We start from the raw sequence: 60,948 nt of genomic DNA, 5'->3' as shown, positions 1-60,948 counted from the left end.
CAGCCCGGTAAGCCCTGTGCCTGCTCCCAGAACCAGGCTGCCCATACGTCTCCTTCCTCCAGTGATGATCCATGGCACGAAGCCCCCAGCGACGGCCTCCAGTCCGGAGCCCCCAGCGACGGCCTCCAGTCCGGAGCCCCCAGCGACGGTCTCCAGTCCGGGGCAACAAGCGACGGTGCCCAGTCCGGGGCCACCAGCGATGGTGCCCAGTCCGGGGCCCGCAACGAGGGTCCCCAGTCCGGTGAGGTCACAGTGGAAGTGCAGAGATTTAAATTGCTCTGGTGAGTCTTTTAAAAGGTGAACACTTATCAATATTTACCATCAATCTAGGGATTCCGTGGATGAACAGCAGGACGTTACTGCTTAATGAGGAGGAGGAGTTCCTTAATGAGGAGGACGGCCTAATGCAGGCCTTTTCAATTCTGCACAGTGAGCACTCTGCCCGACCTCTTTCTAAAGGCATAGTGTGTGTAGCCCTAGTCCTCCACCTTCCAACCCAGGGACTCCCACCTGTGTGAAGCAACCTGGCAGCGAGGAGGGAAGGACAGAGCAAGGGAGAGAGGCAGACACCCCCCACCATTTTTCCTCTCACTCTCTTCTCCTCCATGCAAAGGGCCAGTGGGACAGAGCCAAGCAAAATGGCTATCAAAGTCAACAAACCCCGCATGCTGATTGACTGAGCTGACGCCAAGGAGCATGCCATTAGAGACCTGTGCTGGGGGCAGCAGCAGAGGGATGGGGGGGATTTAGAAATCCATCCTGGGAGACAGAACTGGACGAGTGGAGTGTTTGATCAGCCTTTGGCTGGATTTCTCTTTTTGTTGTTCCACTCAAGCCAGCAGAGAAAATCAAATGGAGGGTATGTTTATCAGGCCACCTCCCTGCTGACTATTCCCCACAAAATGAAAGAGGGAGGGGGGTGAAAGCAAAAATGAGGAGGGCAAGGTCAGTAAAGACTGATTGGGGAGAGGAGAAGAACAGCATACAGTAGATAGGAGTTCGAGAGAGAGTAAGAAATGAAGGGGAATGGGAGAAAAGGGAGACATACAGAGGAGAGATTTGAGATGAGAGAGAGGCAAAGGGGGAAGGGAGACAGCAAAGGAAGGAGAGCAGAAACCACAGAGTGAGAGGAGATCTGCTACACACACCATGGTGAATCAGGGAAAATAGGTTTTTATTCTCTCTTTCGTTTCCACTAAGCATCCCGTGGAGGCCCATTCATGTAATAGAAGACACATTTTCCCCCACTGTGAAATGCTAACATTGAAAGAAATGTGACCAGGCAAAAAAAGGAGTTTGTCTGAGGTTCTAATTCCCTCTCTCTGCTTTTCATTGTGCAGGGAATGGTTGAGTCAGCTGCTGAGTACGCATGTAAAGACATCCTTATTAAATTAATTTATTGTACAAAATGGGTCTCTTCATATGTCTGTAAATTAGGGCCCAGACTCTGAACAGGCTTAGGCCATAGTGCAGTCTGCCCCCTAAATGAAATGTAGAGCTCCCCTCTTCAAAGAGCATCTGACTCTTCAAAGTAAGATGTATTCATTTGGGCTTTTCCCCTGCACAATAAAGTGTTTTTCTGTCTCAAGTTGGTAATATATTACAGTAATGTAGCTGGATGAAAGCTATAGAAGCTAGAATTCAAAACAATGGCCCAATAACAGCATTATCTAGATGAAAGAAGCAATGTTTCAAATATTGTCTTTGATTTTGAAACAAATGCCCCTTTAAGCAGCATTTTTCTCACTGTTAAGCCATCTCATGAGAAACTGAACCTGTGTCATGCATCAGTGACTCAAGGGATCGAAATGACAGTGAAATGAAACATTTGCCGGGACTTGTGTGTGCGCAAATGTGCGTGCATGTGACGGAGAGTGTTTACTTGCTTGCACTTGACAGTGATTGTACGTACGTGCATGCGTGCACGTGTGAGTGTGTGTGTGAGATAACGTGCTTGCATGCGAACACACACTTTGATTTCTGTTAAGTCGGGACCCGTCAGTCTACCAGCCCACCGACTTGTGACCTTCTCTCGCTCTCTGCCTGTAGGGACTGCATTTAAAGGACAAGAGACAGGTTATGTTAGCCTCACTGTGATACGTGCCCCACAGCACTCCATCAAAGATGCTGCTCTTTTTCACTTGGTGCCATTACCAAACAAACACTGGACCACACTGTACGTCAATAGAATATGTATCATCCCTGAACCAAGTCAGTAATGTAAGAAGCACTTCCTTTAGTAAACACGCAGGCAGGCGGCCATCGGGTTGGTTGAGGGTATAGACTGGCAGGCTAATGCACCGCAACCTTGGGTCCTGCATTATGAAATCGATAGACCACCTACGAGGTTATGCCAAGTTAATGTGTCTTCTCTGAGGTTTGGCTATGCTCGCTGCTCACTCGATGGCTGTTAAAAGGACCGTACTGGATGAATGGGATCTCATCAGCTTCTTTCTAATGGACGAGCCAGAGTAATGAAAGCAGACCCATTCCGAGTTACAGTCAATGAGTCCGCTCAGACACAATGATAATCATCACATCTCGCTTTTTTGAGAATTGTATTTTTCACTGCTCATAATGGAAGGCTTTTGTGCGTATGAAATGTAATATCTGTCATTTATAGTACTAAAAATAGTTTAATGCTTGGCGGATCTATGTAGTAATGTACATAATCTGTCCTAGATCAATTAGATTTTTTTAAAATGATTTATATGGATATGATGCAGTAGGAGAGTGTGTGGGGTTCAGATTGTACAACCACACTATCTTCCATGCTTTTATTAAAGCGTAATCCACCTGTTCTTAAACTTTAATTATACCTTCTGCTTTTCAGAGGTTTTTCCCTCAGAGGGGACAATATATATATATGTCCTCTTATTCAACAGAACACACACACACACACACACACACACACACACACAGACCATGAAGGAAAACACACCGGGTCGTGAGGCCCCCTTACGCAGACAGACAAATGACAGCATTATCTATGGTGAATGAGGGAGGTCATTTTATCCCTTAACAGAGACATGGTAACCTTCACGATTGGTGCGTCACAAAGACCCACCACCACCGGAGACTACATCTCTCAGCCTGGCTTGTGTCTCATCCCTGTGCCCGAGCACACTCCAGATAAGGCAGCAGGAGTGTAAGGGCGGGGCTGGGTAAGCTAATCCGGGTGCTGCGATAGGAGCAGATTGCTCTGGGAGTTAATTGTGCGTCTGTGAGTTATGCAAACATCCCAAGTGAAGGCAGGCAGGGCAGCTTACTGATGCATCAAGGGCGAAGCACAAACAACACAGGCAGATGGATGCCCCAACACACTACTGCTGAGAGGAGGCTTCTAGAATCTGGTTGAAATCTATAGTAAGTCCAATGAGATGGGACCTTGTAAAGGGCACTCATAAAGATGGCTTCACTTGCCAGTCTTTCTCCATCTGCTATGACTAGTGCTCGAAGCCTTATGGCTGTTATACCAGGCTCGAGAGAAGCCGTTTGCTCGTTTCTATAATGAAATAAACACTTACAAGAAGGGATGGTTCCATTTTTGACAAGGCTGTATCTGTGTAATCCGATCACTCTCAACCCCTGCACTTGATCCCCATTACTTCTTTGGATCCCATCAGATCATCTCGGCCTGATTGGCAAACCTGCGCCCTGTGTGTTCATGTGTTGCTAAGTAGATTTCAACAATTTCCTAAAAGCTCTGATGTCACTTGATCGGCAAAATTGTGTGCACAAAGAGCTTTCTCACACATAAGCAAATGATGCTACACATCAATAATCACATGTGTATGGCGGCCATTGTCTTGTTTCGAAACAAGCAACTGCTCATGATTTGAAATCCTCCTGTACATTAACCACGTGCATTAGCTCCTTACCTGATAATGGAGATGAATAGGACAATAATGATCATAATAAGGAGGTGCATGTGTCAGACATTAGATCATCTGAAAGGGAAGTAACCTAATGAGCAGATGCACATTTTCACCTGAAAGCCTAATTTACTACACATGGACACACACACACACACACACACACACACACATACAACATGGACAAAGTAAAAGGGTACTGTGAAAAAAGTCCACCCAAAACCTACACACCGGTTGCCATGCCAACAAAGCTGTTCAGCGAGGAACAAGAGAGCTGGGATGGAACAGGAGTCCCTGTGGACCCTGGCTATCATTTTCTGCCAGGTTTATCCCTATGATTAGAGGTGGTTAATGCGCTAACACCGCTGTCGCCCGTCGCTACGCTAGATCCCGCGCCACCTCATTGTGAGCACCTAACTCTCCTGGACTTCGTCAGTGGGCTCATTACCTAGAGTAAAAGCAATCCGGAGCTTGAGGACTCCATTTCAGAGCCCCCGCCACCAACCGTCCCCAGGGGATCTGGGTGGAGGACCTGACGAGATAATTAGTTGTTGTTTTATGTCATCATGTAGCCCATTTTAGGACCGATATGCCTACCAAAGTAATGGGGGATGTAGATAATGTATGTAATAACTGTGTTAGTTACATACGTTAAAAGGGTTGTTGAGTACAAAGGTTTATGTGAAATAGTCTGATAGAACATAGTTCTGTATTTGATTATCTTGTAGTGACTTAAGCCTAGAATGTAGGCTTTGAAACCAATGATAAAGACCGTCACAAACCCAGTATAACCCAGTATGAGGAAAAGGCTAGTCATTGATGAACTTGATAATTTGGAACATGATCTGGAAAAGGGTTGATACCACCAAATGATGTATCACATATTCATGGGAAAAAATTTCAAGATTGTCACAGCTCTACTTCCCATTTTAACAAATTACAAAGAAAACAGTTGTCAAACCAAATCAAAATGTATTAGTCACATGCGCCGAATACAACGAGTGTAGACCTTACAGTGAAATGCTTACTTACAAGCCCTTAACCAACAATGCAGTTAAAAATATATACACTGCTCAAAAAAATAAAGGGAAGATTTAAACAACACAATGTAACTCCAAGTCAATCACACTTCTGTGAAATCAAACTGTCCACTTAGGAAGCAACACTTATTGACAATACATTTCACATGCTGTTGTGCAAATGGAATTGACACCAGGTGGAAATTATAGGCATTTAGCAAGACATCCCCAATAAAGCAGTGGTTCTGCAGGTGGGGACCACAGACCACTTCTCAGTTCCTATGCTTCTTGGCTGATGTTTTGGTCACTTTTGAATGCTGGCGGTGCTTTCACTCTAGTGGTAGCATGAGACGGAGTCTACAACCCACACAAGTGGCTAAGGTAGTGCAGCTCATCCAGGATGGCACATCAATGCGAGATGTGGCAAGAAGGTTTGCTGTGTCTGTCAGCGTAGTGTCCACCAGGAGACAGGCCAGTACATCAGGAGACGTGGAGGAGGCCGTAGGAGGGCAACAACCCAGCAGCAGGACCGCTACCTCCGCCTTTGTGCAAGGAGGAGCAGGAGGAGCACTGCCAGAGCCCTACAAATGTGCATGTGTCTGCTCAAAGGGTCAGAAACAGACTCCATGAGGGTGGTATGAGGGCCCGACATCCACAGGTGGGGGTTGTGCTTACAGCCCAACACCGTGCAGGACGTTTGGCATTTGCCAGAGAACACCAAGATTGGCAAATTTACCACTGGCGCCCTGTGCTCTTCACAGATGAAAGCAGGTTCACAATGAGCACATGTGACAGACGTGACAGTCTGGAGATGCCGTGGAGAACGTTCTGCTGCCTGCAACATCCTCCAGCATGACCGGTTTGGCAGTGGGTCAGTCATGGTGTGGGGTGGCATTTCTTTGGGGGGCCGCACAGCCCTCCATGTGCTCGCCAGAGGTAGCCTGACTGCCATTAGGTACCGAGATTAAATCCTCAGACCCCTTGTGAGACCATATGCTGGTGCGGTTGGCCCTGGGTTCCTCCTAATGCTAGACCTCATGTGGCTGGAGTGTGTCAGCAGTTCCTGCAAGAGGAAGGCATTGATGCTATTGACTGACCCGCCCGTTCCCCAGACCTGAATCCAATTGAGCACATCTGGGACATCATGTCTCGCTCCATCCAACAACGCCACATTGCACCACAGACTGTCCAGGAGTTGACGGATGCTTTAGTCCAGGTCTGGGAGGAGATCCCTCAGGAGACCATCCGCCACCTCATCAGGAGCATGCCCAGGCGTTGTAGGGAGGTCATACAGGCACTTGGAGGCCACACACACTACTGAGCCTCATTTTGACTTATTTTAAGGACATTACATCAAAGTTGGATCAGCCTGTAGTGTGGTTTTCCACTTTAATTTTGAGACTCCAAATCCAGACCTCCATGGGTTGATAAATTTGATTTCCATTGATAATTTTTTGTGTGATTTTGTTGTCAGCACATTCAACTATGTAAAGAAAAAATATTTAATAAGAATATTTCATTCATTCAGATCTAGGATGTGTTATTTTAGTGTTCCCTTTATTTTTTTGAGCCGTGTATATATGGATAAGAAATCAGTCCGACCACTGTTGTGTCACCGACCAAATGAATGATTGTGTTGGAGTCGTGCCTGGCCGTGCAATCATGAGTGAACAGGGAGTGCAGGAAGGGACAGAGCACTCACCCCTGGGGGGGACCCTGAGGTGAGGTTCAGCGTGGTGGATGTGTTGTTACCTACCCTTACCACCTGGGGGCGGCCCGTCAGGAAGTCCGGGATCCAGTTGCAGAGGGAGGTGTTGAGTCCCAGGGTCCTTAGCTTATTGAAGAGCTTTGAGGGCACTATGGTGTTGAACGCAGAGCTGTAGTCAATTGAATAGCATTCTCACATAGGTGTTCCTTTTGTCCAGGTGGGAAAGGGCAGTTTGGAGTGCAATAGAGATGGCATCATCTGTGGATCTGTTGGGGTGGTATGCAAATTAGAGTGGGTCTAGTGTTTCTGCGATAATGGTGTTGCTGTGAGCCATGACCAGCCTTTCAAAGCACTTCATGGCTACAGACGTGAGTGCTAGTCATTTAGGCAGGTTACCTTAGTGTTCTTGGGCACAGGCACTATGTTGGCCTGCTTAAAACATGTTGGTATTACAGACTCGGACAGGGAGAGGTTGAAAATGTCAGTGAAAACACTTGCCAGTTGATCAGCGCATGCTCTGAGTACACACCCTGGGAATCCGTCTGGCCCTGCGGCCTTGTGAATGTTGAACAGTTTACAGGTCATACTCACATCGGCTGCGGAAAGTGTGATCACACAGTCTTCCGGAACAGCTGATGCTCTCATGCATGTTTCAGTGCAATTTGCCTCGAAGCGAGCATAGAAGTAGTTTAGCTCGTCTGGTAGGCTCGTGTCACTGGGCAGCTCTCGGCTGTGTTTCCCTTTGTAGTCTGTAATGGTTTGCAAGCCATGCCTGTGTAGTACGATTCGATCTTAGTCCTGTATTGATGGTTCGTCAGAGGGCATAGCGGGATTTCTTACAAGCTTCCGGGTTAGAGTCCCGCTCCTTGAAAAAGGTAGCTCTATCCATGGCTTCTGGTTGGGGTATCTACGCATGGTCAATGTGGGGATGACGTCATCAATGCACTTATTGATGAAGCCAATGACTGATGTACTCCTCAATGCCATCGGAGGAATCTCGGAACATATTCCAGTCTGTGCTAGCAAAACAGTCCTGTAGCTTAGCATCTGCTTCATCTGACCACTTTTTTATTGATCTAGTCACTGGTGCTTCCTTCTTTAGTGTTTGCTTGTAAGCAAGAATCAGGAGGATAGAATTATGGTCAGATTTGCCAAATGGTGGGCGAGGGAGAGCTTTGCATGCGTCTCTGTGTGTGGATTAAAGGTGATTCAGAGTTTTTCGCTCTGGTTGCACATTTAACCCTCCTGTTGTGTTCCGGTCGATTTGGATCGATTTACAAGTTTTCTCTCTGAAAAATGTTGTTAATTTAATCTGATTGTCATAAGATTCCATGACTTTGTCCACACAGGGCATCTGAAAACACAAAATACATTTGGATGATTTTCATTACATTATGGGTGCTTTATTTAACTTTTGTACAGCTGTTGAGTTCCCGGTCAAAAACAACCGGTCGCTAGAAAAGAATGGGTGAGACTGCAATTAGTGTATATAATTGAATTAAGGCACATGCCCATTAATCAGATGGACACACTTCCTCTCCTAGACCCCCACATGTATGTGTGTTTGAACACACACACACACACACACACACACACACACACACACACACACACACACACACCTCACTCCCCTTCTTGGCTTCCATGGCAACCTTTCCCCAATAGAATCATTCCCCCACGGGAACCACACCTGTTGGCATTCTCATAAACAATTGCAACATTGTTTCAATAATATATAGAACTTTTCTCGCAGCTCTGGTATATAAAGCTTTTTTGAGGCCTTGCTCACAATTCATTCTGTGGCAGCACAGTGACCAGACAATATACTGTATGTGAGGCTATTGACCATATCTTTGATCATTACACTGGTGAGGAGAGAGGCCAAGAAACTGACAGTGAGGATGCTTTTCTCGCAGCTCTAGTACATCATTCCCCATTAACAAGTTGTATGTGTTCAGGTCAATGAGGCCTACAGGCTATGAATAGCAAATGTTCACAAGAACTTGAGTTGATAATATGTGTGTTATTATGGATTTATAATCATCTATAATGGCGCGGCCATTTTGGACCGGGAACACAGAAATAATTAACATGAAACGAACACAACAGGAGGGTTATCATTATGATTAAAATGGTAAGTAGGTAAGTTAAGTTTCCCTGCATTAAAGTCCCCGGCTACTAGGAGCGCCGCCTCTGGGTGAGTGTTTTCTTGTTTGCTTATGGCAGAATACAGCTCATTGAAAGCTGTCATAGTGCCAGCCTCTGACTGTGGTAGTACGTAAACAGCTTTGATAAATACAGATGAAAACTCTCTAGGTATATAGTGTGGTCTACAGCTTATCATGAGATACTCTACCTCAAGCGAGCAATAGCTTGAGACTTCCTTATATATCGTGCACCAGCTGATATTTATGAAAATGTTTAACCCGCATCCCCTTGTCTTACCAGATGTCGCTGTTCTATCCTGCCGGTACAGCGTATAACCAGCCAGCTCTATGTTGATAGTGTCGTCGTTCAGCCACGACTCCGTGAAGCATAAGATATTACTGTTTTGAATGTCCCTTTGGTAGTTTAATCTTGCGCCTATGTCAACTATTATATTCTCCAACGATTTGCACGTTTGCTAGCAGAATAGAAAGAAGTGGGGGTTTACTCGTTCGCCTACAAATTCTCAGAAGGCAGCCCGCCCTTTGGCCCCTTTTTCTCTGCCTCCTCTTTACGCAAATCACTGGGATCTGGGCCTGTTCCATAGAAAGCAGTATATCGTTCAGGTCGGGCTCGTCAGACTCGTTAAAGGAAAAAAGGATTCTGCCAGTCCGTGGTGAGTAATCGCAGTCCTGATGTCCGGAAGTTATTTTCGGTCATAAGAGACAGTAGCAGCAACATTATGTACAAAATCTCAAGAAAATCTATTGAATGAACAAAACAAAAAACACAATCGGTTGGGGACACGTAAAACGTCTGCCTACTTCTACAGGCTCCATTATTATCCATCACTATCTCCTATAGTGTCACACCCTGATCTGTTTCACCTATGTGCTTGTATCCACCCCCTTCCAGGTGTCGCCCGTTTGATCCATTATCCCTTGTGTGTTTATACCTGTGTTCTCTGTCTGTAGCCAGTTCGTCTTGTCTCGTCAAGCCTACCAGCGTTTTTCCCTTACTCCTGTTTAGTCCTTGTTTTTCTGGTTTTGACTATTCTGCCTGCCCTGAACCTGACTGCCGTTCTGTACCTTGTGACACTGCCCTGGATTACTGACCTCTGCCTTCCCTGAGCCTGCCTGCCATTCTGTACTTTCCGAACTCTGCTCTGGATTACTGACCTCTTCCTTCCCTTGACCTGTCATTTGCCTGCCCCCTGTTTTTGGAATAAATGTTTGTTTCTTCGAACTGTCTGCATCTGGGTCTTATCCTGAGGTCTGATAGTACTAGCTAGCCATGACTGACCCAGCAGACTTGGACGAGCTCCGCAACGCATCTCCTCCCAAGGAGCCACCATTGAGACTTACAAGATTTACTTCGAGGTCGTCTGGATGGATTGCAGAATGCCATGACTGTGCTTTGAATACATTTCTGGAGCAACTCTGCTGATTATCTGTGAGGCAGCCAGCCACGTCAGTAGCCTTCCAGCCTCCCAGTAACACCGCTGTCAGCAGTGCGTCTCTCCAGGCAACCCCGGCTTCCCGAGAACCCCACTTACCACCGCTGGAACGCTTCGCTGGAGGGTCAGGAACCTGTCGGGCATTTCTCTCCCAGTGTTCCCTCATCTTCGAGCTGCAGCCCTCGTTCGACCCCTTGGACCACTCGAAGATGGTGTATCTCATAACGCTAATGCCCGGGAGGGCTCTCACATGGGATACTGCGGTGTGGGAACAACAGTCTACCGTGTGTTTCAGACTGGAGGAGTTGTGGCTGAGGTGAAAGGTTTTCAATTCTCCATTGTCCAGGAGAGAGGCTGCCCGGAAGTTACTCCAGCTTCTCCAAGATTCCCACAGTGTGGCTGACTATGCAGTTGATTTCCGCACGTTGGCTGCCGAGAGTGCCTGGAACCCGGAATCCCTGTTTGACTCATTCCTTCATGGATTATCGGAGGAGGTTAAGGACGAGCTAGCAGCATGGGAGCTGCCTACAAATCTAGATTCACTCATCGCATTGACCATCCGGATTGATGGGCGGTTATGGGAACGTAGGAGGGAGAGGTCTGCGACTCGCATTTTTCGGAGCCGAGCTAGGCTGTCTCCAGCCAAACGCTTACGCAGATTTACGCAGAGTTACGCAGAGTTGTCCGTATACATCCACATTTTTATGTGTCAAGGATTAAACCTATGTCTCACAACCTTTTGTCTCCTGTTTGCCCCATTATCCTCTGCGTATTTATACCCATGTTCTCTGTTTGTCTGTTGACAGTTTGTCAGTTTGTCTTCATCAAGCCTACCAGCGTTTTTTCTATAGTCCCTGTTTTCTAGTTGTCTGCCTACCCTGACCCAGACTGCCATTCTGTACTTTGTGACACTGCTACGGATTACCAACCTATGCCTGCCCTTGACCTGTCGTTTGCCTTGCCCCCTATTTTTGTAATAAACTTTTGTTACTTCCGCATCTGGGTCTTATGTTGAGGTCTGATATATAGCATTTTGATTCACTAACTTTTGCACAACTTCATTACATGCAAAGAAGCAGAAAAAAAGTGATCAAAATACTTCATTTAATTTCAAATCCTGGGGCATTTATCAAGTAGTTCTTGTACACTTGTTTTGCTACAAAAATGGCATACAATCTGCAAAATATGTAAAGATATTCCTTTGATCATAATTCAAGGTTCTTCTGGAATTTTACAGGAAAATTCAGTGAATCAACAAAGGCTCTACAGATGGTTACCCTGCTGTTACTGCAGCATCATTAAGGTAGAACATTTTACCTTTCAACAATAAGGAGGTCGTATATTAGTTGTATCCCATGTCATGTTACAAAAACACAGATGCTTTTGAATTGAGTGGAAATGTGAGGGAGCCAGATAGGAGAAAGGAGTTATGGAGTGGGCACATCTCCTAGGTAAGATTGATGGATAGAGGTTGGGACTAATAACAACAAGATAACAAATGTAAAACATATGGGGTCTGTAAAATGTATATAGCTTCAGAACTTTTGTGAAATTGCACAACGACTCCACAAATTTCTTGTTACCAAACTATAGTTTTGGCAAGTCAGTTAGGACATCTACTATGACACAAGTCATTTTTTCCAACAATTGTTTACAGACAGATTATTTCACTGTATCACAATTGGAGTGGGTCAGAAGTTTACATGCACTTTAGTTAACTGTGCCTTCAAACAGCTTGGAAAATGTCATGGCTTTAGAAGCTTCTAATAGGCTAATTGACATCATTTGAGTCAATTGGAGGTGTACCTGTGGATGTATTTCAAGGCCTACCTTCAAACTCAGTGCCTCTTTGCTTGTCATCATGGGGAAATCAAAAGAAATCAGAATTTATTTTTAGACCTCCACAAGTCTGGTTCATCCTTGGGAGCAATTTCCAAATGCCTGAAGGTACCACGTTCATCTGTATGAACAATAGTACGCAAGTATAAACACCATGGGACCAAGCAGCCATCATAACGCTCAGGAAGAAGACGCGTTCTGTCTCCTAGAGATTAACGTACTTTGGTGCAAAAAGTGCAAATCAATCCCAGAACAACAGTGAAGGACTTTGTGAAGATACTGGAGGAAACAGGTACAAAGGTATCTATATCCACAGTAAAACGAGTCCTATAATCGACATAACCTGAAAGGCCACTCAGCAAGGAAAAAGCCACTGCTTCCAAAAAAAGTCAAAAAGGGGGAGGCTTGCAAGCCGAAGAACACCATCCCAACCGTGAAGCACGGGGATGGCAGCATCATGTTGTGGGGGGTGCCTTGCTGCAGGAGGGACTGGTGCACTTCACAAAATAGAGAGCATCATGAGGAGGTAAATTATGGGGATATATTGAAGCAACATCTCAAGACTTCAGTCAGGAAGTTATGCTTGGTCGCAAATGGGTCTTCCAAATGGACAATGACCCCAAACATACTTCCAAAGTTATGGCAAAATGGCTTAAGGACAACAAAGTCAAGGTATTGGGAGTGGCCATCACAAAGCCCTGACCTCAATCACATAGAACATTTGTGGGCAGAACTGAAAAAGCGTGTGCGAGCAAGGAGATCTACAAACCTGACTCAGTTACACCAGCTCTGTCAGGAGGAATGGGCCAAAATTCACCCAACTTATTGTGGGAAGCGTGTGGAAGGCTACCCGAGACATTTGACCCAAGTTCAACAATTTAAAGGCAATGCTCCCAAATACTAATTGAGTGTATGTAAACTTTTGACCAACTGGGAATGTGATGAAAGAAATAAAAGCTGAAATACATCACTCTCTCTACTATTATTCTGACATTTCACATTCTTAAAATATAAGTGGTGATCCTAACTGACCTAAGACAGTGCTTTTTTTACTAGGATTAAATGTCAGGATTTGTGAACAAACTGAGTTTAAATGCATTTTGCTAAGGTGTATGTAAACTTCCGACTTCAACTGTATATACGAGATGTATTTACACAAAAAATATATGGGGAATTAGAAATGACGCAGACAATTACATTGATGGAAGCAACAATCTATCCACAGTATTAAAGCTGATCCACCCCCTATTAAATAAAGTAAAATCCGATGTTGTTTATCCAAGCATCAAGAGAAAGCTGAGCTTTTTGTATAGCTCAATGAAATACCTTCTCAGTTAAAAATGATATGCAGAGGCAGACTATAAATGACAATTGGCTGGATATGCCAGGGTCTTTCTGTTCACATAATACGACAAAGTTATCAGTCAATCATCAACGAGGTTTCTAAGACAGTACATTGAGTGCTGTGACTGCAACAGTATGTGACTTTCAGTTTCTAATTCTATTGCGGCTCTGTGTGGGAGTGGGAGCATTTGTTTGGGTCACATGTAACGGTTTTCTTCTGGTGAAGGAGAGGCGGACCAAAATGCAGCGTGGTTATCTTTATACATCTTTAATCAAGATGATAACGAACAATTACAAAAACAATAAACGTAACGTGAAAAACCGAAACAGCCCTATCTGGTGCAAACAAACACAGAGACCGGAACAATCACCCACAAAACCCAACACCAAACAGGCTACCTATATAGGGTTCCCAATCAGAGACAATGACTAACACCTGCCTCTGATTGAGAACCATATCAGGCCAAACACAGAAACAGACAAACTAGACACACAACATAGAATGCCCACTCAGATCACACCTTGACCAAACAAAACATAGAAACATACAAAGCAAACTATGGTCAGGGTGTGGCATCACAGCTTGTAGGTGTGATACTCACAACAATAGTGTATCGTCTCATTTCCCTTTGGGAATTCAGTCCATAAATGTATACGTTATGCTCTGGGACATTCTCTAAAAGCCTTGGTGGAACTTTTATTCTAAAGTGAATGAAAGCGAGGGCATTTTTAAAATCAGACTGCATGTGATATTCGATACAAGGAATGTAATCTGTCATCAACCTCCCAAACGTTTTAACCCTCAAATGATTGTGATTGACGTCTGAGATGTCTTCTAGAGCCATTCTAGTTTTGACTGCAGGTCTTTCATAATATTAAGTGCCATGGAATTGATTGACAGTATGCACAATGGTATAGCTTGTGTGCAATAGGATCACATCTGGACATGGGGGTTGTGATAGTTCCCTTCATATCCTTTGTATCTACAGAGTGGAATGTGGGTTGATGCCTGGCTTATTTGAACAATGTAAATTGATATCTGCATTTGCTGTTTGCTTTATTATAAACAGTGATTTGAGGGGTGTCTGTGTGTTACTCTTAACCATGGCATAATGAGCACTTCCTGAGAATGGTATTCTCAGTAGCTCCTACCACACATGAACCTACTTTAAGATGATGCATTCTGAAATCAGACTAGCATCAATGAGAGCATGCCCATGAATGTTAGTGTCAGTTTTTCAAATCACCAACTGAACGAAATTAGATGCTAAACTGAGACAGGCAGGACGCCATGCAATCTCATAACCTCGATGTGAATAATAAACCAGTCATAGAAAGACTCAAACTCAGTTTGGCGCATGAACTGACTTATTCCGAGTTGGCCAAAAACATTTAGTGAAGGTTCTGCTTCGAATTCACATTGAACCGCAGACTACGGTCATCTTTGAATGTTATCAATGTATGTTTTATGACCAGATAAAACTTGTTTAACTATTCCCTTCTACATGAATCGCGAACCTAAATGTTGTTTAGGTATTACCCCAAACCATCTATTGACGAGATGGATTCCATTTTAGATTAATCCAAGAAAGGCTTACAAAGCCAGATAAAAAATAGAAACTTGAAAAAGTGGTATACGATGGACTCAAAGAGAGTGATTGATGTGAAGTGTAGGGATAGAGCTGGGACAGCAGCACACACAGACAACCAGTCTTCTGTCCAATAACTGATAAGAGACATGCATCTGGGAAAGCTCTGGCCTTAGGCACTCACATCTCAATCAAAGTATACTGTCATGGTCGTCCTCAAATAATCTGTCTCCATAGATAGGCATCTCCATAGATAGACCAGGCTCGGATTATCTCAAGTTACAAGTGCTGAGATGGAGTTTTAACTTTGACTAAATTCTGGTGGAGCCTTGCCTCTCCTCTCCTCCCTGCATGCTCAGTTATCTCTCTATCTCATTGTCGTCATTCTTTCATTTGAATATAAGAGCGATCAATTTCCCATCTGTGAATTAGGGAGAAGTGATGTTTGCTCTGTGGAAGCTTGATCTGCTGGAGATCGTCGTACCAATAACAATACATTTACATTGACCTTGTTTCATTACATTTACTTGACTCCAAAAACAAACAAAAAAGACAGACAGACAGACAGACTATACTGCAGACAAAATGCATCGTTTATTCATTTTTGATTTCCCCAAAATGCTAGGAAATAAAAGCAGCCAAAATGGATGATCAGCTATATCTTCAAATTTGCCTAAATTACCTTGGGACATTCCTGGAACTGGTCCACTACTGCAGGCTAGTTAGCACTACCTTGTGATGCAAGGTAATCATATCTCTGTCATGGCTTCAAACCTCCACTGCTACAGCCAACTCCTCCATGAATAAGAACATGGGCGTTAGCCTTTGCAGCTCTCTGTTTTCCCATGTGATTAGGCTAATGCTATTCACTGTAATCATTGTGATGCAGATTGGGTATTTCTCAACCTGACTGGAATAGCTGGCAGGCGGTGATTTTTCAGACAGCAAGAAAACATTTCTCTCTTTTTCGCTTCTGTTTTAGTCAAAGCCAGTTTAGAGAATTCACTGGGCGATTAGATTCAACAGATTGGCGTGAGAAAAAGGTCTGTGTTGTCAAACTTGTTGGCACAGAGGTTGAAAAAACCTGGGAATAAGTGGGAAAACAAGATTACTGTGACAGTCAAGATACAATAGGGGAAAATCTTGTTCTGAGGACTGTTATCGGAAATGTTTTGAAGGTAGTCTCAGGCCGCAACAGAGCGGCATTTGGTATGGGAGGAAGATTGAAAAATGGGACAAATTATAAAGTCATGCACTGCAGTTCTTTTCACACTCTGTGCCCTTGCTACAAACCTGTGATTTACTGTAGCCTATAGTATGTTGCAAAGTTGGCTCTATTTGTTGTTAGGAGGACCAAAACTCCCTCCGCCACAGATTAGCCTCTGATCCGTTCTGTTCAGTGAAACACCAGTGAAGCTCAGTGAAGCTCTAAATTTGCGAGGAGCTCCATTGCCTTTGATACCCCCAGTAAATAATAATAAAATAGCAACCTGTCATTCTAATGGCAGAGCGCCTCTTGTAAAACACCATTGATTTATGCCTTCTGCAGGCCAGTAACAGGCTCTGAGCCTGTTTTGAGTCAATAAAATGGTCGACGTGGTGCATTATCTCATCAGCGGGTCATCAGAGGATCTTGCTTCTAATATAAAGTCCTTACCCAGGTGAGATGCGGCATAAATATATTACCTGAAAGATGGGGCTGAGTGCATGGGGAATGGTTTTTGGTTGTTCTTCACCCTGGCTACCTCTTCACATGAAATAGGTTGCGTACTCCTTTTGCTGGAGTGTGTTTCCGTGCCATTAATTGCCATGGATCTGAGATGCCGGCTTGCCTGGTGTAGGAGTCTAATTGACAGATTGAAAGGCAGGGGAAGACGACCTCCTGTGGTTCCTATGGAGTCGGTGGAGGACCACTCTGTCAATTATCTGTTTGGTGTATTCACAGGCTGACTTTGTGGGGTCTTTACTGCCAAACAAGGGCAGAATAAGGAGAGAGTATACTCTTGGAGTTTGGTTATTAAGAGAGGGTCAAACAACATGAGATATACATGGTAATGATTTGTTTTAGCTAATCTTTAACCACATTTAACTTAATGAGTACAGTGGTTATGCTGCATGGCACTTGGCCCTACAATTCCCCCCAAATTATGTTCTGTCTTACAGACATTCTTAATGGATGAAAAGTAGCGAGCACTTTTCTTTACACTTTTGGACCTTCAAATTAGGTGTTCATTATTTAAGTGGTTTGGTGAGTCAAATAGAGCGCTCTGCACATAATGTTTGAAAGACTAAGTGAGTGAGTGACTGGTGTGAGGGGTTCTGATCCTTTGCCTCCTTCCTGTCCCTGCTGAGGTTTACAGCACAGAGCGCTCCCTTTGAAGTTACACTGCGTTTGATATGAGGACATTCAATCTTCCTCACCCTCTGCCTCGTTTGATTCGGTTACGCCATACTCCTGCTCATCATGGGGTGAGAGCAAACTCTTTCAAAAGTGCCATTTCCACAAGCTGTCAATGGAAAGCAATACATCAGAGTAATTGCTCATATTAAAGTCAGGTTTTTAAGGTAATGGAAAGGTGCACGATATTTTCATACCAGTCACTTTTAGAAAGGGAAGGAAAGAGGAAAAGCTGTGATGAAAAATAGTGTGTGACTGCCAGGTGAAATAAAAAGCCAATGTTGACACTAGGAGGGCTGCAATTATGACTATAATTAACCCATTTGTCTAACCCCTAGAGGGGAACTTGGGAGTCAGCACATCCACAGCATAGATGTAAGGTCGGTGTGTTTAATTCAAATGCATTTCAGCTTCTCACTCTGTTCCAAAAAAAAAGGCTGGCATATCAAACCTGTGTGCTGGGCACGTTAAGATGAAGACTCTAAAACCTGTTTGCCCAATTACACCTTTGATCCTAACACAGACCAAACAGTCAAATGACTATCTCTCTTAAACCTTTGATTCTTAAGTAAACACTAGACTTCCAACCCTTCAGGTGGGTACACACCAGAATACCTAATATCTGCGCTTCCAAAATCCAAATCTTTAATCCAGGAGTAAACAGTGGAAATCCTAAACTATCTGAATCAAAACCCTCAGGAGAGCCTCACCCCCCCCCCCCCCCGTCTGCCTCTACCTCTCTTCCCTTTCTCTCCCCTTCGATGAGCTCCTAACCATGACCCTGGTGGCCCACTCCGCCTACAGGTGGTCCAACAGTCTGATGGAACCAGTAGAGGCTGTCAGTCAGCCATTGTGACTGGCAGCGTGTAGCTGGGCTCCCCCCACAATGTAATTACCCTTCCTTATTCACAAAGAACAGCCCCATTTATCTGTGTAAGAACACCCCTTGTGGAAGGCTACAAATAACACAGGAGCCGAACAGAAGGTCAACGTCATGTCAGCTATGCCCCGATACGCCTTTCATATTCATTTTGCTGTCATGCCATAGGCCTAGATTTGCTGGCCATTTCCAGCGGAGCGTGATGATGATGATTGAGGCACGTAGTCGTGGGACACAACTCAGAACCTTCAGCATTAGCAATCACTCAAAATAATTCAAATACCCAGCATTTCTTCCATTTCAATGGTTTCACCCATTGCCATTCTATCTCTCTCGCTCTCTTTTTCGACATGTAAATGTATCATCAAACTACATGGCCTAGTTGTAATATATTTCCAGACCACAGATAATTGTTAAGTCCCGTCATTGTAATGTTTATCATATTCAATGTCCCCTGATTTTGCGTGGATCTTTTTAGTATGGTCTGCAGACTGTTTGTATAGTAATTGGATCCTATTTAGCTTCAAATACAGTCCTCCTCGAGAAGTGTAAAGAGTGTTCAAAGTAATTCGCCGGCTGCCAATTTTAATCAAAGTGCCTCTTAATCACATTATTTGCTTGCATCTCTGTTTTTGTGCTGAGATTAACGTGTAAATGGGATCATCTTGGATTTTATTTTTGGGCTTCCTCTTGTTCCTCCCTGGTACCTAACTGTCAACATCTCCCAATGTCATAAAACCTCTGTCTGTGTAATTGCTGATAGACACATGAATGCAGAGGGAGAGAATACTAATCTGTACTCGAGGGGGATTTATGGAGAGGTTAGTTGCTATGGGACTCCATGGGAATCTTCTTGGGACAATTACTGTAGGTGTGTGGGTATAGCTTTTTATGCTGCCATGTCCTTGTCAACTCTATGCAATACTATCCCATTTTGAAAACCGTAATCTAAATTGACAAGCTTGTGTGTTTGTCCAATGTGTGTGTTTGTTCACACTGTTGTATATCTATCGCTTGTCACTTGAAATTGATTTCATCCACAGTTGTAAATGAAGTTGCACCTCATTGACAGGAAGGTAAAGATAGCTTGCCAAAAGATGCATAGATTCAGAGCACAGTTAGATAATACCAGCTGTCATGACATTGGCCTGGGGGGTTAGGTTTATGACAGTCATAAATACCTCTTCCCCCTTTTTCCCCCCTCTACCCTACTGAGGTTACATTTGCAAAACCCTTGGTTAACATAGAGATTCTGGGAACGTCAGAAGGTGAGGGGAAATTAACTATATTCTGGTAATCCGACCAATGGAACATATGCGGTGGTACTTAATTAATATGATGTCACTTCGGTTGTCATCTGAGACATTCTCATCAATGATGACAAACTCTACAGTGGAAAGTCTACAGATCACAGTTATCGGATTCACATGGAATTGTTGTTCAATTTAAATATTTGAATATGAAATTATTTGTACAGGGATGTAATGTGATTTTAGCTTCTAAAATGTGAGATTTGGGCTTTCATAAGACAGGACTCTGCTCAATTAGTGGCCCGCCCCTGTGAAGGGACATGGGCTATAAGACTTTTCAAACACGCCCTCCTCTCCCTTCCTATATAAGCCCTTGACGACAATATAACCCCCTGTTCCGAGGATGTAGGACGACGGTCCTATGTCAGAATGGTTCAGATAATAACTACAAAACGAAGTCAACATCAGCGTGAGCTTTGGTTGCGAATGGTATGAACTTTGAACTCTTATTCACTACAGAAGTGATACCTCCTAGCCGTTGGGTTAGAAACAGCAGATGCAACGAGGGTTAGGAAGGAACAGACAGAGTATCCCATCTATCACCCAATGACGTTACTACAACGTATCCAATTGACAACCAGAGACATTCCTCAAAGGACTCGGTATGGCAACACGGCCTTCCATCTACCACCAACCTACCGAAGCGCAGCTCAGAGTAAATATTTATTGCATTTTCCTTTTCCAAATGGGAGGTAATTTAGAATGCATCAGATACTGTAATTACGATAGCACAACTTCTCCATCTGTCCCTCAGTCTTCCTGCTCTTTCACTCAAACCCAGCCCTTGTCCTTTGTGTAACAAGCTGTCATATCTGTTCCGCCCACTAGGGACGTTTTCCTTTATGATGTAATTTGTAATCAAGTTATGATTTAACTATGTGTAATTCTGTGTGATTAGTTAGGTATTTAGTAAATAAATAATTAAACCCAATTTTGTATTGCTGATTCAAATTGTGAGCCAGGGTTCATGCAGATAACCAAGAATTTGCAACTTTCAGATGAGACTGATTTAAAATGAGGATTAATATTGACTGCTATTGATGTAAAATATTACTAGGTCTTTAAGAGTTTATTCGGAAGATAACAGCTCTATAAATATTATTTTGTGGTGCCCGACTCTCGTTAATTACATTTACATGATTAGCTCAATCAGGTGATATTAATTACGGATAAATTATTTTATAGAATAACATGTCATATCACTTAATCCGGCATAGCCAAAGACACGACACAGCTGTTGTGGTTCAGGTGACGAATCGCAGTCTTATGCGTTAGTCAGAGTAAAAATAGATGCCATTCTTCACCAGATGCTGCATTCAACCATTCCAAAGCACCGCTCATACATACTGTATCAGACAGTAGATGTAACATCACAATCAAAGCAATAGCCACTCAATGATGGGAGAGCAAGACAGGACCGTTAGCACTGTCAATAACTACCATTTGATTATTCCATTTGGTTGTGGACTGAAGTGAATCATTTCAAATGCTACCTTCCTTTGAGATTATGTGTTACCAATTGCATCTTCAAGGTTGTCAGAGATGCTGAATGAAGCTGTTTATGAGGGTGAGCATCAACTGATGTGAGTTTGTGGTGTGTATTGAGGCTAGAGGCACACATGGGGCAGACAGGCATAGATAATCCAGTCGACTCTAGGGGTAAGGGGGATTGGGGGGTGAAGAGGATGGGGCACACAGAGCCAACCACACATTACCCACGCCCTCTTCTGTCTCTCTCGAATTGAAGAGTAGACATTGGCAATGTTATGAAGGTAGGGTACATTTTCTTCCAGACTTAGACAGATGACAGTTGAAAAAAGGCCTGCTGTACTGCAAAAGATAGTGAACAGACATGGTCAGAAATCCCTGTTCTGTGCCACGTTGCCTGGTTGGATCCTACATGTTTCCTGTGAACTTCACCCTCCTCAGAAAGAAACACATTTCCCCATTTCACCCTCTTTAACCCATGGTTCTGTAACATATCACCGTCATAGGGCATTTCTTCATCTTTCTGAGCTATACAACAATACTTGGAACATTACATTAAATGCATTAATAGGCATTTGCAGAAGTAGTTATTGGATACCATTAAAAAGAAAGGTACCTTGATGGGAAATACTGCTTACAATATTTTAGAGCTCAGTTCTTGTAACGCCTTGCATAATTGAATTATTCTTGAAATTTGCAACGTTTAGTGACAGTTCAGCTTTGGTAATGGGGGAATACATTTTAAAGTCTACATACTCCTACGTCTACTTTCAATTTCATAACACGTACTGTATTTGAGGTAAGAAATGTTCACACCACATTTTTCATCCTTTTTTTTCAGCTCTCAGGCATGAGTTTGTGCACTTTACAGGATTTGAATTTTCATCATGCTTATTCCTATGGGAAAGAGGAAAAAACATTGGAAAAATTTTGTTTTATTTGATTACCCTTTATCTAGTTTCAACTACAGATGTAGAATCTTAATTTTATCACTCTTTTGTTGCTGAGATTTTCCTGCACAGAAGGAAATGCAAACGTGTAGTGTATTCAAGGTTTAATAAGGCTTCTAAAGTTTGTGATTTCCACTTTAAAATGTCAGACTTGATTTGCTCGACATAAAAATGTCCATTAATTATTATCCACATAGTAATTTGCAGTTCCTGCTGTTGAAGGATTATTTTCCTGCTGTAGCAAACTGGCTCAAATTAAGATCCTACATCTGTACATGTCATCATCATGTTTGTCTGCATCTTTAGAGCAGCTCCCTCAAATCCAGGTGATTAGTGGATATATCTCCCTGTAGTCCACAGGTGGGAACAACTATACTTCTGGAGACCCCACCACGATACTGCAGTACCACAGACACATGACAGCAGGCACATGCTTTGCAGAGGCATCGACTGTGGTTAGAAATACACAATGTAACTGACTGGCAGTGCAAAAGACTAGGGAACACAACCTCCCACCACACAGTGACCCCTATGTGACAACATTCAACATGATCAGTCACTCACTCTACTAACGTGACTGTGGGAATGTATCGCAAATGTGTTTCCAACAGCTACGGAGGGCGTCGGCGGAGGGTAAGCTGTTCTTTCGCTGCCTTTTTTAATCCTCCCCGGAGCCACCCAGAGAGGTATGTTCTGGTCATGAATGTGTTAGGACATACAGTACAAGGCTTTTACCTATCAATACCACCGCACAGCTGCAGCTGTGACAATACTGGTGCCCCTACTCCTGTGCGTAGGCGATGCATGAATCCAGCATTGACCTGGATGTACTCTCCTTGGAGCGATAGCAGGCTTTGTCACGACTGTGAGGGCCCCCTTAATTGGAACCGAATAGGCTGATGTGGCTGACCCTCTCCCACTTTCATTTCGCAGTGCAGTCAAGCTTCAAATTGAGTGATTTAACCAGCTATCTGCACAAGCAATGGGCCCGGAGATGTGCTGAGTGTTTGTCGAGAGCGACGGTGAAGCTCTCATAGGGTTAAACGCATGATTAATGTCTTGTCCGCAGGTGCCTTTACTCTGCTCTCATCTCATTTATGAAATGAAATGTAAATGACGCTAACTCAATTAAGAGAGAGGACACTCACTGGAACAGAATAACAGACTTCCAGCCTACTCCAGATGCAAAGTAGCCAATGGGGTTCACGTTTGGATCATTTATACCTTGCATTTGCATTTGAGCTGGCTCTAGTTTTAAAGTGGATCATGTCACCGTTAGAACTGAGCCTCTGTGAGAGATGTTGTGGGAAAAAGAAGAACACACAGCTTATGTAACCCACCTAGTGATATTCAGCAGTGTCTCAGAGGGCAATGGCGTTTTTTTATTTGACGTACATGTGTAACCTGTTGTGTTCCTTACCTCTATACCAAGCTACTTATTTGAAGTTTAGAGTGTTGTATGACATGTTAGACGTTATATGGTTAACAATGCATGCAGAAGCCCCGGTGCTTAAGCCCATACAGTACCAGGCCACTGAGCCTTAGCTGAGAAGCGCTCATCCAGAAAATTGATGTAGATAGTGGAGCTCAGGTACCTGGCAGGGACGCACGGTGTTTATCATTCTAGAGTGGATTAACACAGCACTCTGCAGACCGGTTCAGGAGCAAACATTTTCTGGACACACAATAATGAATATTTCTATTTGTTACTCTGGATTTTCTTACCACATGTATTTTCGAAGGGGCTGAGGATACGCCAGATACATTTGCTTGCACACGCACACGCACACACACACACACACACACACACACACCTGAGATGACCAGCCTTCCACCAGCGATCAGAGCGAGAGAGACAGAAATGTTCCAATCTGGAAGTCACTACTGTCACTCAGAGTCTACCAGCCTGAGTGCAGCATATTTATATTCACCAATTATATTCTCGCTTTGTGTATTAAGTGTGTAAATGTCGGTAAGATAATAGCATTTCAGGTGTGTGTACCGCTGCACCTTGCTTTGACAACCAGACAAATGAAAGGAGTTTGAAATGTGGTACTTCAGACATAATTATGGAGCCTCTCTCTCTCTCTCTCTAACTCTGTCCCACACTCGATGAGACTCAGGCTGTGACAGAAAACCCATTAATGGTATAAAAGATTGGTAAATGCTATTACTCGCTTTGTGGACGTTTCTCACACTACTGCAAGTTAACCAGCTACCTTAGATGACTTTGATAAACTGACATATCACTGGATCTGTTGTGTGGTGGCTAATGAGAATCCACATGAATACGTAATAATGGGATTTAAACTTCTAATGCTGTCTTAGGAGAGTTTCGTTGAATAAATATGGCAAAAACGATTTGTGCTTTCTCAAAAAATAAAAAAAGGGAGAGTTGTGACATGCCCATCCCACGCAACGAGATATATAATTGATGGGTGACATCTCGTCGATTCCCAATGGAGAAGGGATTGAGAATTTTGTCAGGCAGACTGACATGCCTTGTGCTGAAGTCTTAACTTCCCTGATAAGGGAGGGTGTGGGAAAGCCACTGTCCTGTCACAATATATTGAAACCGTCATAGCTCGACCACAGACTCCGTCTCTCAGGGACAGCTCGTAAATAATGGAATGTTCTCTTTTTTCCTGGGTTCTGTGTTACCCAGACCACTTCACCCTCCTCAAAGCAATTTTGTAAAACATTCCTTGCCATTTTAAAGTATTGGGGGGGAGTACTGAAGTGTTTCGAGCTCTGGATCCTGACACACAATCTCAGACACTAGGGAAAGAGGAAATAAACCATATCCCTGTCTCAAAGATTACTGCAGAGTGCAGTACAGTTATGATAAATTCATATTTGTAATTTCTCACAGGTGGATGGTGGCTTCATCACTGGGAATTTAAGTGCTGACATTAAGCCAGACTTCTGCACTGACTCCAGATACAGTCACGAGAACACTTTGTTCGAAAAGGCTAGTGCAAAAAGCCACAGTACATAAAACGACTCATGTTTAATAATCCAATTACAAAGATATACAGTGTATTCAGAAAGTATTCAGTTCCCTTGACTTTTCATATTTTGTGACGATACAGCCTTATTCTAAAATGGATTCAATCGTTTTTTCCCTCAATCTACACACAATATCCCATAACTATTCAAATCAAATCAAATTGCATTTGTCACAGTCACCGAATACAACAGGTAGATCTTGCAGTGAAATGCTTACTTACAAGCGCTTAACCAACCATGCATTTTTAAGAAAATTAAGTGTAGAGTTAAAAATTGATAAGTAAAAAATAAAGAAAATAACGAGCAGCAGTAAAATAACAGTAATGAGGCTGGTAGCCTATTGGTGGTTAGAGAGTTTGCCTAGTAACCGAAAGGTTGCAAGATCGAATCCCCGAGCTGACAAGATAAAAATATGTCGCTCTGCCCCTGAACAAGGCAGAGAACACACTGTTCCTAGGCCGTCATTGAAAATAAGAATTTGTTCTTAAACTGACTTGCCTAGTTAAATAAAGTTCAAATATTATTTATTTTTTTAATTCAGGGGTACCGGTACAGAGTCAATGTACGAGGGCACAGGTTAGTTGAAGTAATCTGGAATTAAAATAGATTTTTGGGGAATTTGTATTTTTTGATTTACACAAAATGCCTACCACTTTGAAAATGCAAAATATGTTTTCTAGTGAAACAAACAAGAAATAAGACAAAAAACAGAACAATTGAGCGTGCATAACTATTCACCCCCCCAAAGTCATTACTTTGTAGAGCCCCCTTTTGCAGCAATTACAGCTACAAGTCTCTTGGAGTATGTCTCTATACGCTTGGCTCATCTAGCCACTGGGATTTTTGCCCATTCTTCAAGGCAAACCTGCTCCAGCTCCTTCAAGCTGGATGGGTTCGCTGGTGTACAGCAATCTTTAAATCATACCACAGATTCTCAATTGGATTGAGTTCTGGGCCTTGACTAGGCCATTCCAAGACATGTAAATGTTTCCCCTTAAACAACTTGAGTGTTGCTTTAGCAGTATTATTAGGAGCATTGTCCTGCTGGAAGGTGAACCTCCGTCCCAGTATCAAATCTCTGGAAGACTGAAACAGGTTTCCCTCAAGTATATCCGTGTATTTAGCGCCAGCCATCATTCCTTCAATTCTGACCAGTTTCCCAGTCCCTGCCGATAAAAAACATCCCCACAGCATGATCCGGCCACCACCATGGTGGTGGGATGGTGTTCTTGTGGTGATGGAAGGTGTTGGGGTTGTACCAGACAGTTTTTTCCTTGACGGCCAAAAAGCTAAATTTTAGTCTCATCTGACCAGAGTACCTTCTTCCATATTTTTGGGGTAGTCTCACTTCACCAACTTGGACTAGTTTGTGTATGTCCATTACATGAAATTCAAATAAAAATCTATTTAATTACAGGTTGTAATGCAACAAAATAGGAAAAATGCCAAGCGCTATAGGAGGTCCTGGATGGCAGGAAACTTGGCCCCAGTGATATATTGGGCTGTATGCACTACCCTCTGCCTTGTGGTCGGAGGGCCTTGCGGTCAGAGGGTGAGAAGTTGCCATACCAGGCAGTGATGCAACCAGTGCTCTCGATGGTGTAGTACCTTTTGAGGATCTGAGGACCCATGCCAAATTTTTTCAGTTTTCTTAGGGGGAAAAAGGCTTTAACATGCCCTCTTCTTCAAATCAAATCAGATGTTAATGCGAGTGTAGCGAAATGCTTGTGCTTCTAGTTCCCACAATGCAGTAATAACCAACGAGTAATCTAACCTAACAATTTCACAACAACTACCTTATACACACAAGTGTAAAGGGATGAAGAATATGTACATAAAGATATGTGAATGAGTGATGGTACAGAACAGCATAGGCAAGATGCAGTAGATGGTATCGAGCACAGTATACACATATGAGAAGAGTAATGTAGGGTATGTAAACAATATATTAAGTGGCATTGTTTAAAGTGGCTAGTGATACATTTTTAACATACATTTTTCCAATATTAAAGTGGCTGGAGTTGAGTCAGTATGTTAGCAGCAGCCACTCAATGTTAGTGGTGGCCTTGAGATAGAAGCTGTTTTTCCCTCTCTCGTTCCCTGCTTGATGCACCTGTATTGACCTCGCCTTCTGGATGATAGCGGGGTGAACAGGCAGTGGCTCGGGTGGTTGTTGTCCTTGATGGCCTTTCTGTGACATCGGGTGATGTAGGTGTCCTGGAGGGCAGGTAGTTTGCCCCCGGTGATGCGTTGCTGTAACGGTTTTCTTCCACTGAAAGAGAGGAGGACCAAAATGCAGCGTTCAGTTCAACATCTTTAATATAGACGATAAACGAGAACACTACAAAACAACAAATGTGAAAACCGAAACAGTCCTATTTGGGGCAATGACACAAAGACAGAAGACAATCACCCACAAAATACCCAAAGAACATGGCTGCCTAAATATGGTTCCCAATCAGAGACAATGACAGACAGCTGCCTCTAATTGAGAACCAATCTAGGCAACCATAGACATACAAAACTACCTAGAAAGGAAACAGCCCCATAAACATACAAAACCCCTAGACCAGACAAAACACATAAATCCCCCATGTCACACCCTGACCTAACCAAAATAATAAAGAAAACAAAGATAACTAAGGCCAGGGCGTGACAGTTGTGCATACCTCACTACCCTTTGGAGAGTCTTATGGTTGCCGTATCAGGCGGTGATACAGCCCGACAGGATGCTCTTGATTGTGCATCTGCAGAAGCCTGCGAGTGCTTTTGGTGACAAGCCAAATTTCTTCAGCCTCCTGAGGTTGAAGAGGGGCTGCTGTCTGTGTGGGTGGACCAATTCAGTTTGTCCGTGATGTGTACGCCCAGGAACTTAAAACTTACTACCCTCTCCACTATTGTCCCATCAATGTGGATAGGGGGGTGCTCCCTCTGCTGTTTCCTGAAGTCCACTATGTTCTCCTTTGTTTTGTTGACGTTGAGTGTGAGATTATTTTCCTGACACCACACTCCAAGGGCCCTCACCTCCTCCCTGTAGGCCGTCTCGTCGTTGTTGGTAATCAAGCCTACCACTGTAGTGTCGTCTGCAAACTTGATGATTGAGTTGGAGGCGTGCATGGCCACGCAGTCGTGGGTGAACAGAGAGTACAGGAGAGGTACAGGAGACGGCTCAGAACACACTCTTGTGGGACCCCAGTGTTGAGGATCAGCGGGGTGGTGATGCTGTTACCTACCCTCACCACCTGGGGGCGACCAGTCAGAAAGTCCAGTACCCAGTTGCACAGGGCGGGGTCGAGACCCAGGGTCTCGAGCTTGATGACAAATTTGGAGGGTACTATGGTGTTAAATGCTGAGCAGTAGTCGATGAACAGCATTCTCACATAGGTATTCCTCTTGTCCAGATGGGTTAGGGCAGTGTGCAGTGTGGGTGTGATTGCGATTGCATCGTCTGTGGACCTATTGGAGCGTTAAGCAAATTGGAGTGGGTCTAGGGTGTCAGGTAGGGTGGAGGTGATATGATCCTTGACTAGTCTCTCAAAGCACTTCATGATGACGGAAGTGAGTGCTACGGTGCGGTAGTCGTTTAGCTCAGTTACCTTAGCTTTCTTGGGAACAGGAACAATGGTGGCTCTCTTGAAGCATGTGGGAACAGCAGACTTGGATAAGGATTGATTGAATAAGTCCGTAAACACACCAGCCAGCTGGTCTGCGCATGCTCTGAGGACGCGGCTGGGGATGAGGTTCTTGATTGTTTTGGTGTGTTTGGACCATGATAGTTTGTTGGTGATGTGGATACCAAGGAACTTGAAGCTCTCAACCTGCTCCACTACAGCCCTGTTGATGAGAATGGGGGCGTGCTTAGTCCTCCTTTTCCTGTAGCCCACAATCATCTCCTTTGTCTTGATCATGTTAAGGGAGAGGTTGTTAATCTGGCACCACATGGCCAGGTCTGTGACCTCGTCCTTGTAGGCTGTCTCATTGTTGTCGGTGATCAGGCCTATCCCTATTGTGTCATCAGCAATCTTAATGATGGTGTTGGAGTCATGCCTGGCCATGCAGTCATGAGTGAACTGGGAGTACAGGAGGGGACTGAGCACACACCCCTGAGGGTCCCCTGGCAGATGTGTTGTTGCCTACCCTTATCACCTGGGGGCATCCAGGATCCAGTTGCAGAGTGAGGTGTTGAGTCCCAGGGTCCTTAGCTTAGTAATGAGCTTTGAAGGCACTATGGTGTTGAACACTGAGCTGTAGTCAATGAATAGCATTCTCACATAGGTTTTCCTTTTGTCCTGGTGAGAAAAGGCAGTTGGAGTGCAATAGAGGTTGCATCATCTGTGGATCTGTTGGGGCGGTATGCAATTTGGAGTGGGTCAATGGTTTCTGGGATAATGGTGTTGATGTGAGCCATGACCAGCCTTTCAAAGCACTTCATGGCTACAGACGTGAGTGCTATGGGTCGGTAGTCATTTAGGCATGTTACCTTAGTGTTCTTTGGCATAGGGACTATGGTGGTCTGCTTGAAACGTGTGGTATTAAATCAAATCAAATGTATTTATATAGCCCTTCGTACATCAGCTGATATCTCAAAGTGCTGTACAGAAACCCAGCCTAAAACGACAAACAGCAAGCAATGCAGGTGTAGAAGCACCTGTCAGGGACAGGTTGAAAATGTCAGTGAAGACACTTGCCAGTTGGTCAGCGCATGCTCGGGAAACACGTCCTGGTAATCCATCTGGCCCTGTGGCCTTGTGAATGTTGACCTGTTAAAAGTTCTTACTCACATTGGCTACGGAGAGCGTGATCACTAAGTCGCACTGAACAGCTGATGCTATCATGCATGCTTCAGTGTTACTTGCCTCAAAGCGGGCATAAAAGTAGTTTAGCTCGTCTGGTAGGCTTGTGTCACTGGGCCGCTCGCGACTGTGCTTACCTTTGTAGTCTGTAATAGTTTGCAAACCTTGCTACTTCTGACAAGCGTCGGAGCCGGTGTAGTACAATTCAATCTTAGGCCTGTACTGATGCCTTGCATCCTGACGGTTTGTCAGAGAGCATAGAGATTTAGAGTCCCGCGTCTTGAAAGCGGTAGCTCTACCCATTAGCTCAGTTCCGATGTTGCCTGTAATCCATGGCTTCTGGTTGGGGTATCTACATACAGTCCAATGTGGGGATGACATCATCAATGCACTTATTGATGAAGCCAGTGACTGATGTGGTGTACCCCTCAATGCCATCGGAAGAGTCCCAGAACATATTCCAGTCTGTGCAAAACAGTCCTGTAGCTTATAATCTGCGTCATCTGACCACTTATTTATTGACTGAGTCACTGGTGCTTCCTGCTTTATTTTTTGCTTGTAAGCAGGAATCACAATTATGGTCAGAATTGCCAAATGGAGGGTGAGGGAGAGCTTTGTACACATCTCTGTGTGTGGAGTAAAGGTGGTCCAGAGTTACTTTTCCTCTGGTTGCACATTTAACATGCTGTTACAAATTAAGTAATTAGCGTGGTCTGCAGCTTATCATGAGATACTCTTCCTCAGGCGAGCAAAACCTCGATGCTCCCTTAATATTAGATTTCGTACGCCAGCTGTTGTTTACAAATATACACAGACCGTCACCCCTTGTCTTACCGAAGGTGGCTGTTCTATCTTGCCGATGCAGCGTAAACTCCACCAGCTTTATGTTTTTCATGTTGCCGTTCAACCACGACTCGGTGAAACATAACATATTCGTTTTTAATGTCCCGTTGGTATGATATTCGTGATCGTAGCTCATCTGTTTTGTTATCCAATGAGTGTACATTGGCTAATAGGACTGATGATAAAGGCAGATTACCCACTCGTCATCGGATCCTTACAAGGCACCCCAACCCACGTCCCCGATATCTCTGTTCCTTTCTCATGCACCTTGTCGGGTGTCTGAAGTAAATAATTTGCATCCGACTCGTTAAATAATTTCTTTGTCCAATTTGAGGTGAGTAATCGCTGTCCTGATATGTGGAAGCTCTTTTCTGTCATAAAAGACGGTGGCATGCGCTGTACTGCAGCGCCAGCTGTGCCATCAGAGTCCCTGGGTTCGCGCCCAGGCTCTGTCGTAACCGGCCACGACCGGGAGGTCCGTGGGGCGACGCACAATTGGCCTAGCTTCGCCCAGGTTAGGGAGGGCTTGGTCGGTAGGGGTGTCCTTGTCTCATCGCGCACCAGCGACTCCTGTGGCGGGCTGGGCGCAGTGTACGCTAACCAAGGTGGCCAGGTGCACGGTGTTTCCTCCGGCGCATTGGTGCGGCTGGCTTCCGGGTTGGATGTGCGCTGTGTTAAGAAGCAGTGCGGCTTGGTTGGGTTGTGTATCGGAGGACGCATGACTTTCAACCTTCGTCTCTCCCGAGCCCGTACTGGAGTTGTAGCGATGAGACAAGATAGTAGCTACTACAACAATTGGATACCACGAAATTGGGGAGAAAAAGGGGTACATTTTTTTAAAAAAAAGACAGTGGCAGAAACATTATGTACAAATTACGTAAAAATAACGCAAAAGAATCCGCACACAATAGCACAATTGGTTAGGAGACCGTCTCCACTAGAGGTCGACCGATTAATCGGAATGACCGATTAATTAGGGCCGATTTCAAGTTTTCATAACAATCGGAAATCTGTATTTTCGGGCGCTGATTTCCAATTTTTTTAATTATTTTTTATTATTACTATTATTATTTTTTATACCTTTATTTAAATAGGCAAGTCAGTTAAGAACACATTCTTATTTTCAATGACGGCCTAGGAACTGTGGGTTAACTGCCTTGTTCAGGGGCAGAATGACAGATTTTCACCTTGTCAGCTCAGGGGTTCCTATCTTGCAACCGCACAGTTAACTAATCCAGCGCTCTAACCATTGCACTCCACGAGTAGCCTGCCAGTTACGCGAATGCAGTAGAAGCCAAGGTAAATTGCTAGCTAGCATTAAACTTATCTTATAAAAAACAATCAATCAATCAAAATCACTAGTTATAAACTACTAATCCAGTTTAGCAGGCAATATTAACCTGGTGAAATTGTCATTTCTCTTGCGTTCATTGCACGCAGAGTCAGGATATATGCAACAGTTTGGGCTGCCTGGCTCATTGCAAACTAATTTGCCAGAATTTTACGTAATTATGACATACATTGAAGGTTGTGCAATGTAACAAGAATATTTAGACTTAGGGATGCCACCCGTTACGTAAAATACCGAACGGTTCCGTATTTCACTGAAATAATAAACGTTTTGTTTTCGAAATGATAGTTTCTGGATTCGATCATATTAATGACCAAAGGCTCGTATTTCTGTGTGTTATTATGTTATAATTAAGTCTGATTTGATAGAGCAATCTGACTGAGCAGCAGCAGGCCCGTAATCATTCATATAAACAGCACTTTTGTGCGTTTTGCCAGCAGCTCTTCGCAAGCACATCGCTGTTTATGACTTCAAGCCTATCAGCCTAATGGCTGGTGTAACCAATGTGAAATGGCTAGCTAGTTAGCTGGGTGAGCGCTATTACTGTTTTAAATGTCACTCGCTTTTAGATTTGGAGTAGTTATTCCCCTTGCGCTGCAAGGGCCGCAGCTTTTGTGGCACGATGGGTAACGGTGCTTTGAGTGTGGCTGTTGTCGATGTGTTCCTGATTCGAGCCCAGGTAGGGGCGAGGAGAGGGACGGAAGCGATACTGTTACACTGGCAATACCATAGTGCCTATAAGAACATCCAATAGTCAAAGGTATATGAAATACAAATGGTATAGAGATAAATAGTTATATAAATACTATATTAACTACAACCTAAAACCTCTTACCTTGGAATATTGAAGTCTCATGTTAAAAGGACCCACCAACTTTCATATGTTTTCATTTTTTGAGCAAGGAACTTAGACGTTAGCTTTTTTACATGGCACATTTTTACATGGCACATTTTACTTTCTTCTCCAACACTTTGTTTTTTTGCATTATTTAAACCAAATTGAACATGTTTCATTATTTATTTGAGGCCAAATTGATCTGACTCTGACTCTTGACTCTGACTTGTGTGTGGTTTGCTCTCATGATTTGGTAAATACAGGAAATTTCCACGACAAGTGGCTTCCGTCTGGCCACTCTACCATAAAAGTAGCACTTGGAAGAGTCTTGGTGGTTCCAAACGTCTTCCATTTAAGAGTGATGGAGGCCACTGTGTTCTTGGGGACCTTAAATGCTGAAGACATTTTTGGGGTACCCTTCCCCAGATCTGTGCCACGACACAATCTTGTGTCGGAGCTATACGGACAATTCCTTCGAACCTCATGGCATGGTTTATGTTCTGACATGCAATGTCAACTTTGGGACCTTATGTAGACAGGTCTGCCTTTTCAAATCATGTAAAATCAATTGAATTCAGCACAGGTGGACTCCAATCAAATTATAGAAACATCTCAAGGATGATCAATGGAAACAGGATGGACGTGAGCTCAATTTCGGTTCTCATAGCAAAGAGTATGAATCCTTAAGTAAATAAGGTATATCAGTTTTTTAATTGAAATACATTTGCAAACATTTCTAGAAATCTGTTTTCGCTTTGTCATTATGGGGTATTGCGTACATTATAGATGAGCATTTATTTTTATTTAATCCATTTTAGAGTATGGCTGTAAAATACACTACCGGTCAAAAGTTTTAGAACACCTACTCATTCAAGGGTTTTATTTCTTTAAACTATTTTCTCGAATATTAGTGAAGACATCAAAACCATGATATAACATACATGGAATCATTTGGTAACCAAAAAAGTGTTAAACAAATCAAACTATACTTTGTATTTGAGATTCTTAAAAATAGCCACCCTTTGCCTTGATGACAGCTTTGCACACTCTTGGCATTCTCTCAACCAGCTTCTGAGGTAGTCACCTGAAATGCATTTAAATTAACAGGTGTGCCTTGTTGAATGTTAATTTGTGGAATGTCTTTCCTTCTTAATGCGTTTGAGCCAATCAGTTGTGTTGTGACAAGGTGGAGGATGGTATATAGACGGTAGCCCTAGTTGGTAACAGACCAAGTCCCTATTATGGCAAGAACTGCTTAAATAAGCATTACTTTAAGACAGGAAGGTCAGTCAATATGGAAAATGTCAAGAACTTTGAAAGTTTCTTCAACTGCAGTTGCAAAAACCATCAAATGCAGTGATGAAACTGGCTCTCATGAGGACCACCACAGGAATGGAAGACCCAGAGTTACCTCTGCTGCAGAGGAGAAGTTCATTAGAGTTACCAGCCTCAGAAATTGCAGCACAAATAAATGATTCAGAGTTCAAGTAACAGACACATTTCAACATCAATTGTTCAGAGGAGACTGTGTGAATCAGGCCTTCATGGTCAAATTCCTGCAAAGAAACTACTACTTAAAACTTCTTGATCCTACTTGAGACGCAGATGTCTCAACTAGGCACCTGGAAATGCAAATGCGCTACGCTAAATGCTAAATGTACTCGTTAAAACTCAAACGTTCATCAAAACACACATGCAGGGTATTGAATTAAAGCTACACTCGTTGTGAATCTAGCCAACAAGTCAGATATTTAAAATGTTTTTCGGCGAAAGCATGAGAAGCTATTATCTGATAGCATGCACCCCCCAAAATACCAGCACGACACGTAAACAAGTAAACAACAGATTTTGCGGTAGCCGGCGCTACCCAAAACGCAGAAATAAAATATAAAACATTCATTACCTTTGATGATATTCTTTGTTGGCACTCCTATATGCCCCATAAACATCACTATTGGGTCTTTTTTTCGATTAAATCGGTCCATTATTACCCAAAATAGCCATCTATGGAAGCTGTGTAAATCAGAAAAAAACATTGTTTTAAAACGCAGCGTCATTTTTTAAAATTAAAAAAGTTGACGATAAACTTTCACAAAACACTTTGAAATACTTTTGTAATCCAACTTTAGGTATTAGTAAACGTTTATAATCTATCAAAATGATTACAGGGCGATGTGTATTCAATAGCTCCTCGTCTTCAAATCAATTGCTGCCAATGTGCACTTCAAAACATCCTGGCGGAGACCGGAAGAAATGGAATCCAGTTAGTTGGATTTACCAAACTCCCCGGATAATGACGACAATGGCGACATCGTGTGGGATCTGTAGGAATTGCATGCAGGTCCATAATTAATTTTGTGCCTTTTTAACAATCCATGAAAGTGACGCATGGATATTATTTTTAGCTTTCAGTAAGCAGTTTTTCTTGCGCTTTTCGTTGAAACACACGATCTGTTATAGTCACAGCCGTGATTTAACCAGTTTTAGAAACTTCAGAGTGTTTTCTATCCACACATACTAATCATATGCATATACTATATTCCTGGCATGAGTAGCAGGACGCTGAAAAGTTGCACGATTTTTAACAGAATGTTCGAAAAAGGAGGGGGTAGGATGAAGAGGTAATTAACGACACCAATAAGAAGACGAGACTTGTTTGGGCCAAGAAACATGAGCAATGGACATGGAAATTTGTCCTTTGCTCTGGAGTCCAATTTGGAGATGTTTGGTTCCAAATGCTGTGTCTTTGTGAGACGCGGTGTGGGTGAACAGATGATCTCTGCATGTGTATGTCCCACCGTAAAGCATGGATGAGGAGGTGTGATGGTGCATTTCAAGGCACACATAACCAGCATGGATACCACAGCATTCTGCAGCGACACGCCATCCCATCTGGTTTGGGCTTAATGGGACTATAATTTGTTTTCAACAGGACAATGACCCAACACACTTCCAGGCTGTGTAAGGGCTATTTTATCCAGAAGGAGAGTGATGGAGTGTTGCATCCGATAATCTAGCCTCCACAATCACCTGACCTCAACCAAATTGAGATGGTTTGTCATGAGTCGGACCGCGGAGTGAAGGAAAAGCAGCCAACAAGTGCTCAGCATGTTGTGGAACTCCTTCAAGACTTGGAAAAGTATTCCAGGTTAAGCTGGTTGAGAGAATGCCAAGAGTGTTCAAAGCTGTTATCAAGGCAAAAGGTGGCTATTTGAAAATTCTCATTTTTTTTGGTTACTACATGATTCCATATGTGTTATTTCACAGTGTTGATGTTTTCGCTATTATTGTACAATGTAGAAAATAGTACAAATAAAGAGAAATCCTTGAATGAGTAGGTGTTCTAAAACTTTTGACCGGTAGTGTAACAATGTGGAAAAGGGAAAGGGGACTGAAACTTTCCGTATGCGCTGTCAGTTAACCTGATAAGTATGCCGTCTTCTCTGAGGATGCTTAAGAGCACATAATAGAGCAGGCACAGTACATGATGGATGGTATTTATGTACACAAGGTAACAAATAATTTGTCAAGCTTGTCATATCACCTATGTTTGAATATGCAAAATGTTCCTTATGTTCCTTACCGCTTCCAAAACATTCCTAGCCGTCACTTTACCTACATGCAGTGGCAGGTTTAGGTATAGGCAACATGGGCAGCTGCCCCGGGGGCGGCACAGGGCACCCGCACAACATTTTTTGGAATGGTGACATTTGCGCAAATGTTTTGTATCGCTCATTTGCATGTCACGTCAATGATATCATGCCACCATGTGGGACTGTGGGTCAATTAACCTTGTCAGAGTGGGTGCCCTGATTCTAGTTTGTGAGCTAGGCAGGCTACTGCCTGGGAAGGTCTCCCACTCAGAAGTATGAGACGGGAAGGGGGGCAGGGGTAGGTTGACCATACGTCGCCCCACTGGAAGCCCGAGGTAGGGGGAGTGGGGGAATCTATTAGATAGCACACCTCTAACTTTGTACAGTACTAATGCAATTGGTCAAATCAGTCACACTATGAAATGCTACCAAATAAACCACAATTCATTCATAATACTGTAAATATATAGTTTCAGAGACATTAAGTATAATTTTTTTCTGGTTTGTGCGAAATAGTAAGAATAATCTAAAACCAGTCTGCACACCACCAAGGTGAATTGGTTTAGTCTTGACTCTTGGCTGACAGTGTTGGGGGATGGGTATTGTATTGATGCTCGAGTGCCAAATCAACACATTTGTTTGTGATATTTCTGAGTCATATTTTTGTATATATATGTTCAAATGTATGTAATTTTAAATGTTATGATTATTTATTTGTGTTTCAAATGTCAGAATAAAGATTACAGTTAGTGCAGAATGGTGTGGGGGGGGGGGGGGGGGGGGGTGGGGGGGGGGGGGGGGGGGTCTTTACTGTTACCAAGAGAAACTTGATTTTTGAAGATGCTGATCACTTAGCTAAATAGCTACTAAATTAGCAAACCAAGTGCAAAACTGCACATTTTAGACAGTTCCTTTAATAGATAGAAGATATCTAGCTGGCAAACATTATCACCTAGATCAATTGGCTGCAAAACAGTGAGTGACTCACAAGGCTCCAGTCTCTCATCACTGTGTGCTAGGTAAACAAACACCAAGTGACTGGGAACTACCGGTAAGCTTCACAATGAAAAATAATGTGACACGTGAAATAAAGAACACCATTTTCTTTATCTCCTAGTGTACTGCACAAGTAAACATCAAAATAAATGTAAAAAAAACATCCTGTGGCTGTTTCCAAATACCCCGGTATGCAATATATACAGTATACCGCCCAAGCCTAGTCCAGACTAAATTACAATAAGGCCAGCAGAGTGGCAGTGTGCTGGCTTTATGCCTATGTGTGTCTCCAATGGCTGTTAGACTGACAAATGGATGTCACTCCACCAACGACTTTATGGGTGGTTTTCTGGGGCAGCATGGATGTCTGACTGCCTTGAAGACTGTTAGCCATAGTCCCAACGGAAGGAGCCACTAAATTAGAGGTAAATAAGGTAGAATCCTATTTCCCCATTCATCTTGTTCTCTTCATCTGTAACACGTTGTCCGTTGGTAAGCCTTTAACGGGCACACCCAATGGACCCTCCCATGTCATCTGTTGCACATGTGACATGCCTATGACCAGATAATACATTTTTTGTAGATGTTGAACTGACAATAAGACATTCATCTGTCCACTTGCATCCATGGTATGGATGCTGGTGTACATACTATGTGTGCTGTGTGTTCAGTAAACTTGTGCCAACCAGTAGCACATGTTTAAGTATCCCAAAGGTGGTTTCTGGTTGTGGGAAGGATTTCGGATGGTTCCTGATCTAGACTATATCTCAATGTAACATCCTCTTATTTGTTGGCTGAAGCTGCCAGAACCAAACAGGATTTTCGGAAGTGATCGTCACGGCGCAACTGTTGAGGGCGAGATAATAGAAAATAGATTTTTTCGGGAGCTGATCCTTAGGTTTTTCATGTCACTGTTGTCTTTGTACAATAAATATTACTGCAGGCTTAAAAACGTGCTGCTCGCAGTGAAAATAACCAATTGAAAAGGGAACAACTCCACAAAGCATTTGTTTCTGAGTTGGTGTAACAGCTGCATACTTCTCTGTCGCGGAATTCATGAGCTCCCTTTTAAATGTTGTTCAAGACCAAGTCTAAAGGACATTCTTCAGTTAATTAGTTGGTTCAAGTGAGCATACGCTGTCAACGTATACATTCAAATGTACACATTGACAACATGCTCAAGAAAGAATCAGCACCACAAATAATGTGTTAAAGAGTAACTTTTCATGAAAATACTTTTATTTAGGCTTAGGTTACATTGAAACATGTCAATTATGGTCTTCATTTTGACAATTCATTGCAAGAATGATATATTTTAGTCTTTCAGAAGTAAATCTAGTTTTTTTCCAACTCTACTATTGAAATCGTGATGAGAGGCACCTTGACAACAGTGGAGGCTGGTGGGAGGCAGTATAGGAGGACGAGCTCATTGTACTGCCTGGAATGACATTAATGGAACGGAGTCAAACATGTGGCTTTCATATGTTTGATGTGTTTAATACCATTCAATTCATTCCATTCCAGCCATCACAATGAGCCCGTCCTCCTATAGCCACTCGCACCAGCCTCGACTGCTTGAGAAGTTGCCTCGACCTCATCTTAAGGGATGAAGTACACTCATGAAGTATACTCCCTTAAGGTATGAAATACACTCCCTTCTAGATGTGCTGGGTGGTACCACCTCAAGGCTTACTATGAAAGCAGGTGACAAACAGGTGACAGCGTGACCCTGTCACGTCTGCTCCCGCTCTTCCCTTCCCCCTGGCGCTTGAGGGCTCCAGATCACCCTGCATCACACACTCCTGCCATCCATCACGCACACCCGCCTTCCCCCGTCACTCGCGTCAACGTTATTGGACTCAATTATCACGTGTTCATTTCCTCCCCTATATTTGTCTGTTCCCTGCTGCTGCATTGATTGTTTTTTGTCTTAGTTTCTGTTTGCTGACGCTGTGCTTGTCTTGTTATATGTCCGTTATTTATTAAACGTTACTCCCCGTACCTGCTTCATCTCTCCAGCATCATTCCGCGTGACAGAATGCAGCAGGCAAACATACGAAGCATCGGGGAGTACTGGTGTTCAGGTTGGTATGGTGGCATCGGCTCTGGGTCGCCACCGATAGAACCGGGGATGCCTAGCCAGCTCGTCGAGCTTCCACACCCTAGCTGGCTCGAGAGGTTTCCTTGGCTCGGAAGGCGCCCATCCCACGTCGGGCCTCAGCCGGATCGTCAGTTCTTGTTCGCCCAGCTGGCCCAGGAGTTTTTGTTTTGTTGGTGACGTCGGCCTGATCCCGCCGCCGACGGAACCCGGGGGTGCCTAAAGCCAGCCCGTCGGGCTTTCACGACCTTCCTGGCTCGGCGGCTTCCCATCCCACGTCACACACCACTGGATCATCGGGCTCCCTCGCTGCAGCAGGATCGACAGGCGTCTTGCCTCAGCCGGATCGTCAGGCTCTCATGCCTCAGTCGGATCATCAGGCTCTCACGCCCCAACCGGCTTGTCCAGCGCCCATGTCTCGGCCGGTTCTGTCAGGTGGGACTCCGGGTGGCGTCACAAAAGGGAGGGGTACTGTCACGGCTGCTCCCGCTCTTCCAGTCCCCTGGCACTTGAGGGCACCAGATTACCCTGCATCACACACTCCTGCCATCCATCACGCACACCTACCTTCTATCGTCACTTGCATCAGTGTTATTGGACTCACCTGGACTCACTGATCACATGTTCATTTCCTCCCCTATATTTTTCTGTTCCCTGCTGCTGCATTGATTGTTTCTGTTTGCTGACGCTGTGCTTGTCTTGTTATATTGGCCGTTATTTATTAAATGTTACTCCCATTACCTGCTTCGTCTCTCCAGCGTCATTCCGCGTGACAGACTCATACAGCAATGGTCTTGGTAAGTGGAGTGTGCCAACATACTTAGCGTGTTGCTTCCTTGACTAGACTACTGAATTTACACAAAATTCAAAAAGGAACTAATGCACATTTCCGCATATGATCAAATTCAATGTTTTTGCTTTTTGTTTTATGCGCTTTTACGAAGAAACCAACATGTAGGCTATGAGGATTATAGATTTATATTCGTATCTAAATCCATTGTAACAGGAAATTGATGACACTGGTGGTCAGGAAAAGTTTTGGTAGTTTTTTCTAACTACTGTAACTGGTGGCACTATCAGCTAAGACAGTTGGCTCAAAGGTACGAGTTTTAATCCCATGTGGGGCAGGTATTACATGTTTTGATTATCCATTTTTTATTTTTTACAAATCCTTTATTTACAATATTAATTAAATACCTCTTTCCTCTCTCTACCCTACTGAGGTTATACTTGCAAACCCCTTTGTTAACATAGAGATTCTGGGAACATCAGAAGGTGGGGGGAAATTAACTATATTCTGGAAATCTGACCATTAGAACATATGCGGTGGTACTTAATGAATATGATGTCAGTTCGGTTGTCATCTGAGACATTCTCATCAATGATAAGATGACAAACTCTACAGTGGAAAGTCTACAGATCAGAGTTGTCGGATTCACATGGAATTGATGTTCAATTTAAATGTTTGAATATGAAATGATTTGTGATGGGATGAAATGTGATTTTAGCTTCTAAAATGTGAGATTTGGGCTTTCATAAGACAGGGCTCTGCTCAATCAGTGGCCCGCCCCTGTGAAGGGACATGGGCTATACACATTTTCAAACACATCCCCCTCTCCCTTCCTATATAATCCCTTGACGACAATATGACCTCCTGTTCCGAGGCCGTGAGGACGACGGTCCTATGTCAGAATTGTTCAGATAATAACTACAGAATGAAGCCAACATCAGCGTGAGCTTTGGTTGAGAATGGTATGAACTTTGACCTCTTATTCACTACAGAAGTGATATCTCCTAGCCATTGAGTTAGCAACAGCAGATGCAAACGAGGGTTAGGAAAAAACAGACAGAGTATTCCGTCTATCACCCAACGACGTTACTACAACGTATACAATTGACAACCAGGGACATTCTTCAAAGGACTCGGTTGGGCTACACGGCCTTCCATCTACCACCAACCTACCGAAGTGCAGCTCAGAGTAAATATTTATTGCATTTTCCTTTTCCAATTGGCGGTAATTTAGAATGCATAAGATGCTGTATTTACGATAGCACAACTTCTTCCCTTTGTTCCTCAGTCTTCCTGCTCTGTCACTCAAACCCAGTCCCTTTTCTTTTGTGTAACAAGCTGTCATATCTGTTCTGCCCACTAGGGACGTTTTCCTATATGACGTAATTTGTAATCAAGTTATGATTTAATTATGTGTATGTGTAATTGTGTGATTAGTAAATAAATAATTAAACCCAATTTTGTATTGCTGTTTTAACTTGTGAGCCATGGTTCGTGCAAATAACCAAGAATTTACAACTTTCAGATGAGGATTAATATTGACTGCTATTGATGTAAAATATTACTAGGTCTTTAAGAGTTTATTCGGAAGATAACAGCTCTATAAATATTATTTTGTGGTGCCCGTCTCTTTAGTGAATTACATTTACATGATTAGCTCAATCAGGTGATATTAATTACGGAGAAAATATTTTATAGAATAGCATGTCATATCACTTAATCCGGCATAGCCAAAGACACAACACCCCCCACCCACAACTTCTCACCTGAATGCCTTTGAGAATTTCAAGGGGCTGAAATTTCAATGGACATTTCAGGACCACAGACAGCAGCACACAGTACAGCCACACACAGTACAGCTACACAGTGTCACTGTACACTCAGCACCACCTGTGTGACCCAAAGCCTTATCTCAGCAACCCTGGACAGCCTCTAACCCTAGGAACTCAGCCTCTTCTTTCAACCACTCATCTGTCAGTCACATGCGATGCATGTTATTTTCTTGTTATTAACCTCCATCTAAAAGTGAAACCCATCAATAACCTCTGAGATAGCTGTTAACGATATCTCATCACAGTCAAGGTCAGTGTTTAAACCCCTGTTTACAAGAGGTTTATTGGCATTGGTGTTTATAGCTTCTCTGCAGTTCACTCATAATGGGATTCCTTGAGCTCCCCCTGAACCACAAACGCTGTCATCCAGAGCATAATTGCAGCCCAAATCCTCTAATTCTACAAAGAATGTTCTACTGATTTATGTGATTAAGCAAGCCTCTGCCTTTTTAATCCAGGTCCCTAATAGAGAGGCGACGGAGGCACAATTCATGGCAAATTCAAACCTTTTTAAATACAAGAAAACAATCGGTTAATCAGTTCAGCGGCAAAAGATCCGCATTCACTTCCACGTAGATTTGATCCATGAGCACACAGTGAACGAGGAATACCGCAAGCCTCTGACCGCATTAGTTCAAAGCAAACTCCAGTTGAAAAGTTCTAGGGAGCACAAGACAAATAAAGTGTCTACTTGTTTGTTTTTCCCCCAAGTTGAACTTCACTCCTATTATTTATATGCTAACTGCAATGCAGCTATTTGTTTGTCGTGGGGTCAAAGCCAATTATTGTCAGACAGCGTCATACATAATAGATTATACTACATACCATAATTCTGTTCATACCCTCTGGATACAAAGGTTTTCTAAATAGAGTCAGCACAATAAAAAAAAAAACAATAACGATTAGGAATTGGGTGAAGTCTAAAAGCGCTGAACAAACAGTGCTGTGTGCATGCGGTTGTGCCAGCGTGTGTGTGTGTGTGTGCGCGTGTCTTTGTGCATCTTATCTTCATGTTTATATGCATGCGCATTAATGTTTTTTTATTTTATTTTTTTACTGAATCTTTGTACATTATGTATGTGGGTGGTAGCCTAGTATTGCTGGAGGCACTGTCATCCATCCCTCCTCCTGTGATAAACGGTCTACACTTGGAGCGCTCACAGGTGAGATAAGAACACAAACACTGACCCGACCTTTCCAGCAGATAAACTGACTTTCATTGGCCTCTGTATCCCAAAGCATGTTAAGCTAGGTCTTCACTTAGCTTTCCTTGGCTGTGGTTTAAAGGACCAGTAAACACAAAGGAACTGTGCATTAAAGAGCAGCTGTGTTTAGATCTAAGCTGTAAACCAGGGACTCATCCCACACATGTGATTACTGGCTCTCGTCATCACAGGCCATGACATTTACACTTTGGACCAAAACCAAAATGGCAAAGGTATAAATAAAAGCTGCCACCTCGTTAATAAAATATATTTTCTGCCTATATAAATATCTTCAGGGGTCTACTTACCCTTTGAGATTGCAGGGCCAACCAAAACCTTGGCTCGTCTGTCATGCCTTCTCAGTATAACTCAGTATAACTCAGTATACATTTTGTTATTTTTCTTATTTTGCAAGATCCCTCTCACCCTCTGAACACCTGATCTGAAAGCAAGGCAAGGGCAGAGAAACACCAAGTCAAAAAGATGAGGGCCCACAGATATTCTTAGCATTATTAAATACAGTCGAATGAATTGCTCTCCGAGGAATGTATTTGCTTCACAATCACTTCTCTAGGTAACTGTATGCTCTTGGCCAGTGTGTGTGAACCCTCTGCGGACTGGCGTTAGCTTTCCTCTGCCTCTCAGATTGGTTTCACAGTAGATATGAAGACAAAGAGCATTTGCACTACAGTATGTATCCTCTCACCCACGTCTCCAAGATGAAAGTTGAAGTGTGAGCAAGCGCTTCCTGAAGCCGGATATGTGGGCCGGGGGAGGTGATATATTGTTTCATTACAGACTTGGAAATGCATGGCAGAACTAACCAGAACGCGAGATACATGGTGCTCATTCACTTGCATTATCTAACATATTAGATAAGCCCTTTCACTGAGGTAATGTATGCACATCATTTGCATCATTATTCTCTCTCTAAGATAGGGTTCCTTTTTTCATGGGTATACAGGAAGAGAATTTGGTGTGTGAAGCATCGCACTATAGTGACTTTATCAATATGAGTTTAAACGAGACAATTCAGTTTTCAGAGCAGGACTATAAGCATTTAACAGGCAACCTTGCGGTTGAGCTAATTTTGACTACCAATTTTAAATGAAATTAAACATACAGGTTGTTTGGCATATTTTATCACCTTAACCAAAGCCATCTCACATGTTGTTTTCATTATTGGACTGACATGTACAGTGGGGCAAAAAAGTATTAAGTCAGCCAACAATTGTGCAAGATCTCCCACTTAAAAAGATGAGAGGCCTGTAATTTTCATTATAGGTAAACTTCAACTATGACAGACAAAATGAGAAGAAAAAAATCCAGAAAATCACATTGTAGGATTTTTAATGAATTTATTTGCAAATTATGGTGGAAAATAAGTATTTGGTCACCTACAAACAAGCAAGATTTCTGGCTCTCACAGACCTGTAACTTCTTCTTTAAGAGGCTCCTCTGTCCTCCACTCGTTACCTGTATTAATGGCACCTGTTTGAACATATCAGTATAAAAAGACACCTGTCCACAACCTCAGTCACACTCCAAACTCCACTATGGCCAAGACCAAAGAGCTGTCAAAGGACACCAGAAACAAAATTGTAGACCTACACCAGGCTGGGAAGACTGAATCTGCAATAGGTAAGCAGCTTGGTTTGAAGAAACCCCCTACTTAAGCCAGTACATGTCCAGGCCCGTCTGAAGTTTGCTAGAGAGCATTTGGATGATCCAGAAGAAGATTGGGAGAATGTCATATGGTCAGATGAAACCAAAATATATATTTTTGGTAAAAACTAAACTCGTCGTGTTTGGAGGACAAAGAATGCTGAGTTGTATCCAAAGAACACCATACCTACTGTGAAGCATGGGGGTGGAAACATCATGCTTTGTGGCTGTTTTTTTGCAAAGGGACCAGGACGACTGATCCGTGTAAAGGAAAGATTGAATGGGGCCATGTATCGTGAGATTGAGTGAAAACCTCCTTCCATCAGCAAGGGCATTGAAGATTAAACGTGGCTGGGTCTTTCAGCATGACAATGATCCCAAACACACCGCCCGGGCAACGAAGGAGTGGCTTCGTAAGAAGCATTTCAAGGTCCTGGAGTGGCCTAGCCAGTCTCCAGATCTCAACCCCATAGAAAATCTTTGGATAGAATTGAAAGTCCGTGTTGCCCAGCAACAGCCCCAAAACATCACTGCTCTAGAGGAGATCTGCATGGAGGAATGGGCCAAAATACCAGCAACAGTGTGTGAAAACCTTGTGAAGACTTACAGAAAACGTTTGACCTCTGTCATTGCCAACAAAGGGTATATAACAAAGTATTGAGAAACTTTTGTTATTGACCAAATACTTATTTTCCACCATAATTTGCAAAGAAATTCATTAAAAATCCTACATTGTAATTTTCTGGATTTTTTTTCTTCTCATTTTGTCTGTCATAGTTGAAGTGTAACTATGATGCAAATTACAGGCCTCTCTCATCTTTTTAAGTGGGAGAACTTGCACAATTGGTTGCTGACTAAACACCTTTTTGCCCCACTGTATATTTATTTTTAAAACGGCAATTCAAAGATGGAAGAGAGCTTTAGCAAAACCGAAACTAATTTACCACACATTGTTTGTACTAATTGTGTATAACATGGGAAATTACAATGTTGTAAAAGGTTGCTGACCTCTAAAATATAATTTAAGGATGATTAAATGACACATTTTGTTGTTTTACAATTTTAGGAACTCTAAAAAAGTATGCAATTAAGTTAAAGCTAATGGACGATGGAAAAATATTTTTATGGGATGTCTTTTCCCGGTGCAAATAGAAATACAAAAGATCCAAAGCCACATAATTACTTGTTATCTTCAATATGTTTTACAATGTCATTGTACTGGTATTCTAAGCATATAAACTATAAACACATTAATTTACATTCAATATAATATTCTTATTTTGACACACAAATATATAATTTCAAAAATATTTTTTATATACTGCAAGTCCTCATTTTAAGAAGGCCAAATCTTGAAGAAAAACTGCTCCAGCTCCTTCAATTTGGATGGGTTCCGCTGGTGTACAGCAATCTTTAAATCATACCACAGATTCTCAATTGGAATGAGGTCTGGGCTTTGACTAGGCCATTCCAAGACATTTAAATGTTTCCCCTTAAACCCTCAAGTGTTGCTTTAGCAGTTTGCTTAGGGTCATTGTCCTGCTGGAAGGTGAACCTCCATCCCACTCTCAAATCTCTGGAAGACTGAAACTGGTTTCCTTCAAGAATTTCCTTGTACTTAGCGCCATCCTTCAATTCTGACCAGTTTCCCAGTCCCTGCCGATGAACAACATCCCCACAGCATGAAGCTGCCACCACCATGCTTCACTGTGGGGATGAGGTTCTCGGGGTGATGAGAGGGGTTGGGTTTGCGCCAGACAGTGTTTTCCTTGATGGCCAAAAATATCAGTTTGATTCTCCCACATGCCTTTTGGTGAACACCAAATGTGTTTGGTTATTTTTTTATTTACTTAAGCAATGGCTTTTTTATGACCACTCTTCCGTAATGCCCAGCTCTCTGGAGTGTACTGCTTAAAGTGGTCCTATGGACAGATACTCCAATTTCCGCTGTGGAGCTTTGCACCGTCTTCAGGGTTATCTTTGTTGCCTCTCTGAAAAACATCCTCTTGCCTGGTCCGTGCGTTTTGGTGCGCGTCCCTTTCTTGGCAGGTTTGTTGTGGTGCCATATTTGTCAAATTTTTTAATACATGGATTGAATGGTGCTCCGTGGGATGTTCAAAGTTTGGGATATTTTTTTTAACCCAACCCTGATCTGTACTACTCCACAACTTTGACCCTGCCCTGTTTGGAGAGCTCTTTGGTCTTCATAGTGCCGCTTGCTAGAATATTAGTGAAGACCTCAAAACTATGAAATAACACACATGGAATCATGTAATAACCAAAAAAGTGTCAAACAAATCAAAATACATTTTATATTTGAGATTCTTCAAAGTAGCCACCCTTTGCCTTGATGACAGCTTGGAAAACAAGAGAAAATAGCCTAATTGATGAAAAAAGCATCTAATCAACAATTACATTATTTTCAATATAGTCTGCACCTCTTTCAACTATTGACTTTTTTCACAACCGCCACCAGTTTGACATCAAAACATTGACAAATACACAGTAAAATGAATAATTAAGTTTGTAAAAAAAAAAAAATTACGGATATTTCATGCTTGAAACCCTAATTTTAAACGCCAATGGACTTCACTCTGTTGATGGTTATATTTAGGATCGTGTTTTACAGCTTTGTCATTCAATGTCTTTTCATCTTAAATTCGTCTTAATCAATTATTTCATCAATTTGACCTGTGATAAGGCCAGCAGAGGGCCACTGGATGTCTTGTGACTACATAAAATCCTTGAAAGATAAACAAATTGTAGTTTACAGGTAAACCTCAAGTTTTTAGTAATATGTCCTATCTTTGCAACCGTAGCCCTGACAAATAATCTCAGAGAGGGACATTTTATGCAGATCCACAGAAGACAAAAGGGCAGAAGTCTCCAGTCCACAGAGGACCCTTGGAAGGCATTCCAAAAACGAGGGGGAGTTGGGACAGAAAGCAGGGAGAGCTGCCAGCCTGCCAGGGCTTTCTGTGCCATTGTCAAGACGGTGCCGAGGCACAGAGAAAGAGGGAGATATTTGGGCTGAACAAAGCTGAGTGGGTTGAAGGGAAACACTGGGCCGTGATGCAAGGCTACTGCCAGGGAGTATTTATAACCCTGTACATCATGTGGTGGGTTCGGTTATTATGCAACAGCAAACTGTACAAATGTACTATTCTTCTTCTGACTGTGCTTGTTGTGCTAAGGCCTTAGCTGCAGAATGTTCCCAGCATTAATGTTCCCAGGGCGGCCTGTCTCCGACATGTGTTTGTGACCGAGCTCTCTCTCTTTTCATAAGGGATCTGACAATGACTAGCTTGAAAAATACTGTAAAAGGCAGAAACATTCTTCTTGAATAATAATTAGATTGTATACTCTTGCACCCTGTATACAATCAAATCAAACCACTGGCATTGTGTACCGACTTGCTTTATGCACGTGAATACTAATGAATGCATTCTGTCTTACCATCATCCTTACTTTCAAACTGAAAGACATTAATATGGTAATGAATGAGATTTATGCTGATATACTGTACATACTAAGGAAGCATGGTTTGACTGTGGGATTAAGACCAATATGTTGTAGGGATTACATTCTAAGGTGAGTCTTGAATGCATAGTGCTGAGGGTGGGTAGAGGATGGAAGTAGTCAGCAGAAAGTGCCAGACATGCACAAAGGCCTGGTTTCCCAAAAGCATCTTAAGGCTAAGTTCGTCTTTAGAACCATTGTGTGAACTTAGCCTTACGATGCTTTTGGGAAACCAGGCCTTTGTGTGTGTCTGAAACCGGGCCCATGTCAATACCCCGGCCCACATCCATTACGTCCTCCTTCTTCCTCTATTCTAAAAATGGTCTCTTAACAAACGGTGTGCTGCAAGTGAGCAGTTTGACGGACATCCCATGTCCTGTCTCCTTTCTATGGTGTTGACAAGGGACCTCATTGACTAGGGAGAGAGTGGTGCTGCTTTCACAGCTCTGAGGCTAACAAGAGGTTACATGTCAGCGCATGATTAATTCAAGCTGTAGGGCTTGTTCATGTACTGATCTTATCTGCCAGACCACTTATCTGGGAGAATTGGTGCGGTGCTGCCAGACGGTCCGCCTCGCTCGGATGAGGAATCAAGATTGTGAAATGTACAGTCTTGATTTTTTTTCTTTCTTTCCTCGCTTTGTCGGCCCTAAAGCAGACGTGGGGTTTGGCTTTGAGCGAGAATGGGGTTCTTGAGAACCCCAGAGTTTCCTGTATCCTTAATTCAACAGGGCATTTTCCAGGCATCCCCTGGAGACACTTCAGGTTATACACAGCAGTGTACTCCCTATTCCCTTTGGGTAACACTCATACGCAGTGAGACATGATTCATACAATGCAGGCCATTTCGATGGCGAAGTACAGCATAATCCACACCCCCTGTTTCATGACACAAAAGCACAGTGAACACAGGGAACAGCGTAGCATGAAGGGATGGATGTTGCGTTGTACAGTTTAGCATTTACAATTCAAAGAGATCTGGAGATACAGTAGATGTAGTAGGCGACTGTCCCTCCCCTGAGTGGTGACATCAACCAGTGCTTCCTTCCAGTGATTAGTGCACGCCTTGCCCTGTCCAGGAATCGGTGCTGCCCAATGTTCTGGATATGTGGAAACGTCTCCTGCATTTTCTTTGTGGCACCACGTTTGACGTTTTCCATTTCTGTTTTGTGCTGCGTGAGGAAAAGGAGAATTGCTCGCCTGCTGCCATGTCGATGAATGTTTTATAAATTCAATTTTTGTCTCTCCAAAGTTTGATGAAATGTTAATGTTTTGGGGCTGGGTTGTGGGATGACAACTTGGATGCGTGGGAGGGGAGCGGAAGGAAGCTTGGCATACAAGCTTGATCCTGTGATGTATGGCTGCTCTCAGGGGGTGGATGAGGCATGACAGGTCTGTTTAGTTGAAGTCTTGACAGTAGGTGTAGTACATACATCTTCATCCTGAGGCTGTTGATCCAGCCTTATTTATGCATATGGTGGCTGTTTTTAGCATAGGGCAATAGTGAGTTAACGAACTGTGACGTTGACCCTAATACTCCCGACACTGCCTCCTAGCTAGGATTCTCATATCTCAATTTACCCCCAAGGCAACAGGGGGTAGGAAGATGATCTACAGTACTGATAGCTGTGATCTGATATTTACACTATTTACAGCTTTTCCCATTCCCCAAAGCTTTGTTTGACAGCGAAAATGCCTGCTACTTAATTTGATCTTTTATTAGACACCTGTTTTAGACAAGGTATTGATTTCTCTGAGGATGTTTTACAACATCTACATATACAAGGGTGTGCTTCTTATTTTCCGTTTGTTGACCTGATTCTAACCTCTTTTGATTCCGAATAAAGGATTTTTCTAGAACATAGTTTTCATTGGTACTACTAGGGAAATCAGGTACAATTCTCAATGTGTAAAGAAACAGTAGTTTTACTGTGCTGCTCCAATGTGTGTCTGCATCAGTCTCATGTTGTACAGTTTGAATATGGTAGATCAATTAAGGCCATGCATTCAGAGCTGTCCCAATGCAGTTAATTACGTTTTACCCTGCAAATGCAACAATGTTTTTTACTTTCTTCTCGAAAACTGGCGTTGCACACAAGCACATTCAGATGTCCTTCTTCTTCATACAATTGTTCAATTATTAACCAAGCCAATTTGTGAGCCTCTGTTCAGTTTTCATTCATGTTTAAAACAGAATCTATATTTCATGCAGAATGAAAGAACACAGCGGGGTGGAATGGAGGTGGAGAGGATGAAAGAATGGAGGTGGAGAGGATGAAGGAACTACTATGGCATCTCTGCGTGAGATAGTTTACTGAGCCTGACAGTTCGCCTGTGCTCTTTAATTACGCCCCAACTTATGTGCAAGCAGAACCCAGGTTCTGTCAACTTCCCGAGAGAAAAGTGTTCTAAAGGCGAGAGGGTTTTGCTTTACCTATCAAGTTACGTTTTAATGTCACATGCACAAATACAGTGGAATGCCTTTCTTGCAAGCTCTTAACCCAACAACGCAGTGGTCAATATCAAATTAGCACACGAGGTTGAACAAAAACACACCAGAAATAAAAATAAATAAAAAAGAAGAACACAAGAAAGTTAGAAGCTATGATACAGGGTCAGTTCCAATACCATATTTACACAGTGCAGGGATTCCGAAGTGATGGAAGTAGATATGTATAGGGGTAAGGTGACTAGGCATCAGGATGTATGATAAACAGAGCAGCAGCAGCGTAAAGGAAGATTGTATTTGAGTGTGTGTGCTTGTGTGTAGAGTCAGTATAAATGTGTGTGCATGTTATGTGTGTGTAGGAGTGTCAGTGTGCGTGAGTGTGTAAAATAAAAATGAAATACATCGGTCAACTCAGATAGTCCGTGCAGCCATCATGTTAGCTATTTAGCAATTATATGGCTTGGGGATAGAAGATGTTCAGGAGAGTGTTGTGTCAGACTTCATGCACCGGTACCGCTTGCCGGGTAGGAGCAGAGATAAACTGTCTAGAGTGGCTGGCCCGCCCAGACCTACCACCGTTGTGTCGTCAGCAAACTCAACATTTGTGTGTTGTGTGTAGCCACGCAGTTCACATCAGATCAAATGTACTTATAAAGCACGGTGGCTAGGAAAAACGACTTAGAAAGGCCAGAACCGAGGAAGAAACCTAGAGAGGAACCAGGCTATGAGGGGTGGCCAGTCCTAATATGGCTGTGCCGGGTGGAGATTAAAACAGAAGATGGCCAAGACGTTCAAATGTTCATAGATGACCAGCAGGGTCAAATAATAATAATCACAGTGGTTGGCGAGGGTGCATGGTCCTAGGGCTCAGGTCCTCCGAGAGAGAGAAAGAAAGAAAAATAGAATTAGAGAGAGCTTACTTAAATTCACACAGGACACCGGAAAAGGACAGGAGAAATACTCCAGATATAACAGACTGACCCTATCTCCCCGACACAAAGTACTGTAGCATAAATACTGGAGGCTGAGACAGGAGTGGTCGGGAGACGTTGTGAACCCATCCCACGATAACCCCGGACAGGGCCAAACAGGCAGGATATAACCCCACCCACTTTGCTAAAGCACAGCCCCCACACCACTAGAGGGATATCGTCAACCACCAACTTACCATCCTGAGGCAAGGCCGAGTATAACCCACGAAGATCTACGCCACGGCACAACCCAAGGGGGGGGTGCCAACCCAGACAGGAAGATCACATCAGTGACTCAACTGACTCAAGTGACGCACACCACCTAGGGATGGCATGGAAGAGCACCGGTAAGCCAGTGACTCAGCCCCTATAATAGAGTTGAGGCAGAGAATCCCAGTGGAGAGAGGGGAACCGGCCAGGCAGAGACAGCAAGGGCGGTTCGTTACTTCAAGGCCTTTCCATTCACCCTGGGCCAGACTACACTCAATCATAGGACCTACTGAAGAGATGAGTCTTCAATAAAGACTTAAAGGTTGAGACCGAGTCTGCTTCTATCACATCTGTAGGCAGACCATTACATAAAAATGGAGCTCTATAAGAGAAAGCCCTGCCTCCAGCTGTTTGCTTAAGGACAGTTAGGAGGCCTGCGTCTTGTGACCGTAGCCTACGTGTAGGTATGCACGGCAGGACCAAATTGGAAAGATGGGTAGGAGCAAGCCCATGTAATGCTTTGTATGTTAGCAGTAAAACCTTGAAATCAGCCTTAGTCTTAACAGGAAGCCAGTGTAGAGAGGCTAGCTAGCACTGGAGTAATATGCACTGAAGTAATATGATGAAAATATTTTGGTTCTAGTCAAGATTATAGCAGCTGTGTTTAGCACTAACTGAAGTTTATTTAGTGCTTTATCCGGGTAGCCGGAAAGTAGAGCATTGCAGTAGTCTAATATAGAAGTGACAAAAGCATGGATTAACATTTCTGCATCACTTTTGGACAGAAAGTTTGATTTTTGCAGTGTTACGTAGATGGAAAACAGCTGTCCTTGAAACGGTCTTGATATGTTCGTCAAAAGAGAGATCAGGGTCCAGAGTAACGCCGAGGTCCTTCACAGTTTTATTTGAGATGACTGTACAACCATCAAGATTAATTGTCAGATTCAACAGAAGATCTTTGTTTCTTGGGACCTAGAACAAGCATCTCTGATTAGTCCGAGTTTAAAAGTAGAACATTGGCAGCCATCCACTTCCTTATGTCTGAAACACAGGCTTCCAGCGAGAGCAATTTTGGGGCTTCACCATGTTTCATCGAAATGTACAGCTGTGGGTCATCCGCATAGCAGTGAAAGTTAACATTATGTTTCCAAATGACATCACCAAGAGTTAAAATATATAGTGAAAACAGTAGTGGTCCTAAAATGGAACGTTGAGGAACACCAACATTTACAGTTGATTTTTCAGAGGACAAGCCAAACTGATATCTTGTCCATGTAGACCAATTTGTGTTTCCAATCTCTCCAAGAAAATGTCCTGATCCATGGTATCAAAAGCAGCACTAAGGTCTAGGAGCACGAGGACAGATGCAGAGCCTCGGTCTGACGCCATTAAAAGGCCATATATCACCTTCAAGTGCAGTCTCAGTGCGATGATGTGGTTTAAAACCAGACTGAAGAGTTTTGTATACAGGAAGGCAGTGAGTTGCTGCGCAACAGCTTTTTCTAACATTTTGGAGAGGAATGGGAGACTCGATATAGGCCGATAGTTTTTTATATTTTCTGGGTCAAGGTTTAGCTTTTTCAAGAGAGACTTTATTACTGCCACTTTAATTAAGTGAGTTTGGTACACATCCGGTGGATAGAGAGCAATTTATTATGTTCAACATAGGAGGGCCAAGCACAGGAAGCAGCTCTTTTAGTAGTTTAGTTGGAATAGGGTCCAGTTAGCATCTTGAAGTTTTAGAGGCCATGATTATTTTCATCATTGTGTAACGAGATATAGTGCTAAAACACTTGATCCTAGGTCATGGCAGAATTGTGCAGACTCAGGACAACTGAGCTTTGGAGGAATACGCAGATTTAGGTGGTTAACTGATTTTTATACTCTGACGTCCTTGGGTAAGCGGAGGGAGTCTGGAAGGGCATGTAGGAATCTTTGGGTTGTCCGAGAATTTATAGCACGACTTTTGATGATCCTTGGTTGGGGTCTGATCAGATTATTTGTTGTGATTGCAAACATAATAAAATGGTGGTCCGATAGTCCAGGATTATGAGGAAAAACATTAAGATCCACACCATTTATTCCACGGGACAAAACTAGGTCCAGAGTATGATTGGCAGTGAGAAGGTCCAGAGACATGTTGGATAAAACCCACTGAGTGGAAAGTCTTTTGGAGTGGGTTTGTGGACTTTTCCATGTGAATATTAAAGTCACCAAAAATTAGAATATTTATGCCATGACGACAAGGTCCGAAAGGAACTCAGTGAGGAACGCTGTATATGGCCCAGGAGGCCTGTAAACACTAGCTATAAAAAGTGATCTGCATAGATTTCATGACTCGAAGCTCAAACATTTTTGTAAATTGAAATTTGATATCATAAATGTTAGCAACACCTAACATGCAAGGGGGAAATGGTCACTAGTGTAACCAGGAGGTGAGGCCTCATTTAACACAGCAAATTAATCAGGCTTAAGCCATGTTTCAGTCAGGCCAATCACGTCAAGATTATGATCAGTGATTAGTTAATTGACTATAACTGCCTTGGAAGTGAGGGATCTAACATTAAGTAGCCCTATTTTGAGATGTGAGATTTCACAATCTCAATAATGGCAGGAATGGAGGAGGTCTTTATTCCAGTGAAATTGCTAATGCGAACACTACCATGTTTATTTTTGCCCAACCTAGGTCGAGGCACAGACACGGTCTCAATGGGGATAGCTGAGCTGACTACACTGACTGAGCTAGTGACAGACTCCACTAAGCTAACAGCCTACTGCCTGGCCTGCACCCTATCTCATTGTGGAGCTAGGGGAGTTAGAGCCCTGTCTATGTTTGTAGATAAGATGAGAGCACTTCTCCAGCTAGGATGGAGTCCATCACTCCTCAACAGGCCAGGCTTGGTCCTGTTTGTGGGTGAGTCCCAGAAAGAGGGACAATTACTGTATCTACAAAAATCTATCTTTTGGGAGGGGCAGAAAACAGTTTTCAACCAGCGATTGAGTTGTGAGACTCTGCTGTAGAGCTCATCACTTCCCCTAACTTCCCTCCAGAAGCCATGAGAAAGTTGTCTGGCTGCGGGGACTGTGCGAGGGGATTTATACTACTATCTGTACTTACTTACTACCATCTGTACTTACCTAACGATTGCAGCACAGCTATTCTCGCCGTAAGGCGACTGTTCTCCTGTATATTATGAGTACAGCGACTGCAATTAGAAGGCATCATGTTAATGTTACTACTTAGCTTTGACTGGTGGAGGTCCTGACAAACCACGTCTAGATAAAGCGTCCGGAGTGAAAAATTTGAATGAAAAAAAGTAGAGCGAGGGAAAAAAAATATATAAACGATAATTAAAAAGCTAAAATCGTAAAGGTTGTCAGGTAGCAAAGTAAGGTTAGCAACAAAACGCACAACAGCATGTAAACAAGTCTACAAGTTGTGACAGAAATGGTTTGTCGAGATCGAGTTGGAAAAACTTGTGGGTGAACGCAGTTGTGGGCGAACAGGGAGTACATGAGGGGACTAAGCACACACCCCTGTGAGGCTCTCGTGTTAAAAGTCAGCGTGGCATCGATGATGTTGCCTACCCTCGCCACCTGGAGTCGGTCCATCAAGAAGTCTAGGATCCAGTTGCAGAGGGAGGTGTTCAATCCCAGGGTCTTAAGCTTGTGGTCGGTCCATCAAGAAGTCTAGGATCCAGTCAATGAACATCATTCTCACACAGGTATTCCTCTCATCTACTGTAGGTGGGTGAGGGCAGTGTGGAGTGCAATAGAGATTTTGTCTTCTATTGATCTGTTTGGGTGTTATGCTTCATGATTACAGGTTTGAGTGCTATAGGGCGGTAGGCATTGTGGCATTAAGCCTTAGAGTTCTTGGGGACAGGAATGATGGTAGTCAACTTGAAACGTGTGGGGATTTCAGACTGGGACAAGGAGAGGTTGAAAATGATTGTGAATATGCCTGCCAGCTAATCTGCGCCTGCTCTGAGAGTGCACCCTGAAATACCGTCCATAATCACAACCTTGCACTGATGAAAGACCTTACACACATCGGCCTCGGAGAGCGAGATCACTCAGTCCTCTGGGTCGGCGGAGGCCCTCACGCACAGTAAAGTGTTTTTAAGTGTGTCTAAGTGTGCATAAAATACATTGAGTTCGTCTGGAAGAGAGGCATCGTTGGGCGGATCACGGTTGTTTCTCTTTGTAATTCGTAAAGGATTGTAGCCCCTGTCACATGCGACGGGCGTCGAAGCCTGTGTAATATGATTCCACCTTATTCCTATATTGTCATTTTGCTCCTTTGATGACTCTGTGGAAGTCATAGCGAGACTTCTTGTACTTGTTCCTGTCCTCAGCCGTAGCCTCAGAGTTGTCTGTGATAGTCCCGTGAGAGGTAGCCATCACAGAGCATATGCAAACCAATTCCGAAAGCACCTGTGGCCTATCAACAAATCCATATACTCCAGAGTTTATGCCTAGTAGGCAACATTTTACAGGTACAGTATATTCCACATCACCTCTAGCCAGCTAAACTTTGTTTACTGCTGGTATTGTTGCTTTTGTCAGCCAAGCCTTAAAAATGAACATGGCAGGGGGAGTGAGTGGGAGCTGTTAGGGAACTATAAAACATGGCCTAATTCTCCTCCACAGCAACAGCGGTACTGCAATAGAACAGACAGGCTAATCAAGGATTCAAGGAAATTACTGATTAGACCTTATGTACAGCATTATTATGCAACACATTCAGAGCAATCAAGGAAATGATTTATGGCAGAGTGATTGTTCAAGCTGTAATATCTATTGTGCTTATACCCTACCGGGGGTAGAGCTCATCTAGTTGATTTACTAATATTGATGTTCTACATGTATTTGGAGATTTTGGGATGAAGAATAAGGCAGACTGCAGTCTGTCTCGTACTATAGTGTGCATAGCACCACGCATGTGCTCCATTACCTATACTGAACAAAAATATAAACGCAATACGTAAAGTGTTGGTACCATGTTTCATGAGCTGAAAGATCCCAGAATTGTTCCATATGCTCAAAAAATGTATGCATGAATTTGTTTACATACCTGTTAGTGAGCATTTCTCCTTTGCCAATATAATCCATCCACCTGACAGGTGTGGCATATCAACAAGCTGATTAAACAGCACGATCAATACACAGGTGCACCTTGTGCTGGGGACAATTAAAGGCCACGCTAAAATGTGCAGTTCTCATACAACACAATAACACAGATGTCTCAAGTGTTTAGGGAGCGTGCAATTGGCATGCTGACTGCAGAATGCCCAACAGAGCTGTTGCCACTGATTTTAATGTTAATTTCTCTACCACCTCCAATGCCGTTTTAGAGAATTTGGCAGTACGTCCAACCGGCCTCACAACTGCAGACCACGTGTTCATTTATTTATTTAACCTTTAGGCAATTCAGTTAAGAACACATTTATATTTACAATGACGGCCTCAAAGAAAGTTCCCTGATCGAGTATCAAACACGGGCCGCGGCGGTGAGAGCGCCGAATCCTAACCACTAACCACACTAGCCCACTTCTGGAATTTTCACCTGCGGGTTTGTCTGAGACCAGCCACCCGGTCAGCTGATGAAAATTAAGAGTGTTTTGGTCTCTAATAAAGCCTTCTGTGGGGGAAAACTAATTTGATTGGCTGGGCCTTGCTCCCCAGTGGGTGGGCCTGGCACACCCATTGCTGCTCCCCTTTCCAGTCGTGAAATCCATAGATTAGGGCCTAATGAATTTATTGAAATTGACAAATTCCCTTGTTTGAACTGTAACTCAGTGAAATCGTTGATATTGTTGCATGTTGCGTTCATATTTGTATTCAGTATATATGAAAAATTTATCAGTCAGTTATTTAAGGATAACATTTTATTTTCAATGACGGCCTAGGAACAGTGGGTTAACTGCCTTTTTCAGGGGCAGAACGACAGATTTTTTACCTTGTCAGCTCGGGGGCTCGATCTAGCAACTTTTTGGTTACTGGCCCAACACTAACCACTAGGCTACCTTCCGCCCCTAGAAGTGGGCCATGTGTGAAGACAATTATGCACAGATTTTGCATAGTGTCACCAGAAATAACTCCATGCTCTCTGCATGTTTTATTAAAAACATGGTCAGCTTTCCCTGCATTATCTCCACTTTTCGTTATTTGTATCACAGCACTGTTAAGTAGTGCTGTGGCAGCAGTTTATGTGCTAATACTGGCAAGGTGAATAATAATGTATTATACATACAGTAGTGGTAGCTATGTTATCGGTATTGTAGCCATACGGGCTCATTAGCATATTACCCAGCATTCCCTTTTGTCACTATAGGAGTAGATGCCATCCAAGTGGAACTTGTCATCCAATTAACACAACACTGCTACCAAATAAATTGTTGTTGTAAATTGGATCTCCAATGGGCAACCAACAATAATGTTATGCTATTTTTCTTCTACCATTGTGTCAGTGTTTTATTGAATAGAGAGTGAACATTGAGCACACGGTCTGTGTCAATCTGCCCCCGTTTTGCAACAGTGTGTAATCAGTTATAAAAAGTGCTCATATCCTCAAGCTAGAGTTTTGAAATGATTTTAAAATAAAGATTATCTGCTCCTGATACGTGATTGAGTTTAATCCCATTTTGCCAATGCAGAAAGACTGATATGAGACTATTTTTTTGTGTTATCGTTTCCACTGTAAGTCTCAAGCTGGAGGGGATGTAGAAGTTTAAGTTGTTTTAGAATGTTAAAATGTTAATATTGAAAAGTAGTGAAATCCAACTCCATTTGAAAATGGGCTCTAAAATGTCTGTTTCTTCATTGCACATTCTGTCAGTGGTGAAAAAAGTACTCAATTGAGTAAAAGTAAAGATACCTTAATAGAAAATGACTTGTCACCCTAAAAAAGTGAAAGTCACCCAAATACTAAAGTATTTGGTTTTAAGTACACTTATGTATCAAAAGTAAATGGAATTGCTAAAATATAATTATCAAAAGTTAAAGTAAAAGTAAAATCAAGTTCAAATTCCTTACATTAAGCAAACCATGAGGAACAATTATTATTATTATTTTATTTACAGATAGCCAAGGGGCACACTCCAACACTCAGACATAATTTACAAACAAAGCATTTTGTGTTAAGTGAGTCCACCTGATCATAGACAGTAGGGATGACAAGGGATGTTTTCTTGATAAGGTTGTAAATTGGACAATTTTCCTGACTAAATGTAAGCACTTTTGGGTGTCAGGGAAAATGTATAGAGTAAAAAGTATATGATTTTCTTCAGGAATGTAGTAAAGTGAAAGTTGGAAAAACTATAAATAGTAAAGAAAAGTACAGATACCCCAAAAACAACTTTAGTAGTAGTAGTACTTTAAAGTATTTTTACTTAAGTACTTTACACCACTGCATACTGTACTGTGGATACTGTATGTACATCTCAATTACACAATTCAGCTTTTAAAATAATAGTCACTATATCTCCAGTATCTGTTGCTTCATTTGACATTAAAGCTGTGCAATCTCTTTTGTCCCTTCTGGTTTTATTTTCTTTGTTAGCTTGTTAGCTTTGGTCACTGTTGGTCTCCTGACCACCTGTCTCCCCTGACATTATCTGTGGCCCGGAAGACAGAGGCTTTAGAGGACACCTGCAGACTCCCGTAATGAAGGCTTTGGCTGCGACTGCAGACTCATGATAGGATTTACCTACGCAGTGTTTGTGTGAAAACCAGATGTGGACAGAAACCTGTATCACACGTGCCTGTGCATGCCTAGCATTGCCTCCTCTGTAGCAGCAGACATGCTTTTTGTCTCCCTAGGGAACCCACTCCTAGTAATCCCACTGGTGTGATATGGTTGGTCAGCCACCCTGCTTTGAGCCACAGAGGCTCTCCCCCACTGATGCTTCAACCCTTTTCCTCTTCTGAGAGGAATTTTGTCACCCCAGGTTTGCTGGCGCAGGGGCTTTTTAGTGGATCATTTCTCTCAACTGTATGTTTCTTGTTTCCTTCAATATCCTAACAAGACTCCTCCCTCGGACTACAGGACAAAGACGTTCTGACAGTCTGAGTCAGTCGTGAATCTTTTTGTGACAGCTTGTGAATACATTTTCTTGGTGTCTCTCCTTGGTGAGGATCAAAGGTGCCGGATCAGCTAGGCCAAACTCTCTCTCTCCCCTGTGGGAGTTGGCCTGGTTTTATAATATATTAATGACCGGATCGTAAATACCTGGCAGAAACTCTCCCTTGGCTCGACAGTATTGAGAATTGAATGTCTGAGTGTTACAGAGAGACTCTTGCTAAAAACTTTAACATCAAAAGATTGGACCCTGGAACGTCAGTTTTGAAATCCAAACACTTGGAATGGTTGTGTAACGGTTTTCTTGCGGTGAAGGAGAGTCAGACCAAAATGCGGCGTGGTTATTTAGATACATCTTTAATGAAGATGAAACACGATCAATACAAAAACAAGAAACGTAACGCGAAAACCTATGCAGCCTATCCGGTGACAACAAACACAGAGACAGGAACAATCACCCACAAAACACTCAAAGAATATGGCTGCCTAAATATGGTTCCCTATCAGAGACAACGATAAACACCTGCCTCTGATTGAAAACCACTTCAGGCAACCATAGACTTACCTAGAAAACCCCCACTAAGCCACAATCCCAATACGTACCAAAAACCCCAAGACAAAACACACCACAACACAAAACCCATGTCACACACTGGCCTGACCAAATTAAAGAAGAAAACACAAAATACTAAGACCAGGGCGTGA

General features: G+C 42.9%; 1 long non-coding RNA gene across 1 annotated transcript; it reads right to left on the bottom strand.

Annotated features, from left to right (window-relative positions):
* Positions 1-24,994: 24,994 nt before the first annotated feature.
* On the bottom strand, positions 24,995-44,011 carry LOC149971220 (uncharacterized). Its single transcript, XR_016492631.1, has 2 exons — positions 43,655-44,011; positions 24,995-27,282 (listed from the first exon to the last, which is right to left on the bottom strand). It is a non-coding gene; the product is annotated as an uncharacterized LOC149971220 (long non-coding RNA).
* Positions 44,012-60,948: the final 16,937 nt, after the last annotated feature.

Source organism: Oncorhynchus mykiss, chromosome 27, assembly GCF_057628025.1.
Source record: "Oncorhynchus mykiss isolate SJ-2025 chromosome 27, ASM5762802v1, whole genome shotgun sequence".
Classification (NCBI taxonomy): domain Eukaryota; kingdom Metazoa; phylum Chordata; class Actinopteri; order Salmoniformes; family Salmonidae; genus Oncorhynchus; species Oncorhynchus mykiss.
This window is presented reverse-complemented; position numbering and strand designations above follow the sequence as displayed.